This window comes from Rosa rugosa, chromosome 5 (assembly GCF_958449725.1).
Source record: "Rosa rugosa chromosome 5, drRosRugo1.1, whole genome shotgun sequence".
Taxonomy (NCBI): domain Eukaryota; kingdom Viridiplantae; phylum Streptophyta; class Magnoliopsida; order Rosales; family Rosaceae; genus Rosa; species Rosa rugosa.
This window is the reverse complement of record NC_084824.1, coordinates 6080622-6150032: the sequence shown is the minus strand read 5'-3', so window position 1 is coordinate 6150032 and position 69411 is coordinate 6080622. Positions and strand designations below refer to the sequence as shown.

Genomic DNA, 69411 nt, shown 5'->3' with positions numbered 1-69411 from the left:
TCCAACCAAGTAAAATGACTTGCACTCATCAACCAAATCATCCACCGAAATCCTCTGAATGTCATTGGTATCATGATGAGCCTTCAATAGTAAACCAAGAAAATCACTCCCAAATCTCTCTTCTTCCCCACTCATTGCCTTCTCTTCTCTTTTCTTAATGATCCCCATTATGGAGTCACGTATTCCTTGCGCAAGCTTCTCTGATTTGATATCATCGTTGGTTTTAAAAAGCTTGCTGCCAAATTAAGTGAAAGACACAAATCTGAGAAGAGACAACTGACATATGTAATCTCCTGCAAGTATATGTATAGTAGGGGAAAGTTTCTACAAGGCTACTAGACAAGAGTATTGGAATATAGGAATGCGTACCTGATGCCTGGAAACTTGAGTATGTAATCATTTTTGAGCAATAAGCTAAACTTCATCAACATATCAAAAATGTTCTTCCCTTCTACATAGCTGCTGCCAAATGCTGTCCTAGAAATCACTTCTGAAGTTAATAATCTAAATTCTTCATACACTTCCATTTCTTTCCCTTCTTCATGGCTTTTCCACCTGTCTAGCATTGTCTCGGCACTAGCTATCATGTCTGGAATCATATTCTAGTAAAACAAAACAATACCACCATGCCAGATCAACATATAAGCAAAAAGTCCACAATGCATGACAAATCATTGGATAGTATAATTCTTTCATTCTTTTCATATCCTTAAAGAAATGGATTATGAGTAACTTGTAAGCAAATAACACAGCTTATAGAACTAGACATTGCTTCTTACTTGTATATTGATATGCAAGTATATATATGGAATTTGATCAGAGTTTAAACCACATATATGTAAGCTGTAAATTAATTTATTTATGGATAAGCTTATGTATTATTTGAATTCGAATAATATGATTACAGTTGATGAGCAGTTAGAGATTTGAAAAAGCAGTTAAGCAAAGAATCAGTTTCTTGATGGATGAAACTGATATGCAGTATTGCTATATATATGTCAGATCAGTCCCTTCTGAAACACGAGTTTTTCTCATCGAATTAGTCCCACTACCAAGAGAAAATTAAGGTGGATTCAGGAGAGGGCTGTCATCGACAATGCACGTGCATCAAGTAAGTTTGCTGTGTTTACATTCTGATGTTCATACATTCTGCAGATATAGGATTGATATAGTGCCTTCAATCCCAAGTTAAAATACACATTCTGATGATGTACAGTGATCTTTCTATACATTCTTTGTTCTAGTATAGGTTCATATTTATATGTTTATGTTTTAGTTAAACTTCAGTTTCTAACATAACTACTGCAACAACTTACTTTTAAGCTCTCTCCATGGAAGGCATGGTTGGCCAGCCTTCGCGATTTCGCCCATTTCTCACCTTCTAATGCCGGAAGGCCATTCCCAAATACCTTCTTTGCATAAGGTCTGAACTTGGGTTTCAGATAAACTCCATCTTTGTTAGTGAATATCTCCTTGCACAACTCAGCTTCCGTCACCACCAACTGAGGTAGAGTACCATGCCACTGAAGATAATTCTTCCCTGTTGCAACACCAAAGTCTAATTTGATTCTCATACTTGAAAATTATAGTTGACTCGAGAATTTGTAAATACATACCATAGATTTTGGTCCATGCATGAATATGAGGTAGAACTACTGGAAATATGTTGTGTGACAGATCCAAGGGCCTGCTCATGACTTCCTTGCCCATGTTGGAGACTTCTTTGGCGTTTCCATCGATAAGTCTGTAAGGAGGTCCTCTGATTCCCTGTGAAGCCATCAGTTTCTGTACGCGAATCGGAGTCCACCATATTTTGTGAAAGATCTTGAAGATCAGAGCTACCAGAAAACACAGACACAATGAAACAGTAACTACCAGGCCATCCAAAGAAGACATTTTTTTGCTTCTGGATTTATGTTTGAACCAGAACTATTCATTTAGTCTGCTCAGACATGAAGCACAGAATTAATACTACTGAGACAATTGGTTTCAATTAATTAAAAGGCCAATTATTAGCATTTGGGTCTATGTAAAAAATAGAAAACAGAGGATTAGAGGAGCGGCAGAAGGACTGGGTCTCTCGTTTTGTAGTTGTTATTTACTACTTAGTATAGAATTTTGGGTCAAATCCAAAAGAACTCATCTTTTTTAATCTTGGATTGACTTTTGTTATTTTTTGATAGTGTGTCCTAAAACAAATGTTAACCATTTACAGTGACCCTTAACTAACATACAGGAAGAGAAGAAAGTAGTGATTTTGAGAGGTAATATAAAACTGGTGCGGAAGCATACAGGAAATTACAGATCAGTTTCAACAATTCGATCTGAGAAATACAGATGAAATTTTTGAAAATAGGTGTAGTTGGTGTTACCTGAGAGAGAGGAAACAAAGCTTGGTCTTTGTTTTCTTCCTCAGTTTTGCTGGGTCTTCCATAATTGGGAAAAGCTTTCACCTTTAACCTTTTCAATGGTGAGATCTTTTCGTTTGTTTTCTGGCGAGCTCCAAGTCTCCAACAGCTCTTTCATTGATGGAGATTTATTTATTTATTTATTTTTTTAATCAGAATAATTGAGGAATAACAAAGTCCCTACTGACCTGGTTTCGATCCCCAGCAACAGGGGAACAGAAAAATCAAAATATTTATTTCGAAGAATAGGAAATCAGAAGAACAGAAGAAATCTTCAGTAAATATACAGATAAAAGTGAAACAGAGCAATGATGCAATGTTGCATGAACAATGTACTGACTAATATCTCTAATAAAATTCATAAACTTCTATACGCATTTGTGAGAAGTTGAAATAGAACTAGACGTTATACAAATCATGGAAGACCAATAACAAAATTCATGCGTCTCAGATTCTGTTTCGTGCTTCTTCTCTGTTTTCATGTTAGATAAAAAATTTTACAATGGCTGTAGCAATACTTGAATTCCATGTTTTGGCCGAAGTATGAGAGACTGATAGGGGGAGTGGATATAAGCCGGGGAGAGAGTGAAGGAGTAACGTTGTAGAATCATCGACAAGGCAATATTCTTAGCTTCAGTGGTTGCAAAGTTCAAGCCCACACAAGTTCGAGGTCCCAATCCAAACGGCACAAAAGCACCTACATTATTGTTAGTAGCTTTAGCAACCCCTCCAGAGAATCTCTCTGGCTTGAAAAGATGCACATCTGGTCCCCAAAATTGAGGTTCATGGTGAGGTGCTAGAACTGAGACCAGCAGCTGAACATTAGCAGGAACAATGAGCTTTCCTAGTCTAACTTCCCTTCCAGTGATCCGTGGAATGGCAACAGCAGGAGGATATAACCTTAGAGACTCATTGAGGATCATACACATCTGTATTGCACAAGATAGAGAACGAATTACAATTTAAACATAGATGAAAATTTTCACCACTTACACAAGCAAGTAACTCGTTCTTCCGGACTTTCTTACAGTTTTAAGTTTGGAAATGCCATCCGGATTTGGATTTTGTTTTCCAAATAATTGTAGGACCTCCTTTCTTGCTTCCTCTTGCCAATCTGTATGGAGTGCTAGGAGAAAAACAGTCCACGCAAGCAATGTACCAGTGGTGTCTTGTCCAGCCAAGTATAATGTCTTGCAATTGTCAACTAAATCATCCACCGAATCCTCTGGTTCTGATTGGCATCATGATGAGCCTTTAAAAGTAGCCCAAGAAAATCATTCCCAAAGCTATCTTCTTCTCCACTAGTTGCCTTCTTTTCTCTTTTCTTAACAAGCTCTACTATGGAGTCACGTATTCCTTTCTCAAGTTTCTCTGATTCGATTTCTTCACTGGTTTTAAAGAACTTGCTGCAATATTAAATCAAACACTAAACATTAGAACAAGAGTAATCATCCCAGAACCTTGTTGTGAATATTTATCTGTTACAAATAAGATGGAAAACAATGAAAGACAAATAAAGAAGATTATTTCTCTACATGACCGGCCTAATTTTTCAGCAGGTCATGGATTAACCATACAATCACATCAAATAGAAAGATATTTGAGGATTCACCTTGATTGGTTCCACTATTAATGAGGATTCGGGATATCACACATTGAACAATCAATGAGAGATTCAACAAGTAAAGAAAGATATTCTAGCAAATTAAAGGGATCCACCTATCCACTGATCATTTGCATAGCATAATCTAAAAGGTCATTCATTTATAGTTAAAAAGAGGTTCAATATATAGCTAATAAAGAAAGACTAATTTTTGCTAGGGTTCTGCCACTCTTCAACTCGAATGAACATAGAAAAAAATGGCTATTCCTGCGACTCCGAATCGAGAATTAGTAAAACGAGGTTACCTGATACCAGGAACCTTGATTTGGAGCGAATTTCTGAATGATAACAAGGCCAACTTCGTCAACATTTCAAAAATGTGCTGTCCTTCTAAGTAGCTGCTGCCAAATGCTGTCCTGGAAATCACTTCTGAAGTGAATAACCTAAATTCTTCAACCACCTCAATTTCTTTCCCTTCATGACATTCCCACCTTTTGAGCATTATCTCAGCACCAGCTATCATATCTGGAATCATAGTCTAGTAGAACAATACCATCAAGCTATTATATATCAGAATTTACCTTCATAAATAATTGCCACAAATATCAACCACAGTAGTATTTGCAAGAATTTTCAGTAATTGATAATAAGAACTTACTTTTAAGCTCTCTCCATGGAAGGCATGGTTGGAAATCTTTCTCAATTTTGCCCACTTTTCTGCTTCAACTATTGTTACAAGGCCATATCCTAAATCCTAATAGCTTCTTCACAAAGTCTCTAGGCGGTATTTTCGGATAAGCTTCATCTTTGTTGTTCAGTATCTGTTTGCATATCTCAGGTTCTCGAAAGACCAACTGAGCTCGGGAGCCGAGCCATTGGAGATAATTCTTCCCTGTTGACAAAGATGACCAAAATAAATCTTGTAATTAAATTTCAAAAAGCCAGAGTTCATGAAGAGCTTTCAATACCATATATATTGCTCCATGAGTGAACATGAGGCTGAACATAAGAAAATATGTCATGTGATAAACTTAAGGGTCTGCTCCTGGCTTCCTTGTACATGTTGGAGATTTCTTTCGTGTTTCCATGGACAAGTCTGTAAGGAGGGCCTCTGATTCCCTGTGAAGCCATCAACTTCTGTATACAATTCGGAGTCCACCATATTTTGTGAAAGATCTTGAAGAGCAGAGCTACAAAACAGAAAAGACACAGAAAACTTGAAATAATGATCGGTAGGCCTCCTGAAGACCTCATGGTCTCTCTGTCTCTCTCTGATTTACTGAACCTACTGAACTACTAGTATCCCACAATATATATAACTTTCAAGGTTATCTTGCTCTTCATTGTTTAACACAATTAAGACACCATTTTTGTCCTTATAAGCGTGTTGGCTTCTATTGTTCCTACTTGCTACAATCTAAAGGAGAAGAGATGCCATGCGGCTACATATACAATGGAACTATTTGACGTTCGCACCATTACTTTTCTGAAACTCCAAATGAATACTACCCAACTTGGACAAGCAAAATACTATGTGAAACGGAAGTGACAGTGTGATTGAACTATTTGTCTGATCTTTCTAGAAGCAGCTGCCAAACAAATCGAGATGTACAATTGCATTATGCGAAAATATAACACAACAAAACACTACCACATAACACAACACAACAGAACTGACACCTATAATCCTATACAATAATGCCAAGCTTCCCGTCTTTCAATTTCAGTTTATTCTTGACTTAGTTGACACAAATCGAACTAACACTATCCTTGGAGGAATTATGAGCCAAGTGCTCTAAGAACTTACTTTTAAGCTGTCTCTAACTCTCCATAGAGGGGATATATGGTTGGCAGCTTTCGCAATATTGCCCATTTTTCACCTTCTAGCTGGGGAAGTCCATTCCCAAATATTTACTTTGCACAAACTCGAAACTTGGGGTTTCAGATAAGCTCCATCTTTGTTAGCAAGTATCTCCTTGCACAGTTCAGCTTCCGTCACGACCAGCTGAGCTACAGTACCGTGCCGCTAATTCTGGAGATAATTCTTCCCTGCACCAAAGTAGAAACTTTTATATGTCTTCTAACCAAGCACTACTTAGAAACTATAGTCATGAACAGTAGCCGACAAATGGCCCACTCCGATGTTCTATATGTTTAGTTTCAAAGAATTCAAATTGGTACATAACTTTCAAAACTCGATACACTTTTAGTACATAGTGTCAATAACCGTTAATCCTATGTAATTATTTATTTTTCAAAGGTAATTTTTCAACTGATCACGAGGCCTCCTGAAGAGTGAAGACCTCATTGTTCTCTCTGTCTCCCCCTGATACGAACTCTCTCTCTCTCTCCAAAGCTGCTTCTCTCCCTCCCTCCCCTTCAAGAACATTCTCAAACCTGACTCCGCTCTCCACTCCATCCATCAACTCACCGACTCTCTCCGCTCCTCCTCCTCCGCTGCCTCCTCATCCTTCAAACTTCAAAGCCCAGGTCTTAGCCGACCTCACCATCTCCTCCTGCCTCGAAGTCTGCGAACTCCCCATCTCCTCCGTCCAGTTCGAGATCGAAGCCTTGATGCTCAAAGTCCGCCACTCCATCCTCGACGGTAAGGGCTTCGCCTTCGATGTGCCCTTACGCGCCGCCGCCAACCAGCTCTGCGTCCCGGAACTCTACCGAATCGTCCTTAAAGACAAATCCTCCCTCCGCCCCTCCGCCAACGTCTCCACCGTCCGCAAGCCCACCATCACCGTCCGGATTCTCCAGCTCATCCACGAGCTTGTAATATCAATACAAACAGACAAGGATCACAATCACAAAGTCTATAGATACAAAACATGTTTATGTGAACTGAATGGTACTAACCTTGAGTATTCATGTTGATCAAGTCGTTGATGGCTAAGGTCTTCTGCTTTTCACCAAGAGCGAGTTCCTCTCTATGGGTCAAGGTTCCGTATACTCAGTGATAGTGAAAGCAGGGACCAGAGCCTTTATATAGAGAACCTGCAAAGATATCTCCCATAAAGAATATCTAAACAATATATTCTCTATAGATTTCCTTATGACATACCATATACTACTTACCATAAGTAAATAGCTATAGGATTCTCAAATATTCAACATTCCAGATTACATGTTGAAGTACAAGATTTGATTCATAATACAACCCCATTATTTGATCTCCAAGTAAAGCATACAATCAGTGTTAATTAACTCGATGATAGTGATGTGTTCACAAATTTTCCTTACATTCTCCCACTTGAACTATCACTGTCATTAACACTAAACTGCAGGCAATATCAGAAAACAAACAATAACCTTAGTGTGCACATATGGATTGTAAAATTAATCAGCTCCCATTTCAAGACACGGTCAAAATGCAGCACACCATTCTGAGCTAAGGAAAGAACACATTTAAGTGAAATGTATCACTCCAGAACTACAAAAATGAGAACTGCATTCTACGTATGTCACCAGCAAGATATGTCAATAATATGTGCATATACTCTGTAAAATCTGAAACCTGTATGTGTATGCAAGTGGTCCATTCCTGATGATTTTGAATTTCAAAATCCTTTATTCTGCACAGTTTCTTGAGTGGACATCAAGAACATGTAGTGCAGATACCTGTAACTTTAATGCCATGAATAACTTCACAGCTTCCATCCACAAAACAAAATAGCTATTTTAACTGTAATGCATAATCAAAATAAGAATAGAACACTGCAAACTGAAACTGAACTGAATGATGCCATGAACTTTATTCAAACTTTTATCAAAGATTACAAATAAAATTCTCAGAAACCAGATACTTTACTACAAGTGAAAACTGAAAAACAAAATAACTTACAAAACTTTTTAAAATTTAATTTTGCTCCCACTGATACTATGCATCTAATTTGTCAACCTTTTATTGTTCTTGGTGAAGAACACAGCAGCAGTATTATCGGAGAAGGCCTCAATTTGACTGGAATCTGGATAACATTCCTACTGCATAAGACAAATCAGGTCTTGTGCATACCTAGATACATAAGATTGCCCACAAGCCTAGCAAAAGGTTTAGATTTCATCTTTTCTGTTTCTGGTGTGTATTCCTATTAGTTTTTAGTTTGTAGGTGGTTCTACAAGTTCAAAAAGCATTGAGTTTTATACATGGATTCCAAAACAGACTGCATTGCCTCAGTCCATTTATCATTGTTTCAACAATCTCAGTGGCTTGTCTGAATGTGATTGAATCATTATCTTCCCCCAATCACATTCATCCTCCTGCAGATATACGTCATATTTGACCTTTTGGGTTGTGGTGGTGGTGGAGCAAAATCTGAACCTATGAAAATTAGTAGAGATTTTTTTTTTTTTTTTTTTTTTTTTTTCTTGGATCAAGTTTAAGTTTCTGTAACTAAGGGTTATAGATTTTGGCTACAACTTTGCAGCCCCAAACATGTGTGTGACACAAGATAGGTTTTCTGTTGTTCCAAGGTTCAGGGTCGGGCTTCCCCAAAATTAGTAGAACTGAGGTGCACATCATGGTCCTCACAAATTGTAAGAGAATTTAATGGTCCACAAAAGTCTGTGAATAAGTTCAAGAAGTTCAGTGCTCAAAACAGTTTTGTAGAACACAATTCTTGTTCTATATTTAACAAAATCAATCTTTCTTTTGAAATGTGCCCGAACCTGCAGTGACAAAGTGTAGGTAAATTTTCTTTAAACAAAATTCTTTTAACTTCAATTGTTTTCTGTGTTTTCAATAGCCAAAACATGTTCAGAAATATTACAATGTAGAAGCAAGTAATCAACAATATAAGAACCAGAAGCAGTTTGCTGAGAATTTTTGAAACTTTTATTTCAGAATCATTAATTAAGAAACTACAACCAAGTTTGACTAAACTAGAAAAACTTAACAAATTCCTTCTCATGAAAGGTACATAAAAAGAACATCATCTAAAAACAAAACAAGAAACTCCAAATCATAAGTCTAGCTTTAAACTGCCTATAGCCTTCACAAATGTTGACTTTATTTTTCCTCGGTGCCCTCCTCTTTGTGAACCCCTCTCTTTGACACCCAATTCTTGTAACTATTACAATCCCTCTTCATATGACCATTTTTCTTGCAAAAATAGCACATAAACTGGAAAGGTTTGAGTTTCTGGTCAGGTTTCACAACAGCAGCACCATTTGTTTTATTTGGTTTCAGCTTGTTAGCATGTTTCCACTCAGGTTTGTCGACCAAGTTCACAGTCAACTCTTTCTCCCTCCTTATTCTGTTCTCATCTTGAGTACAGATGGCAATAAACTCATCAAGGCTCCACTTGTCCTTCTGAGAAAAATAGCTGGTTTTCAGCTGGCTGAAGCTAGTTGGCAGGGTGTTGAGTGCGTGTTGAATGACATAGTCATCCTTCAGCGGCATCTCAAGGTCATTCAGCTTGGTTGCAATATCTATCATCTTCATTATGTATTCCCTCACATTCCCAGTGCCATTATACCTCATAGTGTCGAAAGTGTGCATAAGTTGAGAGGCTTCAGCTTTTTCATTTTCCTTAAATTTTAGGGCTACAGCTTCGAGGTACTCTTTTGCCAACTCCTTCTTTGGTATGCTACCCTTGACAGTTTTGGACATGGAGAGTTTTATGATGTTGAGGGCCATACTGTTTGCTCTAACCCACTTATAATATTCCTCTTTCTGATCTTTTGTGCTTGTTGGGGTGAGTTCAGCAGGTTTGTCTTGCAACAGACACACATCTAGATTCTGCATTCCTAGATACAGCATAAGTTGATCTTTCCAGTCAATATAATTGGAACCTCCTAGGATTGGGATCTGGTTCAGGCTGAAAACTGGCATTCCTAAGGAGCAAAAGAAAATTTTATGTAAGTATTTATCTTTCAAATTTTGCTAAGTTGAAAACTTTCTCTTAATTTTCTGTGTGCATTGTAATATGGCCTGTAATATGATGTTTCAAGAGTACGAAAAACACAGAAAAAATAATTTCAGCAAAATTCCAAATACAATATATGTAAAACAGATGTTATATTGTATTTAACAAAACCATAGAGAGAATTTCTTTATCAATACCAGCCTAACATGTGAGCATAGGACAGATATTCCTTAGTTTCCTTTTCATACGACTAAAAACAAGTAAAACATGGTTGTTCTAGATTAGTCATCACCTGCATGGTTGAAGAAAAAATCTAGAAGTCTATATATGTTCCAATTGCCTTATCATATGCTACTTTCATACATTGAATTATGTAAAGTTTATAGCCTCCTGTAAGAGATACAATCACAATTCTATTGCATGAAAGTACAAGCTTTGATCAATCTTTAACCTTATGATTACACAATAAACTCAATGAAGAATTGCTGAGTGCAACATGTTCATTAAGTCCATCATGCAGCCATCGATCAAATACAATTGGTTTCTTTATCTTTTCATTCTGAAAAGCCAACTTATGATGCTTGTGAATATCTGTAAGCAATACTTTATGGAGAATATTTTGCATGTAATTCACAGCAGCAATGCATCAATGTTCATAATAGCAATAATGTTTTAATCACACTTAGCATCACATATAGGAACTTCATACTTATTCCATTCAACCCAGAACAAAATTCAACAAATTTGATGCCAACCATGAGGCTATTTCGAAAAACTAACCTGGACATCTCCAAGGCGCTGCATAAGAGAGTTAGCGGAAGCAAAATAGATATGCAGAAAAGCTTTTCGAAACCTTCTGATCCTAATTCACATGTCAATTTGATTCCAAAACCTTGATGAAAGAAAACCCCAATTTTCATGCTCATGGAACTCTAGAACCCAAAACCCAGAAAACCCGAGTTATGAAAACATGCTCGCTGTGTATCCGTTGTAAAACAATAATTTCCCCTTTTTTTTTTCTTTTTTTTTTTTGAAGACGGGCTTGGCCCAATTTGGGTCAAAAGGCTTTAAAACATGATACAACAAACTTGGCATGCGTGGTGTTTTCTTTGAGTAAAATATATGCAAGCCATTCCACAATCAAGCATGCAATAAATTGATGGGCTAAGTACAAATTACTACCCTGTGGTTTAGGTCCAAAATCAATTCAGTCCCTGAACTTCTAATTTCATCAAAAACACCCCTGCACTTTCAATTTTGATCTAATAGGTCCAATTTGTTAGTTTTCCGACAATTGAGTTATTTAACTTGTTAATGTGGCTCATATATGGCCTATATTTTATGATGTGGTGTCGAGGTGGTCTGCATAGTCAATTTAGGAGTGAGTCCTACTATTAAAAATAAATAGTTTTTCAACAAATAATCAAACTATAACTTGAACCCATAACAGAATATTAACGAATTGGACCTATTAGATCAAAATTGAAAGTGCAGGGGTGTTTTTGATGAAATTAGAAGTCCAGGGACTGAATTGATTTTGGATCTAAACCACAGGGTACTAACTAGTATTTAGCCCTAAATTGATCTAAAGCTCTGTGAAAGAAGCTCTGATACCAAATGTAATATCAATACAAACAGACAAGGATCACAATCACAAAGTCTATAGATACAAAACATGTTTATGTGAACTGAATGGTACTAACCTTGAGTATTCATGTTGATCAAGTCATTGATGGCTAAGGTCTTCTGCTTTTCACCAAGAGCGAGTTCCTCTCTATGGGTCAAGGTTCCGTATACTCAGTGATAGTGAAAGCAGGGACCAAAGCCTTTATATAGAGAACCTGCAAAGATATCTCCCATAAAGAATATCTAAACAATATATTCTCTATAGATTTCCTTATGACATACCATATACTACTTACCATAAGTAAATAGCTATAGGATTCTCAAATATTCAACATTCCAGATTACATGTTGAAGTACAAGATTTGATTCATAATACAACCCCATTATTTGATCTCCAAGTAAAGCATACAATCAGTGTTAATTAACTCGATGATAGTGATGTGTTCACAAATTTTCCTTACAGAGCTCACCATCAAGGACCAAGCGTGACCTCTTCTACACCGATGTGAAGCTCTTCCAGAACCGGTCCCAATCCGATACCATCCTCGACGACGTGTCGTGTATGATTGACTACACCAGGTCCAGCTTAAATGTCGTTGCGGCAGAGAAAGGGGTGGTTGAAACTTCATCTCTTCGTCATGGTCTACATGCCTGTGTAATTAGTTTTCAAATTTGATCAAGTTTTGACAATTTCGTTTCTGGGTTCATCTCGGTTCCGTCGCTGTCTTCGACGCCGGCGGCCTTTCCGGCTCTCCTTGGCTTGGTCTCGACCTCGACTGCAACTGTAGACAAGGAATTGGGCAGTTGGCTGGGCAGATCACGTTGACATCCTCAGTTCATCATCTGCCTAGTTTCCGCAAGGAGTTTGGTTTGGTTGCAGTTGGATTTTGAAGGTATAATTCAAAATCTTGAATTGAAGTTTGGTTATTGTCATGCAAATCCGAAGTTAGTAGCTTGAGTTGGTATGACTTGGTGGGAATTAGTTTCCTTAGCTATGGAGTTTTGTCAGATTGTTATAGTTTTGGTAGCTTGGAGTTTATGTTTGAATTGGGTAGGAAATTGATGTTGTTATGCTGAAAATTGGTCGTGGAACTGACTATGTAGAGTGGATTGTGATTATCATGCTTGATGTCTTGTTAGTGTTGTTAAGGCAGGTTATTTGGAATGTTTGTGGAATAATTGAAAATGGTCAAGCTTGGGTGTTCATAGTAGTTTTGGGCACATCTTGCATGAAAATGGAAAGAATTGGGTGTCCATAGTAAATTCTGTCGAATTACTATGTGATAAAACTGTTAAGTAAATGTGGAATCGTTCGTTGGAGAAATCGTTATTGGTTTTCTTGTGTATTTCGCGGTTTGATAATAAATAAATAAAAGAAATTATATATATATTGGGTGGCCTTAGTAAATCTGGTGCACTTAATATATATCTGGTCTATATCGTAAACTTCAAGTGAAGGTGCGGTAATTTGGGTTAATTATCGAACTTGCTGCGATTGGTCAAACGTGGTCAAATTGGTCAACTCCTGGTCAAACCAGGAAAACTTGATTGTACGATTGTACTCGTCGAGATTTCAATTATTAGTTCAATAAGATATTAACTATCGAAATGTCGGAACTTAGGACTCCAGTTACCCGAGGAACGGAAGGTTCGCAACTCTCGGAGTACGTGAGGAAAAGCATCGTGAGTCCAGGTAGAGATTCGGAACTCTCCTCGATGAGTGTTTTTACTTCCTTAGTTGTTTTCAATATGATGCATGTTACATAGTGTGGCTTGGTTAAGTTAAAATGCGATGCATACTGACCAAACCGTATGAGAAATGTGATGACTTGAGAGCGAAAGGGGCACTGACTTCCTTGGGTTCGATTCCCTAAACCTCCGGAGGGTTAGCTACACCGGTCGAACAGTGAGCGATCACAATGACGACCTGATTCCGTGTGTGTAGCTAGGTAGCGGACGCTCTCGCTACGCTTACCTGGTGATAACTTAAATTGAGGTAAGGTCATGTAGTGGGTCTATGGGACCGGCCATCAGGTAAAACTTGGATTTGGCGCCGTATTTATTTAAGCATCATGTATCAATTTTCAAGTTGAAAAACATTAAAGTTTGTTGTTCCTTTTAAATACTTGGTTTAAGCATGTTTTCATACTGGAGCTCCAAAATCTATTTATCGGTTTCAAGCCTAGTCGAGTTAGAGTTCCTATTGAGCAGCGAGGACGAAAGCTCACCCTACAACAGTATGAATGCAGGTACTGTGCACTGGTGACGGGACAGTAGCGGGCGGAGCTGGGTGTGCGAAAGCTCGGTAAATCATCTTTTGGATTTTATTTTAAATTCTCTTTCTTGAACTTTGTGTTTCGGAGCTTGTTGTTATCTAGCCTCGTGTTAAATTCAGTTGAATTCTCTTTCATTGAAATCTGTACCTCGTGTGAGCCTTTATCCAAGTTCTGGACGAACGAAATAGATTTTAGCAATTCAAGTTTTCACCTCAAAATTATTTGTAGCTTCCGCTGTGTTTTCCAAAAAGTTTTTCAAACAAAATGCCTAGCGGTTCTCTAGGATGTAAATCGAGCGTTCGGTTTATGTTTTAGAGACTCGCGGCACTGTGACGTGCTTAAGCTGGTGAGGTGCAGCTTGGGGCGTTACAGCAGATTTGGCAAACTAGCTCCAAGAACCAAATCAATCTGATGCTGAATGTCCCTCATAGGTGGTAACTCGTTGGGCAGCTCATCTGAAATTAGCTCCTCAAACTCTCCCAACATATTCTGCACTTCCTTAGGGATGACCATATCTTCCCTTTCTGCAGTCAACAACCCTTTAATCACCACTGGACAAATAACTTCAAATTCTTTAAAGGCTTCCTCCATCTCGAATTCACTGCTAGACAAGGTCAGAAAACTCTCTCATTTCTTTACACCAGATCTCTCAAATTGATAAACAGAAGCCATGGCAATTTTATGACTATTCCACATAAACATCATCACATTATCTCTGCCTTTGTAAGTCACATCCACATCATATTGCCAGGGTCGCCCAAATAAAATATGACAAGCATCCATATCAATAATATCACACAGAACTTCATCTTTATAATGCTTACCAATAGATACCGGTACTTTGCAAGACTCAGCAACTCGAACTTGTGGACCTTTCTTGACCCACCCCAGAGAATAAGGTGTTTCATAAGGCTGTGTAGGTAACTGCAAATATATACTCCACCAACTTCTTGGCTACGAAATTTTCGCAGCTCCCATTATCCACAATCAGATTGCACACTTTGTGATTAATGGAACAAAGTAACCTGAAAATATTGCGCCGCTGCCCATCCTCCTTAGGAGATAATAAGATCCTCTGCAACACAATATTAACCTTTTCAGGAGACTACTCCACCGCAAACTCAACCCCTTCATATTCATCACCTCTTCCAACTTCTTCATCATCTTTATCATAATCATCTATAAGGGCAGATTGTCTCCTCTCAGGACACACATTAGACCTATGCCTAGGCTTGTTGTATCTATAGCAGAGTTCTGTTGTAGGCCTCGCATAAGGATTATTAGGCTTCTGATTTGGGACCCTATTTTGAGCACCACTGGAACTGCTAGAACCGCTAGCCCCTTTAAAAGGAGGATTGGAAACCCTAGGAGCACTCTCTGTATTCAGCTAAATGGCTTTACCCTTGCCAACTGAGGAGTTCACCAACTCTGTGCCCCTTTGATAGGTATACCTCTGGAAAGAAGAAGCTCGTGAATATTTCTCCAATAATTCTGCTTTCAATGCTAGGCTTGAAGCTTCTGTCACAGTCCACACAGTTTGCAATCCAATTTTCTCTTGAATGGCTGGCTTCAGCCCACTGATATAGCGAGCCACCTTCTGATCTTTAGTTTCTCCTAGTTCATTACGCTCTGAATAGCTTAAGAACTCAGCAGTGTACTCAGCCACGGTCCTCGTACCTTAGACACATTCAATATACAACCTGTACATAATCTGCTCATAATCATCCGGCAAGAATCTCTCCATCATAAGCTGTTTCATTCTTCGCCATGTTTTAACCCCCTGCTTCCTCTGCTTCTTCCGAGTATTCTGCAACTTATCCCACCAAAACTGCAGCAGTACTCTTTAATCGCCAGGCAACATGCTTAACCTACTTGTTTTCAGGCACCTCCATAATCTTAAAGAATCTATCCACCTGAAGCTGCCAATCCAGATAATCTTCCACACCCAAGTTGCCTGAAAAGAAAGGAATTTCAGCCTTGACTTTGTAATCCTGATCAGTTTGTCCTTGTTGTTCAGGTTGCACAATTTCTTCTTCAGAATCAGATTCTGAATTATTTTCAACAACTTCACCACGTGGAGCCCTAACTCGCTGGCCTCCTTCCCCGCCTCTATTCCGATTGTTGTTATTGTTGTTCCTCCCTCCCAAACAATCCACGAATTTCTCCAATCTGATTGTTCACGGTGTTGAGGGCAGCGGTAAACGCTGCGGTAAGAGAAGCAGTAAGAGCATCAAGATCTGCTTTTGTAACTTCACCCATTGCTAGCTACTAAGGTAAATAGGAGAGACAGGGAAGACCTGCTCTGATACCACCTGACGCAGTCGGAATATAACCCTAGGTTTACAAGCAATAAACCTAAAACAAAGGATTCTGGAGTCCACTAGAGATAAATGAGAAAACTCTCAATTTGATTGATAATATAATAAAAGATAGGTTCTGTAACCGTTTAAGGTTGCTTATAAATGAGAAAAGAAACCCTAGGGCGACTAACAATGAAACCCTAAAGGCCACGGGTAAAAATAAAACAAATCCAAAACAAACTAGGAAACCGAAAATTCTGAAGAAAAAAAACAGTAAATTGCAGTTTTGAGGCCCTAAACGACCCCGAAAGCCCGAAAAAAGCCCACACATTGTAGCAAAGCCACAAGTTTTGTTCCTGGCGTCGTTCCCTTTCCGGAAAGCTATAGCAATCGTGATTCGGACACCGAATGCCAAAGTTGCAGCAAACCGGATTTTCCTCATTTTCCACGATCGAGCTGTTCTTCAATTCGGACTGCCATTCGTTCTACATCATGTCTTTTTGATTGTTTCTGAGGGAGGTCTTGTTCGATATTCCTCTTTGGTTGTATCTATTTTCTTCTTCTTTTAATATATAAATTGGGTTTGGAGAGTATTCTCTCTCCAGTCCCCTTTCTAACAAAAAAAAAAAAAAAACCTCTTGAAGGCCAAGTGCTCAAGCACACACTATAAGAATGTAAGCAAATTACAAAGAAACTTACAGTCTCTCGGATAACTCTCGACACGGTTACCTCTAACTAGATTTCTAGTCGATTGAACTACCTTTCACCAATTTGCTCACAACTTGTAGATGTGCTTCCACTCATCTCTAATTCTTCAAACATCAATCCTTGAGCATATGCTTGATTCCCAACTGATATCGTAGGACACGTCACACATGCAATATGAACTATAAAGAAATTTTGACTAGCTAATTCACTATGACATGGAACAAGTGAATTATCAAACCTAGACACTATGCCTTAAGGAGAATTGAACATTGCTATTGTGCAAAGCATGGGAAAATGAAAACACGTTTTCAACACCTATATATGCGTCAAACAGAAGACTCCCCCTAAAACAATTAGGGTAAGATCAATTTCATTGAACAATTTGACACCTAATAGGCTAATAGAAAACATTTTTTCTAAAAGATAATTAACATGACCTGACAATATATTTTATCCTAAAAATAAGAGATATACTTTAACCAAATAAGAGAACAAATCGATAACTTCAAGTCTGGTGCAAACAATCGTGGCTCATTTACTTACCTGTAATGAAAAAAATCATGAACATGAGACAATTGGAATGGAGAAGGAAGGAATCGATATCGGAATATTTCATTTTCATTGAGCTGTTTACTTACCATATGAAATCACAAATAAATGCAATTGAATACAATTAATGTTGTTTACAAATGTTCATGAATTGGAATTAAATCTAGTTCGATTACTAAAATACCCCTACAAAATGTTCATGAGAGAGGTATATATATTTCTAGGGTTATTGAAAATAAGTAAGGATATTTTGGGTAAAAAAAATGCAGTCATGAGAATTTCATTCCTAAACTCATACCCCTATTGGTTATCAAATTCCAAGTTATTCAAGAATGTCAGAAATAGAATGAGGTGGGACTCACATCCATACCAATACCTATATATATTAGTAAATTCATACACCGAAATTATTCACTTCAGATCATTCTCATTTCAGGTATGTAAACTTGTCATCAGTATTCATCACAGCTACCAAACCAACGAATGAGCAAACATGTGTCTCAAATTCCTATTAGATTCTGTTTCGTGCTTCTTATTTTTTTTATTTTTTATTTTTTGGCTGAAGTCAAAGGTTAAGAGAGGCAAGGAGCCACCTTTTTTTTTTTCTTTTTTTTTCTTTTAAAAAGAGGATCAAAGTGTTTCACTCATTCCCCCATGGTGACTCGAACCCATGATGCAAGGAGCCACCTTAACCTTTGAAAATTTATTGAAGAAGAAAGAAAAAATACAAAGGGAGGGGGAACAACCAAAACCTCCCATACCAAACAGAAATCAGCTATAGGAAAACAAACTAACAGAAACGGAAATTCAGCATTCCCAAACGGTCCCTCTAACAATGACTGTCAATGAAAGGAGGAGCTAGGTCCCACCAAGTCAGATCACTAGAAGTCGCACCGTAATTCGCTAATGCATCTGCAACGCGATTCCCTTCCCGAAAGATATGTGAAGATCGGAATTGCATTTGAGAAATACGATATAAGCAATTACCCCACTCAATACGAAACTGCCAAGGCACTAAATCCGGGGACTGCAGAAAGTTTAGAACTAGGGAAGAGTCATCTTTGTTTTCATTATTTTGCAAGAATTCTTACAAAGAAGTTTCTTATCTGAGCTTCGATATTCACAATGGTTGTAGCATTACTTGAAGTCCATGTTGTGGCCGGAGTGTGATATTCTGATAGGGGGAGTGGATATAAGCCGGGGAAAGAGTGAAGGAGTAGCGTTGTAGAATCATCGACAAGGCAATCTTAGCTTCAGTGATTGCGAAGTTCAAGCCCACACAAGTTCGAGGTCCCAGTCCAAACGGCGTGAAAGCACCTACATTATTGATAGTAGCTTTAGCAACGCCCCCTGAGAATCTCTCAGGCTTGAAAAGATGCACATCTGGTCCCCAAAATTGAGGTTCATGGTGAGGTGCTAGAACTGAGACGAGCAGATCAACATTAGCAGGGACAATGAGCTTTCCTAGTCTAACTTCCCTTCCAGTGCTCCGTGGAATGGCAACAGCAGGAGGATATAACCTTAGAGACTCATTGAGGATCATACTCATCTGCATTGCACAAGATAGAGGATGAATTACGAATTAAACTCAAATGAAAATTTTCCCCACTTACACAAGCAAATAACCAGTTCTTCCGGACTTCCTTACGATTTTAAGTTTGGAAATGCCATCCGGATTTGGATTCTGTTTTCCAAATAATTGTAAGATCTCCTTTCTTGCTTCCTCTTGCCAATCTGTATGAACTGCTAGGAGAAAAACAGTCCAAGCAAGCAATGTATTAGTGGTTTCTTGCCCCGCAAAGTAAAATGTCTTGCAATCGTCAACTAAATCATCCACCGAAATCCTCTGGTTCTGATTGGCATCATGATGAGCCTTTAAAAGTAATCCAAGAAAATCACTCCCAAAGCTATCTTCTTCTCCACTAGTTGCCTTCCGTTCTCTTTTCTTAACAAGCTCTATTATGGAGTCACGTATTCCTTTCTCGAGTTTCTCTGATTCGATTTCATCACTGGTGTCAAAAAGCTTGCTGCAATATTGAATAAAACACCACATGAGAACAAAAGCAATCAGCCCAGAACCTTGTTGTGAATAAATCTGCTACAAATAAGATGGAAAATAATGAAAGAAAAATAAAGAAGATTATTTCTCTACATGACAGGCCTAATTTGTCAACAGGTCTTGGATAGTTGGATCAACCACACAAGCACATGAAATAGAGTATATTTTCCATTCTTTCATGAAATGCGGTATTTGATCCATTATTCAATTTGAGGCACATTAATTAGTTTATCTCTAGCAGCAGAATTGAAAGGATCCTACAATCAATCCATTGATCGGTTCCACTAGTAATGATCAGGATTCGGGATATCAAACATTGAAAAATCAATGAGAGATTCAACAAGTAAAAGAAAGACATTCTAGCAAATTAAAAGGATTCATGCCATGAAGCAATCCACTGATCATTTGCATAGCATAATATAAAATGTCGCTAATTCAACGATATCTAAAAAGAGATTCAATAGCTAAAGAACGACTGATTCTTGCTAGGCTTCTGCCACTCTTCAACTGGTATGAACATAGAAAACAATGGCTATTCCTGCGATTGCCAATTCCAGAATTAGTAAAAGGAGGTTACCTGATACCAGGAACCTTGATTTTGAGAGAATTTCTGAATAATAACAAGGCCAACTTCATCAACATTTCAAAAATGTGCTGTCCTTCCAAGTAGCTGCTGCCAAATGCTGTCCTGGAAATCACATCTGAAGTGAATAACCTAAATTCTTCAACTACCTCAATCTCTTTTCCTTCATAACTTTCCCACCTTTCAAGCATTATCTCAGCACCAGCTATCATATCTGGAATCATAGTCTGGTAGAACAATACCATCAAGCTATTATCAGAATTTACCTTCATAAATAATTGCCACAAATATCAACCACAGTAGTATTTTTGCAAGAATTTTCAGTAATTGATAATAAGAACTTACTTTTAAGCTCTCTCCATGGAAGGCATGGTTGGAAATCTTTCTCAATTTTGCCCAATTTTCTGCTTCAGCTGTTACAAGGCCATATCCTAACAGCTTCTTTGCATATTCTTCAGGCGGTTTTTTTGGATAAGCTCCATCTTTGTTGTTCAGTATCTGTTTGCATAACTCAGGTTCTCGAATTACCAACTGAGCTCGGGCACCGAACCATTGGAGATAATTCTTCCCTGTTAACAAAGATGACCAAAATTAATCTTGTAACTAAAGTTCAAAAAACCAGAGTTCATCAAGAGCTTTCAGTACCATATATATTGCTCCATGAGTGAACATGAGGCTGAACATAAGCAAATATGTTGTGTGATAAACTTAAGGGTCTGCTCATGGCTTCCTTGTACATGTTGGAGATTTCTTTCGTGTTTCCATGGATAAGTCTGTAAGGAGGGCCTCTGATTCCCTGTGAAGCCATCAACGTCTGTATGCGATTCGGAGTCCACCATATTTTGTGAAAGATCTTGAAGAGCAGAGCTACCAAACAGAACAGACACAAAAAACTTGAAATGATGATGACTAGGCCTCCTGAAGAACTCATCGTTTTTTTTTTTTCTCTTTGATTTGCTGAACCCACTGAACTACCAGTATCGTACAATATATATATATAACTTTCAATGTTACCTTGCTTTTCATTGTTTAACACCATTATTTTTGTCCTTATAAACGTGTTGGCTTCTATTTGTTACTACTTGTTACAATCTAAAGGAGGAGATATGCCACGCGGCTCCATATACAATGAAACTATTTGACGTTTCGCACCATTACTTTTCTGAAACTCCAAATGAATACTGCCCAACTTAGACAAGCAAAATATTATGTGAAACGGAAATGACAATGTTAATGAACAATTTGTCTGATCTTTATAGCAGCAGCTGCCAAACAAATCGAGATGTACAATAGCATTATGCCCAAATATATATATATATATATATATATATATATATATATATATATATTATGAACCAGGTCAAGACAATAAAACTTTATTTAAAAAAAGAAATTACATCAAGATTCGTAAAATAAAACATAGAACTTTTTTTTTTTTTTTTAGATCGAGATCACACGGTTCCTTAAAGGCTTCCTAGACCTAGAGATTAATCCTTGCCGAGGGATCATGTCAGAACGTTTCCTCTCTCCTGGCCATCAAGAATATATTGGGATTTAACTCCAATAAGCGTCAGCGGGATTAAAAACCCTGGTGTGGAGGTTTAATTACACACATTTTTATGCGTGTAATTATATCTAAAACACTAGAAACAAGTTAATTCTCAAGTCAATTAATATGTAATTAATTGAATTTTATTTATTTTGTAGGGAATAATAAAATGCGCGGAATTGAGAAAAAATGGCATGAATTTGGAGTAAATCAAAACCCTTCGAGAATAAGACGAAATTATTGATGCCTTAATTATGCATTGATTAATTACCAATTAAGCATTTTTTTTTTGAAGAGATTACCAATTATGCATTGGTTTAATTAAGAGAAAAATGCATCATCAGTGCCTCAACTCTTGTGCACCGACCAAGTTGATACCCGGACTCTCAATTGTATCAATGTGATACCTGAACCTAGGGCTGGGATTTGGAACCGTAAAACCGAAGGAACCGCACCGAAAGTCTCGGTTCGGTTCGGTTCTACGACATAAAAATACACATATTTTTCGGTTCGGTTCCTAGAGACATATTCTCGGTTCGGTTCCGGTCCTTGTTTTTAAAACATCCTTGGAACCGATATACAGGTGTCAGTGTATAAGTGGACAATAGTGGTGAGCTTATTTCTGTAAAATAGACCATTTCTCATGTGATCAGGCCCTTCCAAATGCGATCAGAGCCTTCCATCTTATCTCATAATCTCCTATCCGTTCGATCAAAACCCTAAAATGTTATCTGACTTATCTCTTCGACATTTCGAGTTTTCGACTCTTCCCTCAAACCAAAATCCGATAGGTTTCGATTTATTCAGGATCGGCGCGTCTCCAGCCTCCCAGTTGCTCGTCCTCGTCTCGATTGCAAATCCTCGTCTTCGATGCGAACACAGCTGAGTGTAGTTCAGCGAACACAGTTGCAACCAGCAACCCGTCTCCGCCAGTCCACCTCTCCGGTCTCCGAGCTCCGCCTTCAGGCTCCAGGTATCTCACTATCTCTCTCTCCCTCTGATAATGGGTTCGATTTTGAATGGGTATAGTTGAAATGGGTTCGATTTGACGATTTCCATTTCAGTTTTGATCTTGATGTTGATTTTAATTAAGGTAACGAACTAATGATGCTGATTGGGTAGTTAGAAATGGGTTTCATAACTTGATTTCCATTTAATCTTGTGGGAAATGGGTTCGATTTTGAATGGGTATAGTTGAAATGGGTTCGATTTGACGATTTCCATTTGATAGTTTGATGTGGAAGCTGATCCATTTAGTGTTTTTGTTTCCATTTGCTTCCCCCTGTACTTTTGTCAGACTGATGGAAGTGTTCCAAATACCCTTGTGATTGCAAACTGTGAAGTTGTCAAACCTAGGGTTGCAGCTGCAGAGCACATATCACAGGTAATATCATTATGATAATCATTTGTTGACTGATGCCTTTTTGGTTATTTACCTAAACTTATACCCTGTGAATTTTACTCATTTGTTGACTGCCAATTTTGTTTGATCTTTGCAGTTCAATGAAGAAGCACGCTCTCCTTTTGTAAAGAAGTATAAAACTATAATCCATCCTCGAGAGGTATGCAATACATCAAAAGTAACTTTGTTTATAGTCTTTTCTTGTTGATAAGTCTGCAGGAGATTGCTTGCACTAAAAAATTGTACTTATTTTACTTTTCTCTTTATGCAATTGCTGATAACCTTAAAATTTGAAATTTTAGACCAATTTTGTAATATTAGTAATGGAAAATATGGAGAGAGTCTTAATGTTTTACCTGATCTATAGCTAATTCTGTCACCTGATCGATTAATCTACAGTTTGAAGACAATTTGAAGACAATTTGTCTGAGTCAAATTGAAGACAATTTGAAGGTACCTTTTGACTTAATAAGACTTTGTCTGTTTCAATTCGAGGGGCAGACCGCAACTTAATTGGATCTGCCATTTTTTTTTAACTGTTAGCATAGTTCATACTTTTAACAACCCTTTGAATTTTCTTACAGATCGCTTCTTGCTTACTGCCTTGGGAGTTGGAGATCTAATTCCATGTCGGAAGCATCTGCTAGCTCCTCTGACCCATCCAATTCCAATTATGAACCAGCCGCTTCCAATGAAATTGTGGTTGCAAACAACCCTGAAACATCTCAACAAGCAGCCAACAACACTGTTCCAACTTCCAGTAAACAAACAAAAGCTTCTAGTGCTCGGTGCTCTGCTGCTAAGAGAAAAAGAGGAGAGAAGAAGAAAGGCAAGCAGAGGTCGGATGTCTGGGATCACTTCACGAAGGAGGATCATCCTTTAATTGAGACTGTTGATGGATTAGAGAAAGTGGTTGGCCATACTAAGAGGGCTCAATGTAAGTACTGTACTACTCATTTAGCATGCAATTCATATGAAAATGGTACATCATCTCTTAGGAAACACATTGAGATAGTGTCTAAGAAATACCCTGGTAGAGTTAATGTAGAATCCGGCCAACAAGTTTTGACTAGTGATGGAAGAAGAGGTCAGAGTAGTTTGGTTAGTGTGAATTGGTCACAAGATAATTGTGTGGAAGCTGCAACTCATATGATAGTTGTCGATGAGCTACCATTTAGTTTCATTGAAAAACCGGGGTTTAATTATTTTTGCAGTGTTGTTGTACCCTTGTTTAAAGTCTCAGGTAGGAAAGCCATAGTCAAAACCTTTCTAGGCATGTATGATGCCAAGAAGGAGGAGTTGAGGAGGGAATTGAATTCACATTGTGTTTGTTTGACAACAGACACTTGGACTTCTTGTCAAAATATAAACTACATGGTGATTACTGCCCATTTTATTGATCGGGAATGGCAGATGCACAAAAGAGTGCTTGCTTTTTGTGTGGTTCCAAACCACCAAGGTGTAACCATAGGAAAAATCTTAGAGAAGTGTTTGATTGATTCGTCAATAGAGAAGGTTTTAACAATTTCTGTTGACAATGCCTCTGCCAACAAGCATGCCATTGATTATGTTAGGAAGAAAATGTGCAATTGGGACATAAAACCGATCTGTGGAGGTAAGTTTATGCATGTGAGATGTTTGGCTCACATTGTAAACCTAATTGTGAAGAGTGGACTGAATATGATGGAGAGGTCAGTGTCTAGCATAAGGAATGCTGTGAGTTATGTTAGAAGTTCGGGTGCTAGGTTAGATGAATTTAAAAGCTGTGTAGAGCAGGAGAAAGTTGAATGCAATAAGATTTGCATCTTAGATGTTCCAACAAGGTGGAATTCCACCTTTCTTATGTTGGACACAGCTTTGGAATTGAAAAAAGCATTTGACAGATTGAAGGATGAGGAGGATTCAAGGTACAAAAGCTACTTTGATGAAGATGAGGAAGTTGAAGATGATGATGAAACTGAAAATCAGAGTAAGAAGAAAGTGGCTGTAAAAAGGGTAGGGCCACCAAGTGATGCAGATTGGGACAATGCAGCAGTTTTTGTGAAGTTCTTGAAAGTCTTCTATGATGTGACCCTTAATGTTAGTGCTTCACTTACCCCCACTGCACACAAGGCATTCCATGATATTGTTACTATTGAAGCAGAGCTTGAAGATCTCAGTTCTATTGGGGTAGGGCCTGATTCAAGTGAATCAGACAAAGTCTTGTACAACATGGCAGTCAAGATGAAGGCCAAGTATTCCAAGTATTTTGGGAACTTAGATGACATGAACCAACTCTTCCTAGTTGCTTTGGTCTTAGATCCTAGGTATAAATTGAGAAACATTAGTTGGTTGTGTGAAACAATGTTGAATTTGTGTGATTGGGAGATCAAGAAGAAATGTGATGAAGTAAAGCAGCTTCTGGTAGACTTGTGTGACTTGTATGGGCAGTCTAATGGATCACATGGTGGACCATCCAAGGCTAAGGGTAAAGGTCCAACTATTTGTGACACAGCTACTAGTAAGACTAAAAGTAGAGCAAGGATTCTTAGTGGGAAGAGGGTTGTTATGCAAGAAGACTGGAATAGGCAGCTTGAACAGAATAAAGATGTTGTGGTGGGACATGAAGTTGATAGATATTTGCTGGACCCTATAGAAAAACCTGCTGAAAATGATGATTGGAAGATTTTGGATTGGTGGAAGCTTAATGGAGGTAAATATCCCAACTTGCAATCATTGGCTAGAGATATATTAGCCATACAAGTGTCTACAGTTGCAAGTGAGTCAAGTTTCAGCACTGGGAAAAGGGTAATAGATCCATACAGAAGCTCTTTAAACCCAAAAACAGTTGAAAAACTTATATGTCTTCAAAATTGGTTGAAGGCTGATGCCATTATGGGGTTGGAGTACATTCCAACTATAGAGGAAATGGAGTCATATGAACAGATTGAAGCTGGTATGTGTTTTTGATGTTTTTAGTTTACTATTTTTGAATATGGTACAAGAAACTAGTTTTAAAATCTATGTGATTTACTGTTTTGAGTTTTGACATTGTGCAGACCATGAAAAAAAGGCTAGAGAGAATGATAAGAAGGGCAAGAACACTATTGTTGCTGCATCTGCATCTGCATCTGCACCAAGTGGCAGAGCAACCAAGAGTTCTGAGGCTTCGGCTTCAGCCCCTACAACCAAGAAGAAAAAGCTGAAAAAATGATTCAATTCACTCAATGATTCAATTTATTGTTTATTTTTATTTGCTGCATGTGAGACTTTGAGTTTGCAGTTTAATTGCTGGGAATGTGTATTATTGAATTTATTGCAGTTCTGCAGTTTGCAGACTTGAGTTTGTAGTTGTATTGCTGGAAAGTGCTTGAGTGTTTGTGTTTGACAGTTTGAGAGTTTTGATTGTTTGATAGTTTAATGCTTTCATCACTTTCATGCTTTGACAGTTTGGGAGTTTGCAGGAAATTGATAATTTGCTATGTTGATGTTGATTGTTGAATATGTAGATTGTAGATATTGTTTTGAGTTTGAATGAGTGAATAGATTGTGATATATTGAATCATTTGAATGTATGTATGGAAATCAGGAAAACTGAAAACTGGAAACTAGAAACGGCTGAAAAGCAGTGTTTCTATGTGGAAAAACCGAGGAACCGATTCGAGTTTGGAACCGAGAAACCGAAAATGGAACCGAACTGAGATTGGAACCGAAAAACCGAGGAACCGACCCGAGCATGGTCGGTTCGGTTCTAGATCGGTTCTTGCTCCAAAAAACAGAAAACCCGAACCGATAATCAGATGTCGGTTCCGGTTTCGGTTCCGGCGAATTTTTGCATTTTCAGAAATTCAACGAGGTACTTCCGTCACATTTCACTGACGGCTCCGTCAGATGTCTGACGTGGCAAACATGTGGACCCCAAAAATGTCATGAAATGACGTAAATGACCCCAGACTCTACCAAACCTTGATTTCCCGCCATTTTCCATAGGGGATGACCACCATTCCCTCCGTCGTCATTTTCCAGAACCGCCTGCCTCTCCAACCTCCACTACCTCAGCTCTAAGTTTAAGCATACAAAATGTTCAATGCGATTTCGATTTCAGCTCAATCCAAAGTTCCAAACTTTACTAAAGCAATGCTCCATTAAACCAAAACCCAGTTCTCTAATCACAACCAAAACTCAACAAATTGCCAAAACCCAGTTCTCCAATCACAACCAAAACCTAACAAATTGTACACAAACCTTCAACAGGGTACGAAGCAAATTAATGAGGGAAAGTGAGGTTGAAGAAGATAAAGAAAAGGGCCTGGAATGCAGATGGTATGAATGCATTGCCATTGTAAACCAGACGCAAATAGATGCATGTGCTCCACTATCTCAAAAATCTCAGAGCTTCAAATTAAATTGTAGCAATTCCACTTGCAAGTCTTGACCAAATTGAAATTCGATAACAAACCAAAACCAAATCTGGAAAACAATATATTATCCAATCAATTGGCATTTGACATCATTCAAAATCAAAACACCATCTGTTAAACATAGACTCAAGCTTTATGCTTTCTTTCCTTAGGAGCTAGATCAAAAACGCATTAATCAATGCTTGCCCAGAAATCACTTACAGCAACTTAACGGTGAACTCGAGGCTCTGGTGGGGCGGAGGCGGCGACGTACTGGCAGCCTGTACCCGCCGGCAAGGCGGCCGCCGCTCTGAAAACGCTTATGACCGGTTCCAGATCAAGATGGAGAAGCCGATCTACGACACGGTCGACGAGGACGAGTACGATGCGATCATCGCCAAGCGCCGCGAGGAGTTCGGGGACTTCATCGAGGACGACGACAGCCTAGGGTACCGCGACGACGGCGAGGAAGAGGACTGGACCCGCCGCGGGCTTCCGACGTCGTCAGATGAATCAGACGGCGATATGAGGCCCAGGAGGAGGAAGAAGGTGGAGAAGAAGGAGAAGGAAAAGGAGCCGCGGCCCAAAAAGCCCAATTCGTCGCTTACGGCGGCAGCGGCGATGATGGGGAAGCAGAGGCTTTCGTCGATGTTCACGTCTTCGGTGTTTAATAAAAGTAGGGATAGTGACAAGGCCAAAGGATTGTCTTGTGATAGCCGCTGCAAGATTTCGTTTCTGGTCTCTGTCTTTTCGCACGGCATCGGAAGGGATACAAATGGAAGAGCCTCAATCTTAATATGGGATCGCTGCTATTAAATTATAAAGCACACAGTTCACCACATAAAGGCTTGTTCTTTACCTTCTTCATTGGACTGAACGACTAAACAAAGGAGGAGGAGGAAGAAGAAGAAGAAGAGGAGGAGAGAGAAAATTGTGTAAAAAAAAATAATTATTGGGCTGCATTTGGGCAAAAAGACGTATTTGTCCTTTTTTTTGGGCCCATGTGATTGGCACGTGACTTTTTTAACGTTCCCGTTTGAGAAATTTGACGGAAGTACCTCGTTGATAGAAAAATATGGGTTCAGGTATCACATTGATACAATTGAGAGTCCGGGTATTAACTTGGCCGGTGCACAAGAGTTGAGGCACTGATGGTGCATTTTTCTCTTTAATTAAACCAATTAACATTGGTTAATGAAGATGGCAGTCATCACGTGGACAACCCAGGCCCAATCTATTTCTCTTTCCTTTCATTTTCACGCGCGTGCAGCAATTAAGCTTAATTGTTTCGGCAAATTAGATGTTGCCACGTGGTAGCCCACCCCTTTTGTTGACCATCGAACAGTCACCCTACCCTCTTGATTTATATACCTCTCTCTCTCTCTTCCATTGAGGGGACGATTCTAACCCTACAGCGCCGCACAGCTATTTCCAGAATGGAGAGGGCAGCAGCCATCTCCCATCAATCACCTTCCTATCGTCTTTTCTTTATTATTTTCTTAATAATCTTTTGGGAATTTAAAATGACTCACTCAAAGTTTCAAGGGAATCATTATCAAGAGCACCACACTTCCATTTTGGGTAGTTGGGTGAAGAAATTACTTAGTTCATACTAGCTCATAGCTAGAAGTGACCAAGCTAACTCTCCCTTCTCTTTCTTATTATCTATTTCATAATTTTTATATACTTTTGTTGATGGATTCTTGTATGGGTAGTGAGTAGTTCAAATTGGGAGTTAGGGTTTCACAACCCTAACTTATCTTGTATAAATGTTGATGCTTTAATTTTAATAAATGCAATTTCCTTTGTGTATGCTTCAAATCCGAATTTATTGGTCCTTAGAAGCATGTTTCTAGGCTTTGTCACCCTTTAAAATTATGGTGTGGGAAATTATAATTAATAGATTGATAAATTGATAACTTATTAGTCTTGTTGCATCTAGGATTTAAGTGTGGTAACCATTAGCTAGCTTAATTGTAGCTAAGCTTGCTTGGGTTTCTATTATCTTGCTCTCTAGGCCTCTAATTTTGGATATTGCGGCCTTAACCGGTGTAATGCCTAAATTAGAGAGTTGATTGTGGCCCTAACCGGCATAATCAATACACCAAAAGGATAATTGGTTTAGCAACCTTGACCGGTACTAGATACGAGACTTAACACATATAGAAAATGCATGCATTTGTGAAATTGGCATCGATATTTGCAAGATAGTTAGTGTGAATCACCCGACACTCTCATGTTTCCATTAATTTAAAAACCTAAATTTAATTTTCTAGTTCATTAATTAGTTGTTTAGTTTATTTTTCAGTTGCGTTTAATTAGTTGAATTCCAATTCAAAACCCCTACAAATTTCGACTCATTTGTGCATATCCACCACTAGACTCTTAGTTTTTATTAGGCTTTAGTGAAAACCAAAGTCGAGCATTGCTAATTAGTTGCGTTTAATTAGTTGAATTCCAATTCAAAACCCCTACAAATTTCGACTCATTTGTGCATATCCACCACTAGACTCTTAGTTTTTATTAGGCTTTAGTGAAAACCAAAGTCGAGCATTGCTAAGGCTTGGTGCTTTAGATTAGCCTTTTTATTTGTTTTCTTTTCCTTTATTTGCTTAGTGACTTTAGTTCCAACTACCCAAGGATTGTGGGTTAGCCACTAATTCCCGTGGTACAATAATTTTGGGTTTAATACTTCCCTATCTTGACACGATTCGTATGCTTGTGATAGGAGCATTTTAATGCGAAGTTTTAATAATTATTTCCTCATATTTTGCTTAGTTATTTCCTTTACTTAATCAATTTTAATTTAGTTTCTATTTTCTAGGTACATTGGAATAAATGAAGAGGATATAAGCTTAAAGGCATAAGAGAGGATCAAAGAAGATGACGTTGGAGATATTTTGGGAGATTAAATCTGATTTTTGCCATGGAAAATGATGGAGATAATGTGAAAATCAAGGAGAGAATCAAGGAGATTACGTTGAGAAAATCTTGGGAGAGTTTCAAGGGATTGTGCAACAAGAAAATGCTCAAAACAAGTCCAGATTCGTCCCTCAATTCCCTCAAGATATGTTGGCCGAAATTAAGGAATTAAAATCTGCAGTTTTAATGTGAAAATCAAGAGAAAATCAAGGGGAGGATGTTAAGGATAAAGCCATAGAGAGATTTAAGGGAGAAAAGGTCCAAAATGCATCCAGATACATTGTCTAAGTTCATGCCTAGATATTTGGCCGAAATTTATGAATAAAATCAGAAATAATCCTTGGAAATTCGGCAACAATATATTAGGGATTGATTTTAGAGCTTTTTGATTGGTTGGATGACACAACAGTGCTGACGTGGCGCTACGTGATTGGTCGAAGCTGTGTGGCATTATCAGATTAATTCCTTGGGAAATTAAAAGAAGGATCATGAAGCTTGGCCGTCCCCCTATATAAACCCCCCTATGCTAGACGTTTTAGACACATTCTTTCATGGGCTAAATACTGGTTACTACCCTGTGGTTTAGGTCCAAAATCAATTCAGTCCCTGGACTTCTAATTTCATCAAAAACACCCTTGTACTTTCAATTTTGATCTAATAGGTCCAATTCGTTAATATTTTGCTATGGGTTCAACTTATAGTTGGATTATTTGATGAAAAAAATTTTATTTGATAGATTTCTAATAGTGAGACCCACTCCTAAATTGACTATGCATGCCACCTCAACACCACATCATAAAACATAGGCCATATATGAGCCACGTCAACAAGTTAAATGACTCAATTATCGGAAGAAAAACATATTTGACCTATTAGATCAAAATTAAAACTGCAGGGGTATTTTTGATAAAATTAGAAGTCTAGGGACTGAATTGATTTTGGACCTAAACCACAGGGTAGTAACCAGTATTTAGCCCTTCTTTCAATCAGAAAATCCTCCATAACGTCATAAGCTCTCTCTCTCTCTCTCTCTCTCTCTCTCTCCATTCTCTAGTTACAAGTTCTGCGTCTTCAAGCAAGGAGAGGAAGAAGAAGAAGGAGCCGTGAAGATCATATCCTCCATCGTCCACCTTGAAGGCTTGCTTCCAAGATTCAAGATCCAACGTTCAAGTTCTCCATCTCCATCTCCAACTCATGGTGTAATTCATTCTTTTTCCTTGTAATCTTTTGATTTCCTTGTTTGATTTCGTAAGAATTTGTTTCTAGTTAACAATAACGTTTAGGGAAAAGTTTAAGCCCAATTTATATGTTTAAATAAAGTTTTCGAATTCTATGATTGTGATTCTAAGTTGCTTATGTGAGTTTGTTCGATTGAATTTGCTTGACAGAAAAATTTTATATGTTTATCATATTTGGGTCGACACTTATAGGATTTGCATGTAATTGGTGCTAGTAGGGCTGGGATCGGCTCGGTACGGTTCGGTAAATAAGGTATACCGAAGCCGAGACCGATTTTTTGACTCGGTTCGGTACGGCTCGGTACTCAACAAAATGCCTATCAAAACCGAACCGTCCCGAAACCGATCGGTTCGGAACTAGTTCGGCACCATTCGGTACACCAGTTCTGCTTTCCAAAATTCTGTGAAGTTTCAACTTACAACTTTCAAAGCAATGCAGTCCTTCATCATGATAGAAACTAGAAAGTAAAGACAATAAGCAACTAAGCATCGGAGGACAGTAAGCAACTAACTAACTAAGCATTGGAGGCATGACTAAGTAAGACAGTAAGCAATCAAGGCATTAGGCATGACAAACTGATCCCTTAAGGCTGTAGGACAGTAAGCAATGAACTCATAAACTCATAAATAAACTGGTAAACTGAAGGCAATCAAGTGAATCAACTGATCAAGGCATGACTAAGTAATTCAGTAAGCAACTAAGCATTGCAGCAAAGGCTTACTAATACTATTACAAGTTTACAACCCAAATAAACTCATAGAAGTATTGCACAAAGGCTGAAACCATTAAAAATTAAAAAGTTTAAAACTGAAACTGAGATTGAGAAATGAGGACAGTTAATGAAATTATAGAAATGACTCAATGAGGACAATCAACTTGTTTCTGAGTCTTCAGAACCAGAATTTTCAGATTCAGATTCAATCACCTCCACAACTTCATCACTTGCATCCTTTGATTCCTTTCCCTTTGCTTTTGGAGGAGGACATGAGTTAACACTTGAAGATGCTGAGGTTATATGATCTACACCAAACACAATGATTTGCACAATATCAGAAATTGAAAAACATAAAAATGTAATGATAAAAAAAAAAACTGAGCAGTTGAGTAGAAATCAGAAAGTGAGAAAACTTTACCTTTCTCACATTTCTCATAGAATTCTGTTTCCTTGATGCCTGGAGCATCCTCTATGCAGCTAATATCATTCCCTCTCAACCAACTTTGCAAACATATCAAAGCTTCCACAGATGAGTTAATGAACTCCTAAAGTTGTCGATTACTCTCCCTCCAGTGCTAAAAGCAGCCTCAGATGCAACTGTGGACACTTGAACAGCCATTACATCTTTGGCTATTGCTGCAAGAACAGGGTACTTAGCTCCATTCAGCTTCCACCATAACAAAATAGGGAAATCTGATTCTCCTAAATTTGTGTACTCAAGAGGGTCCAACAAATACTTGTCCACTTCATGTGCAACCACTTGCTCATCAAGTTCTGAAACAACTTTTCTCCAATCACTCAAGATTGATGCTCTTCCTCTGCTGTCACTGCTTGTTACTGTACTTTGTGAACTTGAAGTTAAAACATCCTTTTTCTTTACAAGGGCATCCTTTGGTGCATAAGCTTCATACAATGACATCAACACATCCCTTAACTCCTTGGCTTTTGCTTCCACAATGTCATTATCATACCCTTCTTTTTTCAACAAATGGGTGATATTAAGTAGCTTGAATCTAGGATCAAGAACAAGCCCTATAAACACCAAAGGATTTAGATCCTTGAAGCAGCCATAATACTTGAGAAATTTAGAACTCATGTGTCCTGCCATATCAATCAACACTTTCTCAGTTTCACTCCCTGTTTGCATTTCACGAGCAATAAACAGCTTGTTGATCTCAGTTTCCATGGACAACACATCATGGAAAGTAGTATGAATTGTAGGATGATTACTTGCACTGACCCTCAAAGTAACTTCATAAAAAACCCTCAGAAAATGCACAAACACCTCTGCCTTATCCCATTCTTCATCTGTCGGTGGCCCAACTCTATTTCTATTGCCTTTGACTGGAACCACATTCCCTTCCTCATCATACTCTTCCTCAGGCTCCTTGAAATATGCAGCAAAGCCACTGTCACCATCCTCTAGCATCCTTCCAAAGGCTTTTTTGAACTTCAAGGCAGCTTCCAACATTAAGAATGTTGAATTCCACCTTGTGGGAACATCCATAACCACCAAGCCTTTGCAAGGGACTTGTTCCTTTGCTACACATGCCTTAAAACTATCCAGCCTAGATGCCGAAGACCTAACAAACTTTACAGCATTTCTAATGGCTAGCACTGCCCTATTCAACCTTTTCAACCCACTTCCAACAATCAAGTTACAAATATGAGCAGTACACCTAACATGCATGTACTTTCCCTCTAAGATTGATTCCGAGTTTTCCCTTTTGTTAAGTTTGGACCTAACAAACTCAATAGCACACTTAATAGCAGCCGCATTATCTACTGTAATGGTTAAAACCTTGGTTATCCCCCACTGAATCAAACAAGACTCAATCAACATCCCTATCGAATTTCCACTATGGTTATGGATGGTGCAGAAATTGATAATCCTCTTATGCATAACCCACTCATCATCTATAAAGTGTGCTGTTAGCACCATGTAATTGAAATTCTGAACACTTGTCCAAGTGTCAGTAGTTAGGCAAACTCTATGATGTACCAAATCAGATTTCAATTTCTTCTTTGTCCTATCATACAACTTCAGAAAGTCTTTCACCAAAGTTTTCCTACAGGGGACCTTAAACAGAGGCTGCATAACATAACAAAACTTCCTAAACCCTTGCTTCTCAACAAAGCTAAAAGGAAGCTCATCAACTACAACCATTTCAACACAAGCTTGCATCACTTCGTCAGGATTATAAGCTATAGCCTTCAATGAATTACCCTTACTTTTATCACCAACAAGCATTTTCTGATTCTTATCGACAACCCTCCTTCCTGGATAATACTTGCATGAGTTGTTTATGTGCCTAATCATACCCTGAGTCCCATTTTTGTAAGAATCACAAGCATAGTCTCCTACAGCACCCTTAGGACAATATATACACTTAGCCCTCCTAAACTCTTGTATAATATCTTCTTTACCCTTAACTTTAATCACTTTCGTATCAGTGTATTCCTCAAAGTGCTCCCAAACCCAACTACGTTTCCTATCAGCTCGAGGATTGTCATGTACCTTTTCAGACGAATCTGGATTCCCTGCTGCTGATTGAGTGGCATCTTCGAGTGAGGGAGAGGTCCCACTGCTCGAAACAGCCAAGCTGGACTTTGTGAGGGGTAACACTGCTGGGTCTGCTCCTTCTTTGCCTACTTCACCTCTGTTCTTACTTCTTCTAAACTGGAATAAAAATAATTAAAGATAATTAGTGAGCAGTGAGCACATAAAGTCATAAATTGATAAACTGATAAACAAGTAAACTGTAAAAGTGTAAAACAACAATTCAGTACATCATACATTACATCTTATACATTATAATCTGATAAACTGACAATCATAGACTATAATCTGAAAAACAAGTAAAGTAGTAAACTAATATCATAAAGTCATAAACTGATAAACAAGTAAACTAATCCCAAATTGATTATAATCTGACAATCATAGATTCATAATTAAACTAATCCCTCCCTGTTCAGATGGGTACTCATTATCAGTAACACAGTTCATTCTACTTGACCCAATCACAGTTTCAAAAAAGAAAATATAACATTTATTCAAGAAACTAAAAACCCAACAAGAAAACTCGGAACCCAGCAAAACCCAGAAAGTGGGCGAAAGAGTGAGAATGAAAGATGGAACCTTCAGGGGCAAAACCGCATCATCAGTAGGTTCCCAGGGTTTTGAGGTGAGCAGAGTGGGAAGGAGAGAGAGAGAGAGAGAGAGAGAAGATTCAGAGAGAGTCAATCTGATACGAGCAGCAATCGAATCAAACGGTATATTGACTATATTCAGATTGAAAACTATAAGATGAAAAAAGGGATCTCAATCATCTCATAATGACATAATCCATGATAATCACATACTAACAAGCATCTCATAATCTGATAATCATTTGAAATTCAAAAGAATCAAACCCAATACTCAGACAGTCAGACTTACTCCTAGCTTTCCCATTGATAATCAAATGATTCAAATCAGAGCCTTCTTCAGTTCCTGAGTTCGTGAAAGCTGCAGACGTATTGCCGGTATTGGAATCGGAGCTTTAACTTCTTGAGTTCTTGTCTTCGATTTGAATGGAATCAAATCAATCAATGGAATCGTGGTGCTGCATCGAACAAAGGAGGTTTGGGGACTTTGGGCGTTTGGCTGTTTGAGAGTGAAGGACTGAATGCGGCTTCTTTAGGTCACCTACCCGAGCTGCATCCCTACATCGATTTGGAGCAAGTTAATGGGCCGGGTCGGTAACATCTCGGTATTAAAAAGGCCCAATCCGATCCCGACCCGAGCCCAATGTACTCGGTACAGTTTCGGTTCGGCACTACAGAAACCATAAACGAAACCGAGCCGATCGGTATCGGTACAATTCGGTCGGTATCGGTATCGGTTTCTCGGTCTCAGATTCCCAGCCCTGGGTGCTAGATTTAGGTAAACGATTCATCTAATAGTTTTGTGAACCTAAATCACAAGTAGTAAAGGCTTTGGACAAAGGTCGAATTCAATTGAAGAGGATTGCAAATAGGTGAACTTATTCATAACTAGGTTGTGCACTTAAGTTGATAACATTTCTTTATGCTTCTTGCGTTGAACATGTTTTGATTAGCTAGCTTTCTAGACTTTGATTGCATGTTTAATAGGATTGATCTAGGTGCTTTCACTTAGGTTAATTAGTAAAGGAAAGTAAAATATGGGAAATCATTTGCGTCGAATGTTTCACATGATCAACTTCTTTCTCATGACTTAGATGATCAATTATAGGGTTTGAATCAAATTTGATTACATGGAATTGGTTTTGATCTTTGTTTCTTATGTTTCACCATTGTATATATGTTTTTACACTTTCTTTATTTTATTTATTTGATTTTTGATTTTATAATTCTAAATCCCCCCTCTTTGTGTTTACTTGTATATATTTTTATTCTTTGTTTTATTGTTGTAAATATTATTTCATACTTGTATTAATTCTTTATTTGTTTTTACAATTACAGGTGTACCATCAATCCCCGGTTAGAACGATCCCTATTTACCATATACTAACGATGACATTTTTCAGGGTTAAATTGCGCGCTTACTTTTAGCGTATCAGCTTGCGAGAGTTTATTGATACACCTAAAATAGGAGTATAAATAAATCCCTGCAATCTCAATGGTTATCGATGGTAAATGTCTCCCGCGGAGGATTGTGGCTCAACAATTGCAAAACAGACTCTGAAAACTCGAAACAGACACTAGACAAAGACGAAAATAAAAACTATACCTAGACTCTACCAAAAATTATAAAATTAAATATACACTAACTAGACACACAGATGAAGACGCACACGAAAATTAGGGGTAATCGGAGTTGAACTGCTATACTAAATAAAATGAAGAAAACGAAGGACAGAAGACTAAAGAAAACAGAAAGCAATTAGGGGATTTGGTTTTGATCAAATATGAGAAAACTAGCTAGGTACTACTTCTCACCACTAGAAAATGATTACACCTATGATGTATTTACTAACATGTTCAATTCATTCGGATATCCTTACTCAAGCTAAGCCAATGATGTGTTGTACTTAACCTATCAATCTTTCTTACTGGGTATGTTAAGAGAATGATGTTTTCAACTTAACTTAGCTTCTAGAATGGAACCTAGAGTGATGTTCTCGCATAGCCCTCACCTAAAAGTCATTAAGGTCTAAAAGATTATGAATAAGGCTAGGCAATTTCGATACTGATGTTGTCCTAATCTACCTAGACGTTGGTTTATATGAATAGGGCTCAAGTCATTCACTCGCTACTCTAGAATGCAAGTAGACATGATGATCATACAAGACACTCATAGCTTTACAACCTAGCATGCATACTAATGTTGTGCATCATCAATAAACATACAAAGTTGATCCATGAACAAATAATAAACCAATGAATATCCGAAATCCAAAGAACTTATTAATTAAATAAACACCAACATCATAGTTACACCATGTCTAGGGCTGAAAGCAGCCCCTAACTAAAAGAAAATTAGCTACTCATCATCTTGGAAAACACACAAAAGAAATACATGAGTTTTGGAAAGAAGAAAGAATCAAAAAGATGGAAAACAAGGCAAACGATCGATCTCCAGATTCCAGCGATCACTTTACTTCTTCTCCTTGAGTTGCTTGAATGGTTTCTTGCTTCTTTTGTGCATTGTCCCCTTGATTGTGACTTCTAAAAACCTTTTATTTCGTCTTAAAACTCTTTTACTTTGTTTCCTTGTGGGTCTCTAACTCTTTGCTTCAAAGAAAAGTCATAATCCATCGAAAATCCTTATTGAATCAGAATTCCACGCACTTTCCTTCTTTAAGCATTATTTTCCTAATTTGCTTCAGAAAACCTAATAAACACAAAAACAAATAAATCATCTAAAAATAATATAAACTAACAAAGAAAATCATAAGATTAAATAATAAAAATGTAGCATAAATATGCTCCTATCATTTATGCGTCCAGTCAAGGTTCCACACCTGAAGGCTCTTACCAACTCGACCACCTATGGTGGTTGAAAACCTAGAGAACTTGTCTTCGCATATTTCGTTCGTTCCTGTCCGGCTGCACAACGGCGTTGGTGATGGCCTCTGGCCTCGCCGGCGTGTGTCGGGTGCGGCCAAACGGGATGATGGTTTCGAGGGTGAGTTCGATGCTTGGAGACTGAGGGCGAGAGGAGTATTCCTGCATTTCACTTGATTGAGGAGGAAGGCTGCATCAGGGCTAGGGGTGGATTGGGAGTGGGATCGGGTTGTTGCCAGGTCGGAGCAAAGGCTAGTGGCGGCGCGGTGGGTATGGTGGCGAGGTGGTGGCATTGGTGCAGCATTTTTCTTTGGCTGAGATGGAGGGTTGGATCCATCGATCCCCTTGCGACCTAGGCCTTCTGGGCTTGGACAGTGCTAGGGGGCCCAGTCTGGGCTTTTGCTGTTTTTAGTTTTAGTTTGCTTGTTTCATTAGTGTTTTCTTATTTATTGTTTTCAATAAGTCCCCATCCTTGTATGGTTGGTGAATTATGTGGGCTTTGTCCCGGTCTGCACACTGAGTGTGCCTTGTCTGGCCTAATGAGACGGCTATCTGTTTTGAAATGGAAGCAATCTCCTAGTGGCAGGATGAAACAGAGTGTCGCCCGATTAGATTCTGTGCGGCAACATAGTAGGAAAGTTGCACTATTTGTTATAATGCTTCTTCTTAGTAGAGTTATTTTTCCATTATGTCACCGCTTTGTCAAAGCAAATAGAGTAGTCAATCGAGCACTGTTTGCTAACTGGTGCATGTTAGAATACAGTGCTTTATGTAATGTGGGGTTCAGGCTCTATGTCCCCTCCTTATATTCTATGGTTTCATTAAGCAAGGCTTGAGAGCAGCTGCACCGCTCCTCTTTTAAAAAAAAAAATTACATCAAGATGAGGGGACATAAACCTCACCCCGCAAAAAGAACAACAAAATATAACAAGTGTAACAAAAGTTAATCAAGGAAGCAAAGGAACTAACATATATAAACAAAAATTAGGAAGCCCCGACCAGTCACGAATACAAAAATAGATAACAAAATTGGAAGGCAAGTCCCACCAAACCAAATCGGTAGCATTGGTCCCATGATTAGCTAGAGCATCCGCAGCCTGATGTAACTTCACGACAAATATGAGAGCAGCGAAATTGCATTTGAAAAATGTGTAGGAAGCAGTTGCCCCACGCAATGCTTAGTTGCCAAGGCACTAAGAAAGGAGAGAGGATGAAGTTAAGAATAAGCATAGAATCCACTTCCAACCAAATATGCTTCCAATCTCTTAACCATGCAAATTATGTCAAAATAGTCTTTCTTCCATATTCAGAATGAAAAATTAAAAGCTTTGGGACAGATCTTGATGATTACATTTAAAGCTTTCTTTCTTTCTATTTCTTACATTTGTTACAGAGACTAGTAGAGTTATTCTTGTATCATGTGATAGTAATGATACATGAACCATATACCACGTTTACTCACTATTATAGTTTCTAAACATCCAAAATCTGTCTCTGAGAACAAAAAACAGAGATAGTTTTGTGTCTCATATTAGATTCTGTTTGATGTTCTTTGTTCTTTGTCTTTTGACGAAGTGTTACAGAAAAGTTTCTCATCTCTGAACTCCGCGGTTCATAATGGCTGCAGTATAACTTGGACTCCATGTTGTGGGCGAACTGTAACAAACTGAAAGGGCGAGTGGACATAACCCGGTGAAAGGGAGAACGAGTAGCGTTGTAGAATCATTGACAGTGCAATCTTAGCTTCAGTGGTTGCAAAGTTCAAGCCCACACAAGTTCGAGGTCCCAAGCCAAAGGGCATGAAGGCACCTATATTATTTTTAGTAGCTTTAGCAACCCCTTCTGAAAATCTCTCTGGTTTGAAAAGATGCACATCTGGTCCCCAGAATTGAGGTTCATGGTGAAGTGCTAGAACTGAGACAAACAGTTCAAGATCAGCAGGAACAATGACCTTTCCCAATGTAACTTCTCTTCCAGCTTTCCTTACAAGGCCAACAACAGGAGGATACAACCTTAGAGTCTCATTAATGATCATATTCATCTGCATTTAATAAGAGAGAACCAATCAGGATCGAGGCTTGAACGGAAGTTTCTTCCACTTTCACAAATCACAAGCAAAGCAACTAGTCAGTTCATCCCGACTTTCTTACCGTTTTTAGTTTGGAAATGCCATCAGGATTTGGATTCTGTTTTCCAAATAATTGTAGGACCTCCTTCCTTGCTTCCTCTTGCCAATCTGTATGAAGTGCTAGGAGCAACACTGTCCAAGAAAGTAAAGTATTAGTGGTTTCTTGTCCAGCAAAGTAAAATGTCTTGCAATCGTCAACTAAATCATCCACCGAAATTCTCTGGCTCTGATTGGCATCATGATGAGCCTTCAAAAGTAATCCAAGAAAATCACTCCCAAAGCTGTCTTCTTCATCGCTCATTGGCTTCTTTTCTCTGTTCTTAACAATTTCTGTTATGGAGTCACGAATTCCTTTCTCGAGTCTCTCTGATTCTACCTCATCGCAGCTTTTAGATATCTTGCTGAAATTTGCATGAAACACTAAACATAAGAACAAGAGTAACCGTCCAAAAATCATGTTTTGATAGTTCTTTGCCAAACAGCAGCTGGGAAAACAATGAACAAAGAACAAGGGATATTATTTTCTCTGCATGACTATTCTAATTTGTCAGAAAGTCTTGGATCAACTACAATTCATGCAGTTGAGTATGTTTCCCATTCCTCCTCGAAATCAAGTATGTTCCAAGAAGTCAGGCTAGGTTTTTCCACTATTTAATATGGTTTCACATTATTTTTTCTCAAGCATGATCCTTTAACCAATCCAAAGATCATTTGGATACTAAAAATGAGGCTACAGAATCTCACATATTGATAAATCAACAGTTCATTAGATCAAATGCTGACACTTTCAGCAAAAAGAAAGGCTGAACAAATTTGTTGTCATACTTATGTTCTGGGATTCGAACGCTCTTCAACTCGAATGAACATGCACAAACGGTCTGTGATTCCCAGTTTGACAATCAGTTAAAAAGGAGGTTACCTTATGCCAGGAACCTTGACTGTGAGCGCATTTTTGAATAATAAGAAGGCCAACTTCATCAACATCTGAAAAATGAGCTCTCCTTCTACATAGCTACTTCCAAAGGCTGTCTTAGCAATCACTTCTGAAGTGAACAACCTAAATTCCTCAAACACCTCAATCTCTTTTCCTTCGTGATTTTTCCACCTTTCTAGCATTGTCTCAGCACTAGCTATCATATCTGGAATCATAGTCTAGAACAAAAAAAACATCATGCTATTATCAAATCTACCTTTCTAAAAAACTGACACAAATACCAACCACATGTAGTCTTTGCAAGAAATCACCAGTAAACTGATAAGAACGACTTACTTTTAAGCTCTCCCCATGGAAGGCATGGGTGGCAATCCTTCGCAACTTTGCCCATTTTTCAGGTTCTACTATAGTAACAAGGCCATCGCCTAATAGCTTCTTCACAAAGTCTTCAGACCCTCTTTTCGGATAAGCCCTCTCTTTGTTGTTCAGTATCTCTTTGCACAACTCAGGTTCTTGGATAACCAACTGAGCTCGCGAACCATGCCACTGAAGGTAAGTCTTCCCTGTTGACAAAGATGACCCGAGATATAATCTTTGAAAGGAAGATTCAAAAACAAGAGTTAGGGAAGAGCTTAAAATACCATATATATTGGTCCATGAGTGAATATGAGGTTGAACATAAGAAAGTATGTCATGGGATAAACCCAATGGCCTGCTCATGGCTTCCTTGTGCATGCTGGAGATTTCCTTGGTGTTCCCATAGATGAGTCTGTAACAAGGGCCTCTGATTCCTTGAGAAGCCATCAGCTTCTGTATGCGAGTCGGAGTCCACCATAGCTTGTAAACGATCTTGATGAGGCCTAGGAGAAGAAACACACACAGAAAGCTTGAAACAAGGATTACTACGCCCATCTTCAGTATGTTTGTGATAGGCTTCCAAGTTAAATGGCTCTTTTTATTGGTTCCAAATTGCCGTTTTGGCATATCAGGATCCACCTAAAATTGTGAGCTTGTCCAGTGGCCGCACCGATTATTACTCATCACTAAAATCCAATATAACTATTTGCTTTGGTCACCAATGACGTTTTTACACTAATGCCAGCTTTTTTCGGAGACTCAAAATGAAACATTCCCAAGTTAGATGGTCAATCATGTCTGATTGTCATTCACCAATGTTGGGCAAAACATAATCGTGTTCAACATTTTTGTATGATGTTAGATGTCTGTAGATAAGATTGGTCGGGCAGTGAGAGCGACCTTTTGTGAAACTTGGGAGACATGGAAGTGAAAGAAGCGACTAGATTCTGAAACAGTGTGTGAATTTTGGGAGCCATTACTGATCACATGGGTGGTCATGACTCATGAGTCAAGTCATGGGTCGATTCATGTGTGGTTTCCAATAAGATAATGAGCCAAAACAACTTGAAATGATTTGCTCCAAAAAACAAACGTTATCTTGTGGTCCATTTTCAGTGACCCTGTAACTTAATACAGAAGGAAAATAACCAAGTAGTATTTTTAGAAGTAATATAAAGAAGGATGTCGAAGCATAAAAGAAACAAAATTGTTCTCGAGCTGGATAAATTCGACTAAGAAATGTAGTAGGTTTATTGGGTTTTACCTGAGAGAGAAAAAACAAAGCTTGGTTCTTTTGTTGCTCAGTTTTAGTGGATCTTCCATTTGGAAAAAGCTTTTACCTTTTTCCGGTAGTGATGTGAAGAACAAGAGAGCCAAAATCGAGGGATCCAAAGCATTTTCAGTTTTCACAATTTCACCTACCCTTTGATTAATTTCCTTTTTGCCATGATTGTTTCTTGGTACTGTTCTTGAGCAAGAGATATTAGGGTTGAGGTTAAATGTTTTAAATTTTTATAATGTAAAAAAGTTTTATTACTAATTTTTTTTTTTTCCGATAAAGAAAATTACAAAGAAAACCCCCAAGAACAACCACCCCCAAAGAGATGAAACTGGAAGGTGGTACTGGAAGATAGAGGCAACTGAGAATCCCGAACAAAATGAGAAAGAGAAGGACAGGAGTGCCCTAAATTTGCAAGGCTATCAGCCAAAACGTTGGCCTCTCGCCAAACATGACAAAAGGAGACCGAGGCAAACAATGAATTCAGTCAACTCGGCTTAAAATTTGTTTCTCACTTACAGAGAGAGTAACTGAGTAAGTGAGCAATTTGACCCAAATATCCTTTGAGAAGTGCAGATTTGCGCACCTAAAGAACAATTTTAAGGGATTGTGAGGGACAAATGCATCTCAACCATATGTATTAAATCTTATATATAATTAAGTCAATTCTTGAGGGAATGGTTAAATTTTTGAACTACCATATATGCCCTCACATAATATAGGTATCAATAAATAAATTATTTCTAGATGAGGATGGGATAGTTAATTGACTATATCATATTTCAAAAAATTGCAATACCTCCCAGGAAAAAAGGAGAAACTTCCCTAAAATCAGGAGAGATAACTTTTTTAATTTAAAAAAATTAAAATAAAAGCCAATTGACATGTGCGGAGCACATGTTAAGGGGCTAGTATAAAACAACTTAAAACTATGCATTTATTTTCAGCCGTCAAATTCACTTGTCTCTCACAATCCCTTAAAAACTGTCCTTTAGGTGAGCAGGGCTTTTGAGAAGTGTACTACTTGAGGTCTTGTTATTCTTTTTCATTTCTTTGGGTCACAAGGAAGCCCAAAGGGCCAGGACAAAGAGAAAACTAACTATAGGAAACAAAGCCCAAGCCCGTAGACAATGCGAGCAAGAGGGCATCAAGAAAGTGATATGACTGATATCCCCTTGAAACATTAATGCTATTCTTAGCAACAAGATCGGCAACAAAATTCTTCTCCCTGTAGATATGGTTAATAGTGCATGAATCATGCTGCTGCACCAAAGTTCTGCAATTCTGTACAAGTGTTTCCAAAAGGGTGCATATCATTATCAACCTTCATCAGAAGGTATTACCACAGCAGAATCACTTGCCACTTCCAAGCGTGTAATATGAAGGTTATGAGAAAGCAGAAGGCCAGTGAACAATCCCCTAACTTCAGCTTGGATCACTTCACGAAAGCCCGGGTCTTTCTTTATTAATCTCACTATCCTGGATTTTACAATTTCCATATGTATGTTAATCGAACACTTTTCTTTTGGGATTTGAGGGTACATTTATTTTAAATTATGTCTTCCTCATTTTGTTTTACCATGATCGAATGACTGAAGCATTGACATGTTTGCAGGCATATAGATCAATCACTATAACACTTCGAGTTGGGGTAATCAAATTTAATCCAAAGGTGAAGAATAAAGAGTGCAAGCTATACTTTAGTTTCTCAGCAAGTGCAAAAGGCAAGAACGTTGCTAAAATCTTTTCCAAACAAAAAGAAAAAAAAAAAAAAAGAACATTGCTAAAATGCTATTCGGGTTGACCTCTTTCTCTAAATGTTTGTTTTTCAAGTACAATCCTTAAGGAAATGAAAATGTCAAGCTGCTGATCGAAGGAGCTAACTAAATTGGACTTTTTTCAAACTTTCAAGTGCTGCTGAAAGCAAACTTTGAAGGCGTGACATTTGAAATGTCTGTTCATCAAGTTGATGAACAGACATTTCAAATGTCATATATGCAAAGTCAACAACGTTGTCCCAAACAAACATCTAAGATAATGATGCTTAAGCACAAACGTACGTACATACCTGAATGTTGAAATATATGCATACATATATGATAATGAAAATGACAGGAAGATATTGCAGAAGTTTTGGTCTTGCTTTGATTTACACTCAGATAATTCTGCACACTGTCTTACATACAAACTGGTGTGATATGTACCTTCAAACATTCAAGTCAATGAATCACTACTTTAGATATAGATATATGGAATCAAATTTCCAAAACTGAGGTCAAACTTCTTGTCAAGTCACATAAACATATATACATGGGATTTGAATCATGAAGGTTTAAAAACTTAAAGATTGAAATATGACAGAGACAACGACCTCTTTGAAACCAAGTATCATTCTACAAAAAGCTTCGACTATTATATATGCATGCTGCAAAGTAAGGAGAATGAGAAAGTAATTCTCTTGGCATAAAACAGAAAAAGAGAGAATAAGAGTAATATTGGCTGTAAACATGTTTACCATATTCTTGTTCATTTACCATCTAATAGCCTTCGTTTCAGCACACAGATCAGATTATGTGCTAGCAGATGACATGGTAATCGACTGTGGCCCGTTGTCAACATCCAAAGTTGGGTTTCTAGAGCCGGTGTCTCCACTATCCACCATTGATGCTGAGAGTAAGATTGGAGCTTCTAGTCGTATACCTGGACCTATTCTCTTTCAAACGAACTACACTTACACCTGTATCGTCCCTCCAGGTCCCAAAATCATTCAATTCCAGTTCTATCCAACCTCACTGGAAAGCATAAACAAATCCGAAGCATTATTTACCATCAGAGCTGGAAAGTACACTTTGTTGACGACTTCAGCATCCTCCTACTCTATAGGTTCTCAAGGTCAAATCCAGCATGCCATCAGAGAATTCTGCATCAACGTAGATCATGGAAGACTACACGTGACATTCACGCCATCATCAACTCCTGGTGCCTATGCATTTGTAAACAAGATCAAAGTTGTTTCGGTGCCGACAAGTCTTTATGTGAGAGGAAATGATGAAGTTCCCCTTCAAATTCGTCTCATCGGACATAATCCTAAAGACCATCAAGTTTACATCCTCAACAACTCAATGGCTCTTGAGACCATGTACCGAGTCAACGTAGGCGGGCCTTTCATCTCTCCTGATCTAGATGGTTCTGAGATGCTGCGCACCTGGTCCACAGACGAAACATATCTGAATGCTATTGAGGACGATACACACATTCTTCAATCAAACATAGGAATTAAGTACAGCTCAGAGGTCCCAGCATACACTGCACCAGTAAAAGTATACACCACAACCAGGGCTTTATATGTTGATGGTAATACTAGCTGGTCATTCCCTCTTGATTCTGGATTCTATTACCTCATCAGATTTCATTTCTGCGAGATCAGTAAGAAGATTAAGCTAGGCGAAAGAGTTTTTAAAGTCTACATCAACTATCAAACAGCTGAGAACCTTGCAGATGTAATCCAATGGAGCAATGGAGCTGGTCTTCCAGTACGTCGAGATTATGTCGTTGATTATGTTTCCGGGCATAGCAATAGCACGCGGAATCTGGTGGTTGCAATAGAAAACAACAACTCAGAACTTGATGATCATCAGGGAATCTTAAATGGCTTGGAAATCTTCAAAATATCAGACACTAACAACAATCTTGCTGGGGCGCATCCATTTGGTTTTGAAGTTGATCAGTACCAAAACATTCCAACATTTACTGCTGCACGTATCTTTCGCCGAATAGGTATTACATTCATGGCTATTCTGTTTGGTGTCCTTGTACTAACAGCGGTATTCCATTCCATAAAATTACCGATAGGACAGCGATGGGGTAAACAAGGCTTTCTCCCCTGGCATTGTTCTTCAGACCAATATTATTGTCGAAACTTCTCACTTGCTGAGATGAAGTCTGCAACAAACAACTTCTGTCAAGGTTTTCTGATTGGCAGTGGTGGATTTGGGAAGGTCTACAAGGGTTATATAGGAGGTGCTGGCTACACTGCAACTACTATTGCTATAAAGCGTGCAAATCCCACTTCAAAGCAAGGCTTACATGAATTCCAAACAGAAATCACCATGCTCTCCAAGCTACGACACCACCACTTGGTTTCTTTGATTGGGTACTGCAAAGAGGACAAGGAAATGATACTTGTGTACGACTATATGGCGCAAGGTACACTCCGTGATCATCTTTATGGTAAGTACCAGAAATCCCCACTTCCTTGGAAGCAGAGGATCAAGATATGTATAGGAGCAGCCCGAGGCCTGCACTATCTCCACACAGGGGCAAATGAAAAAATCATTCACCGGGATGTGAAGTCTAGTAACATACTGTTGGACAAAAATTTGGCGGCCAAAGTTTCAGATTTTGGATTGTCAAAAGTTGGCCCCGACCAGAATATGATTAGTGCCACTGCCCAATCATCAAATGGTGAGACTCCTCATGTTAGCACTGAAGTAAAGGGTAGTTTTGGATACCTAGACCCGGAATATTATCGAAGACAGAAACTGACCGAGAAATCAGACGTTTATTCATTTGGGGTAGTGTTGTTTGAAGTTGTGTGTGCTAGGCCAGCTGTGATAAGCGTTGTAGAAAATGGAGAGCCAGAACAAGTAAACTTAAGTGAATGGGCACTACAACATTGTAATCCTGGTCAGGAGGGGAAAGCAATTGATCACATCCTAGACCCGTCTCTATTGGGAAAGATCAATTCCGAGTCTCTGAAGACATTCACAGACATAGCAAGGCAATGTTTGACAGATAGGGGAAGTGAGCGGCCGTCGATGGGGGATGTGTTGTGGAAGTTGGAGGTGGCATTGCAGCAGCAAGAAAGAGCTGATCAAGTAGAAAACAATCGAATCGGCCCTAGTTTTCCTACAGAGATCGATGGTCATAAACAACAGGTCATTATTCAAGTTGGCATTTCAGATCCAACCCCAGGGCTCGAGTTTTCTGAGATGATGCTACCCACTGGACGTTGACTACTAGCTAAGGCTCTAGCTATCAGTGTGTGTATCGTGTTGACGTGTTGTTTAGAGTACCAAATATTCATTTGTAAGACTAATGGTTTGCTTCTCCTATGAATTTCTCTTCGTCATGCTAATTTGCATATATATATATAGGAAAATGCTCATTTACTCAATTTTAGCTTAAAATGTGCCCACTTGCCCGACTAAGAGTTTTTAAACCCCATTTACCCAAAACACTCTAAGGGATTATTTCCCCTTTACCCAATTAATTCTTTTTATTAATTTTTAGGACTTTTTTGCCCTCTCCTTCAATCTCTCTACTCTCAGTTTCTCTCTCTCTCTCCCCCTCACCGATTTCTCTCTCCTCCCCCCTCACAGATGAATTTGTCTTTGCCAATTTCCATATGCTTCTGAACCTAAGATTATACATAAAACCAACCAAAAATGAAAAATGAATAAAGCTCCATGATGAATGCATTAATCTGGGTAAGCATCAGTGGGTTTAACTCTACAACTTAACACGTACAACAAGGGTGTTCAGTGTTGAAGCATACAAGAAACAAATTGTTCTGAAGCTGATAAACAGGAGAAAGGCAGATGAAATTTTTCAAATTGGGTCTTACAGCTGACAGAGGGGGAACGGAAACAAAGCTTGGTTTTTGCATTTTCTTCCTCAGTTTAAGTGGGTCTTCCATATTTGGGGAAAGCCTCCATCTTTGACCTTTCCAACCAACCGTGAGGTGAAGAAGAACCGATTCCACCTATTTCTTTTTGCTATGATTCTTCTTGTCTAAATCTCTTGTTGTAAATTGTGAAGTGCGAATAACAATAAAGTCGTTGTAGTATAGTGGTAAGTATTCCCGCCTGTCACGCGGGTGACCCGGGTTCGATCCCCGGCAACGGCGATGTTTTAGTCTCCTTTTTTTTTGTCCCCTGGTTTATTTGCGTTCAAATTAAAAGCTCATTACATTGAATTTGAAATGAAACCGTAAAAGAAAGCTTCAAAGATAATGGGAAAAGCCAAATTGAGTAAATCACAATCAATACAGATTACAGAGACTCTTTAAATTCGCATAACCAAGTGCATGCACTGGGGCTATGCATTAAATTTGACCCTATCAATATATATATATAAGAACCCTCTAAGTACAAGAAAGCTACAATATCAATTGGGGTTAGTCAGCATACTTCACTTTGGATAATAGGTACAAAAATGAATCCTGCAGCAGTCGTTGCACTTGCATTTGGCGCCACTGGCGCCGTTGCACTTTGGATGCTGGGTTTCTTCGGAGATTCTGAATCTGGATCTCAAGTACTTGTTTCATCGGGTTCGTCTCCGGAGCAAAGGAGGACAAAGAAGCCACCGAGGAAGAGACTAGATGATATTCATGGAATCTCAAGCGTTTTGGAATGATGCCATGCATTATATGAATTAATGAGTTAATATTGGTCTTAGTCTCTGCTTTCTGCTAATGGAACCCCTTATCTTGGATCCTAGTTAATATCGCAGTTTGTGTTGCTCTTGCAATTGTTCGTTTTAATGTCTTTTTTTTCTCTACAATGCATGTGATTGTTAACAATTAATGGTCTTAGTCTCTGCTTTCTCTAATGGAACCCCTTATCTTGGATCCTAGTTTTGATTAATATCGCAGTTTGTGTCGTTCTTGCAATTGTTAGTTTTAGTGTCTTTTCTCTACAATATTTGAATTCGCAATGAAAATGATGAAAGAATTGGAGTCTTACCCAGCACATATCTAAATATACCTAACATATTTTTTACACCTAATAAAATCATAAAATCTTTAATTACAACCAGCAAGTTTTCGATAATACCCATATATTTTAATTAAACCCAGCAAAGATGAAGAATAACAAACCCATCAACCTCCTTCGTTCTTCTGAGTTGAAAATCAGCAATCAAAATCCTCAACACCATAAGCACAAAAACTCAGTAACACATTATTTGATTAAATTTCTTGGCTATCTCTAATTGAGGATCAAAACCCCCAATTTTAACACCAAAAAACAAGTAAAAAGTTGCAAATATTAGACAAAAGAGACGACGGGCCGCGTCGTCGAGGTCGGGTAGTAGCAAGAAAGCTGGGGATTCCAAGAAGGGTTCGCGTAGTAGGAAGAATGTTGCGAATGAGTTGTTGATGGTGAATGACCAGGGAGGCACGTTTGGGCTGCCAAATTTGATGAAAGCCGCGGCGGAAGTTTTGGGAAATGGAGGATTGGGGTCAGCTTATAAGGATGTTATGGGTATTGGGTTGTCTGTGTTGGTGAAGAGGATGAGTGAGATGAATAAAGTGGGGAGAGATGGAATTGATTAGGCCTGGGACTTTAGCACCGAGAACCGGTGGAACCGGACCTGAACCGGAGGTTCGGTTCGATTTTTCCTATTAAAAACATGTGAATTTTGTAGACCCGAACCGGTTTGGAGTTTACGGTTCGGTTCCGGTTCGTCTGTTGTTGAACATAGTGAAACCGTCAGAACCGAGATATGCAGGCTAGGCCTAATAAAAACCCATATATTCAAGTAATTCAAGCCCTATTGCCCTAAGCCCAGGCCTGTTTCGTTTGTAACTCGACCTAAATGTTCCATGACTTCGAGTCTTCGATCAAAGTATCAAACACGACCGCAGTCTTCAGTTTCTGTTCCTCAGTTCATCCCCAATTCCGGATCGAAGTCAAAATTGATCTTCCCCAATTCAGCAAGCAGCCCCTCGACGCCATCTCCAAGCGTATCACCTCCCTCGGCTTCAACTACGTCAGGCTGACGTGGCCGCTTTACTTGGCCACCAACGACTCCCTCACCGCCGTCACTGTTCGTCAGTTGTTTCAGAGTCTCGGACTGCAGGAATCCATTGCTGGGGTTCAGGCCAACAACCCCTCCCTCATCGATCTTCTGCTGTTAAAAGCTTTCCAGGTAAAATGAATCGAAATCATCCCAGTTCTCCATTTTGGATTAATTAATCTAAGCTAGGCTGATTTGTTAATGGAGATCTGTAATCAGCTACGGCATAATATGATTAATATCTAACATCATTTTCTTCATTTTTAGCTTCATCCTTCATCCAAATCATCCCAGTACATATAGCTTCAAATTCGATTTCTTCGAATTCAAGTACTGGTAGTCCTGGAAATGAGATTGTACCTGCAACACAGCAAGGAGAAGAAAATGAAGAAGGTCAATCGCATCATCATACCACCACGAAGAAAGGTGCTACAAAGAAAGCTGCTGCAAAGAGAAAGAGGGCAGAGAAAGTTGAGAAACAAAAGAAATCTAAGGAGAGAAGTTGGATTTGGAGACATTTCACGAAGGAAGATCACCCCATTATGGAGATTATTGATGGAACTGAGCAGATTGTTGGGCACACCACAAGAGCACAATGTAAGTATTGTCCTACTCACCTAGCATGTAATTCGACTAGTAATGGAACTAGTTCTCTGATTAAACACATAGAACAAATATGCAAGGAATACCCGGGTAGGAATGAATTGGCAGGGGGTCAAACTCAGCTTGTTGTTGATGATTTGGATGAAAGTTTGGTAGCTAGGCAGTGGACTCAAGAAGCTTGCATTCAAGCTGCTACGGTTATGATAGTGATGGATGAAATGCCCTTTAGTGCCATAGAAAGACCAGGGTTTAAGTATTTCTGTAAGGTGGCTATTCCGAAATGGAAAATTCCTTGTAGGAAGGTTATTGTGAAATTTTTTTTGAAAATGTATGAGTCGAAGAAGGAAGAGCTTAGAATGGAATTAAGTAGTCATTGTGTGTGCTTGACAACCGATACTTGGACATCCCTTCAAAACATCAACTATATGGTCTTAACTGCCCATTTCATAGATAATGGGTGGAAATTGCGCGCACAAGAGAGTTCTCAATTTTTGTGTAATTCCAAATCATCAAGGAGTTACAATCGGAAAAATTTTGGAGTCATGTTTGAGGGCTTGGTCAGTCGATAGAGTCTTAACTATTTCTGTGGATAATGCTTCTGCAAATAAGCATGCCATAGATTACATTAGGAAAAAAATGAACAATTGGGAAAAGAGTGTTATTTTTGGTGGGAAATATCTGCATGTCCGGTGTTTAGCACATATAGTCAACCTCATTGTGAGGTCTGCCCTGCATTTAATGGATAAATCTGTGTCTAGTATAAGAAATGCAGTTCGCTATGTTAGATCAAGCTCATCAAGATTAGATGCATTCAAGTCTTGTATTGAAAAAGAGGTGGATGATTGCAAGAGGATTTGTGTGTTGGATGTTCCAACAAGGTGGAATTCCACCTACATTATGTTGGATACAGCTTTAGAGCTTAGAAAGGCATTTGATAGGCTGCAAGATGATGAGGACACCAAGTACATGTCTTATTTTGATGAAGATGAAGAGGCTGATGAGGAAGATGGTGAAGAGCCGGATGATTTCAGTGTTGATTTGTCTGCAATTAGGAGAAGGGCTTCTAGGAAGAAGGTTGGACCACCTAATGCGGTAGATTGGGCAAAGGCAGTGGTGTTTGTGAAGTTTTTGAAAGTGTTTTATAATGTAACATTGAGTGTTAGTGCCACAAAACACCCTACCTCACCAAAAGCTTTCCATGATATTATTTCAGTCCATGCCGAGATTGAAGATTTGTTTTGTCAACCTGTGGACAGCCATGATGTTACACAAAAGATCTTGTTTCAGATGGCACAGAAGATGAGGGCCAAGTACCAAAAATACTATGGAAAGCTTGAGGACATTAACCAACTCTTGTTGGTTGCCTTGGTTTTGGATCCAAGGTATAAGATTAGATACTTTGAAAATGCGTGCAAGAAGATGTTGAACATGGATGATTTAGAAATTAAGAAGAAGAGTGTTGAATTGAAAGATTTGGTGATAAGTTTGACTGATCTGTATGCAGCTTCGCTGCCTTCACAGAGTTCACAAAGAACCAAATCATCAGAGGTGACCCAAACTGCTGGCAGTAGCAGATACAATTCAACTAGAGTTACCGGCAAGATGGCAGATATGCTTGAGGAGTGGGATAAAGAGCTTGAACATGGTGATGCAGTTGTGGTGAACAATGAGGTTGATAGGAACCTTCTAGACCCTATTGAGAAGCCTCCCAAAGGAGTTGAGTTCAAGATTTTAACATGGTGGCAGCTTAATGGCCCTAAATATCCCAACCTCCAAGCTGTAGCCAAAGATGTTCTTGCCATCCAAGTGTCGACAGTGGCAAGTGAATCTACATTTAGCACCGGAAAGAGGGTTATAGATCCTCACAGGAGTTCTTTAACTCCTAGATCAGTTGAGGCATTAATTTGCCTTCAGAACTGGCTGAAATCAGATTCCATTACTGGCTTGGCTTATGTTCCTACTCCGGAGGAAATGGAATGGTTTGAAGATGTGGAACATGGTGTGATTCCTTGATTTGTTTGTTTCTTACTTTTTCTTTTACCTTTGTTGCAGTTTCTGATCAAATCCGTGTGTTTCAACTATTTGTTATGCAGAACAAGATAAAGAAGAAAGAGAAAGGAAGGAGAAGGAGGCAACTGCATCATTGATTCCTTCAAAGGCTAGTAAGGTCAGCAAGAATTCCACAACTTCTGATGCAGCTAAGTCCAAGAAAAAGAGTTCAAGAACCATCAAAGTGACTGCATAAGGTACTACATTATGTTTCTATTTCATTTCAGTAAGTATATGTTCAGTTTGTTCATTTCAATTTCAGTTTTAGCAAGTTTAGTTTGCTTTTGTATTTCCGGCTTTCTGCTTTGTTTTCAGTTTCTGGTTTCCAGTTTGTTCATTTCATTTTCTGCCTTTCTGGTTTCCAGCTTGTTAATTTCAGTATCTACCTTTGTTGTTTCCAGTTTGATGCATTCAGTATTTCAGTTTCTGCTTTGTTGATTTCAGTTTCTACTTTCCACATTGCGTTGTGTATTGACGTTTGAAAAGATGATACATATATCAGTTTATGCCTTCGTGTATTGATGTTGGAAAAGATTATTTCAGTTCATTATTGATGCAGTTTGCCTCTTTATGCTTTGTTTTGCAGTTTCTGACTCTCTGTTGTGGACCTTGTGGTAGTTATGCTATGCATTTGATTATTTAAAATTGCTTTTACAGACACACATGTATAATTTGGCACTTTGCAGCCTGGCTTTTTTGGAAATGGGATTGATCTGGTCATCTGGTTGTGTTGTAGCCTTGTGGGACTTGTCGGACTGATCTGGTTGTTTTTGCTTATTAATGCAGGATTCAACTTTTAAAGCAGCTCTATCTATGTGGAAGTGTGGATGAAAGAATCAAGTTGCAAGTTGGAAAATGTTTTAAAGCAGCTCTCTGTCTCTTTGTTTCATTTTCATGTCATCAACTCTTTTAGAGTTTTAGGCATTAAACATTAATGCATTATGTAGTTCTAAACTGCATTGTTGAAGTCTTGAAGATAGTAAGAGTTGAAGTGAATCAGCTCATGAACTTTCCAACTTTGGTGTATTAAAATTTAAAACTACATTATGTATTGATTTTGTCTTGTATTGAACATTTTTATATGTGCTGAACTGCTGGAGTGTGTAGGAGTCTGGAATGGCTGGGAAATTGTTAAATTGCAAGCCTTTTCTTGTTATGAACAGGAACCGGAAACAGCTGATAACCGAACCGAACATAACGGTTCGGTTCCCAAACGGTTCCCACAATGAAAAACATCATAACCGAACCGGTAAAGGCTTTCCGGTTCCGGTTCCGGTTCCGACAAAAAATGACATTTTTAGAACCGATCCCAGGCCTAGAATTGATGCTGAAATGAGAAGGTATGGAAGATTAAGGCAGGGTATACCCTCGCGACTTCTGTCCTTGTGCCATATGATTTCCTCCAAGATATTCCTTGGAGTATTGCCCTCATTGTCCAATCGAAACTCGAAAGGCCCAAAGACCCAGCTCGATATAACTTATCAACATTTGGAAGGTAGATATAGAATTGATATTCTTCGTCTTAGAAGAGGAGTTTGTTGGGTTTGTTTATCTTCATCTTGATAAAGTTTTGCTGGGTTTGAAATAAGGGTATTATCGGAAAACTTGTTGGGTGTAGTTAGAAATTTTATGATTTTATTGAGTGTAAAAAGTTTGCTGGGTTTACTTAATTAAATATTTGCTGGGTACATTCAGAAATTTAGAAAGACTCAAAAATTGTGGCTATATGCAGTTACACATATATACACTTACGATGAAACTAATCTGTGTACGTGGTTCAATTTGACCGTGGGATTACAAATAAAAGATGTATTTTGATCCCAACTTCCCAAGTCAAAAACTTGGGAACGAATCAGTCAAATGGGATTGGAACCCTAAACCACAATCCGTGCCATATCACATAACTTTGAAGATTTTAAACCCAAGGACCGAAGCTCTCATGGTCTTTCACAAATTAATTGAAGTCATTAACCATCATTTACATCAGAGACCCGTTGGATTCCTATACGGTAAAACAAGAAAAGTTGAGGACTCTTAAAATCTTTGAATTTCCTGAACCAATGCATGGATGCACCAGCAGTAGGAAATCATCTAAACCACACGAGGAACTATGTAAACGACACGTCGATTTTACTTAGAGATTTTAACCAGGAGAGTAAAGAAGAATTTTTCTGACAGTCTGATCGATCCGAAGTCGATTTAAGCCGATCCGAAGGGGATGAGAACCATATACAGTAACAGAATAAATTTTGACAGGTTACGTGTTTATCATCGAGACGAGTCTAAAGGGTTATGGTAGAAATTCAACTGACACGAAAAAGGTAAATGGAAGGCCCTGGACGACACTAATGATCGAATTAATTAATTTGGAGACCGACTCATGCATGCAGGAGCTAGCTAGCTAGTGGAACGTACTGGTGGTTGTTCTAGCTTGTTGGGTTTGCTGGACAAATGAATTAATTAATTCAAATTCTATTCAATAGCCTTGTGTTATTTTAGAAGTCCCGGTTCCTCAATTAACCGTTATCATTATTCCAATCAATCACCTTAGGTTCCAGCAAAACAAGGATACTTGCCAACTAAACTACCACACTAAGAATAAGGCTAATCCCACTATCCTTGTAATTGTGAAACAACAAAACAAACCCAACGTTAACTAAGAAAAAATAATTGACTGGTTAAACACGTAACACATATATATAGCCATATCGGCTATGCATTGCACTCTGTAATAGTATTCAGCAGTAGCAAACAGAAGTGAGTGAACGTGCACTTCTTTTGATCACAATATGGGAGGTGCCAAAGGAGGTGGCGGAGGAGGTGCCAAGGGGGGTGGTGGTGGTGGTGGTGGTGGCGGAGGAGGTGCCAAAAGTAGCGGTGGAGGTGAAGGTGCCAAAGGCGGTGGAGGAGGAGGTGCTAAAAGTGGCGGTGGAGGAGGAGGAGGTGCCAAAGGTGGTGACGGCGGAGCAGGTATCAAAACTGGTGGCGGCGGAGGAAGAACTGGACTGCAAGTGTCCTCGGGTGCCAATTCTGGTGGAGCCATGCATGAAGGCCTGTCACGCCCCGAATTTTGAATAACAAATTCAAATCCGAAACATGAATTTAAGAACTAAATCAAATAAACGTTCTGAATTTTTTTTCTCAGAACAAACACACCACTCGCCACTCAAACATAAAGTCTCGAAGACCTCGAGTTTATTATTACAAATTCACTCTCACAAGTAAAATTGTAAAGCTCTAAATGAGCATAACAAACCTCACAATAGAAAATCAGAATAACACCCTTGCAGCTACCCTACGCAGCTCGATCACCTTCCTGATTCTCTTGACCTGTAGTAGTACCCGCTACACAATTTGAATAGTGTACCGGGATTGCAACAACACCAAACCCGGTAAGCTTTTGACAGCTAGTATGAGTAAACAAGAATGAACTGTTGATTTATTAAAATACATTTCCTTTAACTCAAGTATAGAAGTAGAAACATCACAATCACAACGACCACCACAAAACCACTTCACTTTCTCACTCTCATATATATATATATATATACACTTATGAGTTACTCTCAATTTTCCTCATAAGATCACTCAACATTTGGCAGACAGACTAGAGCTCTAACTGATCGTTTCCACCTACCCGGCGCGAGAGCGTGGTTCACGATTTAATACTATCAGTTCCACCTACCCGGCGCGAGAGCGTGGGTCGCTGATAGTATGCCATGGTCACCCCGTGACCTATTGATCTCCACAGATCACAACAATTTATTGTTCCTCAACAATAAGACTCAACACCTCACTGTATATTGTTTCTCAACAATAAACTCCACATCTCTCACAATATGTTGCTTTTCAACAATAAACTCAACACAACTCTAACGATACATATTATTTCACAACTCCAACAACACATAATATTTCACAATTCCAACAATACATATTATTTCACGTAAATAATATATATACATAGACATTCGCACAGGAATGCCTATTAATACCAACTATAGTTCACACGCATTACAGCAATAAATTCATTTTATACTTAAATTCATTTTCTTACCTGTGAGCCGCAGCCCTATGAACCGTAGTTGATCAAGTTCATATTATTTCAAAACAAATCTTTATTTCATAAACAATTTCCACACAATTACGACAAAAAAAATCAATTAATTATATTCGGTTCGTAATATGAACCATGTGAGGTTTACTCACCTCTAATCCCGCTGCGTCTTCTTAACAGCTCAAAATACGATCCACAATCGTCCACCAACTTAAACCGTCAATCACCTAGTCAGATACGATCTTAACTTAGCAATCATTCATAAACCACACATATACGGAAATCCAACGGTCGGATTCTAATTTAATGATGATCCAACGGTCAGATCGAATTTATATGATGATCCAACGGTCGGATCCTCACGGATCGCCCTTAGGATCATCCTCCAAAATTATCACGAAGATCCAACGGTCAGATCTTCTTGAATCACTCTAACAAACATCTCCTCAAAATTATACGAAAATCCGACGGTTAGATTCTCACGAATCGCCTTCCGAATCACTATTTCACAATTATACGAAGATCCAACGGTCGGATCTTCGCCCATGACCACACAAAGCCACTGAGACAGTCATAAGATCAACATATCAAAACTACAAGTCCATCGGATGGTCCGATCTTCACAGATCACAAATCGAACGATCGAAATCGATCGAAATCGTAAAATTCATAACTTAATCATACGATATCCAAAAATTGCGTATAATATGTCGAAATGATCGTATTGAAATGTAGAATCTAAAAATGTACAGAAACTATATTTTTGACCCCCGGAGGTGGCCGGAAAGGGCCGCCGGAGTTAGTGGCAGAGCCGCCGCCGACCACCGCCAATGGTGTCGGGGCCGGGCTGCTCCTCTTCCTCTCATCATGCTTAACAACTTTCATAACTACCATGTAAGCTGAAAATGAACGGAAGTGGTTGAAATTACCTAAAACAGTCTTCGGTGGTCGGAAAAATTCCAGAATCCGGCGAGCTTGAGTTTCGACGTAAAAACTTCAACGAAACGCTTCGATTCCTTCTGGAGAGTTTTTCAGAACTTCAAGGTGAGCTCACTGGTTCAAGAATCACTCAAAAATACGTCCTGTAGCTCGAGATATTTGGATCGATAGCTCCGGTTTCGTTCTTGGCGGGGTTGACTTGTAGTTGCTGCTACGGGATGCGCCGCCGTGCAAGGCTGCTTCTGGGGGCTTTAGGGGGTTGAGGCAAGCACGAGGATGAAGTTTTGCAAGGAACGGTGGCCGGAAACACGAGTTATCGAGCTTGGAACTAAAACAGGCTTAAACTAACCGGACTTCCGCCGCCGTTTCCGACCGTTCTGAGGCGCAAGGCTGCCTCCTGCAGCTGTGCAAGATCAAGGTGAAGCTGTGGAACGTGGTCTGGGGTCGATCGAAGGCCTGTGGAGCGAGAACAAGCTTGGAGAAAATCTTCAGACTTTTTCTGGTGTTGTTTCGGCAGAAAGAGAGAACGAGAGAAAAAATGGATTTTTTTGTTCTTCTTCCTCCAAAGCTGGTATACCACCAATCCTATACAATTGTATAATAAAAAGCAAACTAGTGTCGCACTACTTTACTTAATGCTTGAAACACATAGCACGCCTCCATTTTTTTTTTTAACAAAGTGATTGCCACTACTTTGTGTTAAAACCAGAAATATAGGATTTGATTATTAATGTAGGGGAAATTTGATTAATCCTTGCTACGAAATTAACAATTGAGATTTGACGTAATTTTATTTTCTACCAAATCGAAATGAATACTTCATTGAATAAAACTGCCGCCAAGTTTTGCTCGATTGAAAATCGAGGTTATTACAAGGCCCCTGGAAGAGATGCAACAATTTCCAGGGACGTCTTTGAGAGTAACCCTAAGGGCTATTTTCAAGACCTCCACGCTAGTAGTTAGTAGTAGTAGGTACTGACGTACCATGTGTAACATAGATGTATATGAATAAATACCAGTGTAGTACTAGCTAGTACGTAGGACTCTGGCTTGCTTTTGTTAATATGGCGGTCGATCGTATATGTATATATATATGTATGTAACTATGTATAAATAAAAAAGAGTACGTCTGGACTGGTACGTACTCTTGCTTTTGTTCCTTTTGGCCTCCTGTCTTAGATAAGTCTTGCATACGTGAAAATTCTTAGTTAGAACTGATCATGAATAAGTTGCCATATTGTGTATATATATATATATATATATATATATATATATATATATATATATATATATATATATATCCGTCAACACTAGGGCTCTCTAAAATGATCGAGTTTGAGAATTGGGTTCAATTGGGGATTTGGGGGCACCAAAGCTTACAGAGGTTTAGGAAACCCATTAGCAAGACAACAATGGACTAGATTCAAGTGGCCCTAGGGTTGCAGAGGGTCTCTCTCTTAAAGATGACAATAAAAAACAGGTCCCAGTACTCCTTTTTTAGTAGATGGCTCGCCCGGTTGACTGCAAGGTGCAGTAGCAAGTTAGCAACTGTTGCCGAAAGTGCTTATGCTTCGATTTTGAACCACAAATTCAACATCAAGCTTTGTAGCATACGATGGTGATTTGTTTTTCTAGCTTTTAGCCTCGAAAAAGTTCAATCATTCTGTTGATTAGGAAATATAACTTCAGTCTCAAATTCTCAATGCCATGCTGACCGTAGAAAAAAAGGGCCGAAAAAAAGTTCCAATAGAAATAAAGCTCATACATTGGAAGTTGTAGCGGGAGGCACTCCTTTCATATTTTCATCAAGAAAGTGGTTGAACAGACTCCATTAATTATTCATTTACTCCATGGTAATCGAAAAGATCAAAGCCAGTAAATGCTCCAACGCTGCCATTAATCCCCACAGGTTACAGAATCTGTATATAAGCACCACCGTCTGACTACGTACGAGTCCTTTAACCAAATCAATTCGATTCACTTGAGAAGAAAAAAAAGAAAGGTAAAAAAAAACAGAAAGGAAGAAATGGGAGGTAATGAAAGCAGGGAAAGCTCTCGACAGGAGGAAGGAACTGAAAATGGTGCTGCGTCGTCCAGTGACTCTGAGTTGTCCAAAGGAGCAGTTGCTGCAGGCGCTATTGCGGGACTTGCTGCTGTGGCTTTGGGCGTAGCTGGACTCCTTTCGGGTTCAACTTCGTCAGGAGGGCAGAGGAAAACCATGAAAGCGCCCGGAAGAGACCAGAGGATTTACAGGGACGACTTTGAGCGTGACCCTGCTTCCTATTTCAAAGACTTGCGCAAGTAGGATATGTTGCCATGTGGATCAACCCCACATTAGGTTGTAGTAGTTCGTGCTTCTTCTGTGTTGATGTAACCCTAATCTAGCTTAACGCATTATCCCTATCAGTGTTCGTTTAACTCTAAATCTTTATGCATCATCTTTATCTATGTTTCTTGTGACCATAATCTTGGATCGTCTTGTTGTGTTGGGTCTATTCTTGTCTATGCTTTCTGTGTCTTTCAATTTAACTTTTTCAATCTTATCTATGGATGTGAAAATGATAATACTTCATAAATTAAGCAGACTACCGAAAACTATCATTCCGTTAGGTGAATGTAAAAGAATGAAAACTGGGCTATGAAAGAGAGAACAAAGTCCATCATAGTTGATGCGCCTGCTTCCATGCCAACGTAGTTGGGAGCGAGTTCAAATCCATCGAAATCACTGAATTAGACTTCGCTGCATATATATAGCTATATAAGGGATTTGTTTCCAGATTAAAATTGTGTCATGCTGAATTGGATAGCAAGATCCTGAAAGTACAGCTTGAGATTCCAAGCCCACAGAAGAGTAAAATCTTCAAATAGTATATGAACTATAGTGAATGTAATTTTTAATACCTGAATTTGGGCAAAGGCCACCTTCTCATAGTCACTAAGATAATGGCGGAGATGTTCAGCCAATTTTCTCGGTTGGTGATAAATTCTCATTTTGGATCTGAATCGATCCTCTCCTTTTTACCTAAACTAAGGTTTCAATCAGATTGTCAGTGAGCCGTGGCCTATTGGTTAACTAGCCTAAACAATGAGGAGGTCACGGGTTCAAATCTCACTGACATCAGGGATGGGCTGGATTAGGGAGTTTCATTGTCGTCCAGAATCCAAAAAAAGAAAAAGAAAAAGAAAAATGGAGCTTCTATTCATACATCTGTAATTAGCACTTGGACCTCTCTCTTTTTCCAAGTTATAGTTGACTTTGTCAACTCATGTCAAATTACCAATAAAGACATAAAAGAGGGAAAAAAAAAATCTATTCTTTTTTTTGTCGAAAACCTTTACTTTTCATTGGTATGCAGATTTCAATCTCAAATATCTATCACACCATAGAAATGGGTGCCGGAAAAGAATTACTTGATAGACAAATTATGGACAGAAAAATGTAACAATCAAAGTAAGGAAGAAGAAAATCCCTATGATTCTTTACTTCTTTCTCCTTCTTTTTGGTTTGCTGCTGGTGTTGTCCAGTACTGCTTAGCCGCCAACAATATCTTTTATCTATATATGATGAGGACCCTCTTCATGGTCTACAATTAATTTTGGCATCATATTGCATTGCATATAGGAGCGCCTTGGCCTTCACAACCATATCCACATCATCCCTGAAAATTATACTACCTTGTGGCCTTAAAATCCTATCCATTTCTAAAAGAATGTCTTCCATTTCGCATCTGTCCTTATAAAGAGTGAAAATTGAATCAGAGTGGATGAAGTCATAGGTTCTTGGGTAAGTAGACATGGCCTCGCACCAATTTTGATAAGTTTCGATCAATCCACTTGATATACCTACTATTAGTTAGAATTTGATTCAATATATGGTGGGGAGTAGATTCATAGTGTTTATAATAAATTCTGGTTTTGCAGAACCTACACATTAGCCACCAATATGTATCATGGCCCTACTTGGTGTCTTTGCAATTTTAAATATTTCAGCATGCGAAGCTTTCTTCCTCTTCACTACTAAACCAATTATTTCCCCTAGTTCATGATCATCAGCACCCTGCCGAAGTGGATCTCTTAAGATGACCTTTGAAGGCCATGGAATTTTATTGATTTTATTTGAGGATGGGCATTGTGAGAAAGTCAGGGAGGTGTAAATAGCATATTGGATATTTGTAAAAGTAAGTTGGAGATCTATTAAGTAGAGAGATCTAAATACCAATTATAGAGGTATGAATAAAAGCTCCCAAAGAAAAATAAAAAAATAATTAAAAAAAAAGGTCTCAATCAGATTAAAACTAGTGTATTGTAAGATCTAGTGGTCCACAATAAATTTGGTTTTCATCTTCCTTTTTTTTTAATTAGATTTTCATTTTCCTTTTAAAGTTCACTTTTCCTATATTATTGCCAATCTTTTTTCTTTTTCTTTTGGGCGGTTCTTGGAGATCCAACTAATTTGCTATTTGGACCTTTCATACATAGTACACCTCTAATTTACTTTTTAGAATACTTGAAAAGCTAAGTAGACATCTTTATATTTACAAAAGAGAAAAATTCAGGTACCGTCCCCAAACTATGCTGCCAAGGCCAATTTGATACCCGAACTCTCAAAAGTATCAATGTGATACCCAAAGACCTATATTGGCATCAACGTGATACTTCCGTCAAAAAAATCCAACGGCCCCGTCTGTTTGCTGATGTGGCAAACACGTAAGCAAAAAAAAAAGGGCAAAATGGACTTTTTGCCCTCTTTTTTTTTTTTTTTTAAATTCAAATTTTTTTTTTTTCATTTCTTCTTCTTCTTCTTCTTCTTCTTTTTCTTCTTCTTCAACCTGACTTCTTCTTCTTCTCTCTCCACTTCCTCTCTCTCCTCTCCTTCTCCACCACCCAAACCATCACTAACCCCGCCGATATCCTCTCCAATTCGGCTCCGCCATCATCCGCAAGCTCCAGTCCTTAGGTTTCACCAACCTCGTCCTCCTCACCCACACCGACCTCGACCTCAAGCGTCCTCGTCCTCCGCACCCACACCGACCTCCGCACCCACACCTGACGACGTCAACAGTCAACAGCCACCAACCACCCACCCCAAAATGGATTCCAATTTCGGCCTCGAACGCGAGCTTGGCCCCGATGACAGTTACCGCCCCAATCCCAATCTGAGCCCCTGAGCCCCGACGGCCTTGAAAACCCCAATCCCAATCAGTGGGCGGTGAGTTTCCGATTCGAAAAAGGCGAAAGATTTGCAGGTCGATGAGGTCGCATTTGGCTTCCGGAGTATGGGATCTGAGCTGAGAGCAAGGCAACAAGCTTCTCCACAGCCGGTTTCGCGGGGAGGAACATCAAGGATGGCAAGAGGACCGACTTGCCATTGTATGCCAAATGGAAATTGAGTGCCCCTTTTGTTTCAATCTCAGTTTTTTTCATTTAAGAGCATTGTGTCTTTGATCAAATTAGTGGAGACCCGGTTCGATTCACTCGTTTTTCTTATCTGGGTCTGTCTTAGATCTTCAAAATAGTTGCACAAAATGTTGGATCCGTGCGATAAGCTGAGTGATCAGTTACAGAGCTTTCTTTTCGTGATCTCAATCTTTGGTTTTGATTTGCTGGTGTAGATGTTAGATGATAAGCAAAGAAGAAAAAGATAAAGTGTTAAAGGTCATTATCAGTTCCCTGGTTTTAGCCCACTATTTGCTTGCTTTCTGATGGTGGAGTGATTGATTAGAACATCAATAGCAAGTAATAGTACTACTGGAGTAATATAAGGGACAGAGAGAGATAATGAGGGGGTCAAATTGGGGTCACTAACAACTACAAATCGAATTTCATGGCCTTCTTCATTTAAATTCACAGATCTGATTATATTGAGTGATGATGATGGAGATAGAACAAAATGTTTTATCTGGGTTTATGACATACTGAATTTATCTGGGTTTGATTTTGAGTTTGTGAGGATGATGGAAAAGACGAGAGAAGCTGGGGTAGTAGTAAAGTAGGCTTAAGCATCATCGACTCCTCATGATGATGATGTCAAGTTTTCTAGGACAGTTCCCAAATCATCAGAGAAGAAGAAGCTGAAGAAGAAGGAAAAAGAAAAAGAAAAAACAAATGAATTAACAAAAGAAAAGGGTAAATTGGTATTTTTCTTTGTTTTTGGTCTTCATGTGCTTTGTCACGTCATTTTTTAACGGAACCGTTAGAAATTTTTGACGGAGGTATCACGTTGATGCCAATTTAGGTATTTGGGTATCACATTGATACTTTTGAGAGTTTGGGTATCAAATTGACCTTGGCAGAATAGTTTGGGGAGGGTACCTGAATTTTTCTCTTTACCAAAACACCCTTAAACATGAGATACAACAATCTGTTACTCTACTTTTTATATGTATCTTCAACCACGAAAAAAAGAATGAATCAAAATTAATCACATGATATTGCTCTCTTATGAGCAAGTCACTCCTCCACCAAAATAAATTAAAGGGTTGGTTCTCGATCTTGAAATGTTGTTGGAATCCCTTTCAATTTGCAAAACTATGGATTTCAAGGGTTTTAGGTTCGAATGTCGAGTAATAACTATATCATAATATTCAATAAATTTAGTTTAAGGAAATTCCAAATCAGATTGTTTTGAATTTACTTTTATATTAAATGATGAGCCATCTATAGAAATTATTATTTTTACTTAATTGTTTTAGGTAAATTATAAAACTTTATAGACAATGGTGGTTCTAGTTGGACCTCTAAATTTGATATTTGGACCTCTCCTACTTATTAAACCTCCAATTCACGTTTTTAAATACTTAAAAAGCTAAGTACACCTCCTTAATTTTACCAAAATATCCTTGAACAATTAAAATTGTATTTTCAACAATTTGTTGTTCTTTTTTTTTTCTCTATCAATTCAACCACGAAGAATTTTGTGAGAGAAGTGCCTACATTTTTGGTGTACTTTCATTGGTGGAACTAGAAAGTGATTCTTGGAGGGGCCGAATAAGTAGACAATTAGAAAGATTTTTTGCTATTCCCTATCATAGTTCTTTTGTTTGTTTTGCAATACGGATGGTTCTAGAAAAGACTTTGGTTCTCAAATAAATAACATATATCGATTAAATCTAATTAAAATGAGTTGATCTTGGATCTTAATTAGTAATAACTACACCAAGTTTGAATTTACCTTTGTATTAAATATGAGGCCATGTATAGAAATTATTAGTTCAACTTAATTTTTTAGGCAAATTATAAAATTATATAGGTAATATAAGGAAATTCTGAAGTAGAAAAAATAATGGACTAATTTCAGTTTACCCCCCTGAAGTTTGGGGTCGACGTCATGTTAGTCCCTGCAGTTTCAATTTAATCAGTAACATCCTCATACTTTTTAATTTCATCAACCGTGTCCAATTTCTTGAGTTCCGTCCAATTAACTCTGAAACTTTAGAGGCTAAAATGGTCATTTCATAAAAAAAAATTAAGAAAAAAAAAAGAAAAAAGAAAGAAAACGCAAAACCTCCCCCCTTCGTTGCCCTCTCTCTCTCTCAGCTCTTCTTCTTCTTCTTCTGATCTGCTTCTTCTTCTTCTTCTTCTTCTTCTGATCTGCTTCTTCTTCTTATAGCAGTAACATAGAAACCAAATACCCATCTCTGATTTCTTCTCAATTTTCACATTCCTCACCCCAAAATCAAATCTTTGGAATCACCCATTTCACAATTTCTACCGGAATCGTGACCCGGCTCAAGGAAGCCGGCCAATCGACGATGGCAGCGCACTAGTTGTGGTCTGAATTCACCGACCCGACCGCCCTCAGCCTCTCTTCAAGCCTCTTCGACGCCTCGACCCGAGTCTTCCAGAACTTGACCCATTTCTTCTTCTTCTTCTTATTCAGATAATCACAGCGTGGAGAAGGAGGCGGTGTTGATTCGGTCGTGGACGGAGTAGAAGGATCGGGGGATGGAGGGATTGGGCTTGGAATGGGAGAGGCAGGAGAGAGTGGGCTGGAGGATGAAGAAGGTGGAGCCGATGAGAATGCCGACGAGGATAAATAGGAGGCTCGATTGCTTGTGTAGCTGTTTCATGCTTTTGCACTATGTCTCATGTGTGATTTCTCTTTTGTCGATCTTCTCCGATTCAAATACGGAAGATAGAGCCATTCTCCGACTGTGGTCGAGAATACATGCTCTTCTCCTTTGGAAACGATTGGTCGTCCGCCATGCTCCGATTGAATTCTTCTGGTCTGTAATTGTTCAGATGATTTGGCGAAATGGGTTTCTGACATATTGTTCTTTTTTTTTTTTTAGAACATGGAAAATTGTTCAGATGAATTTTCTGTGATTTTTGCATTCAATGGAGATAGTTTGTTTGCATTTTTGTCTCTGCGTGCAAGGATTGAGGAAGAGGAGATAGTCCTAAGAGGTTTGTTTGCATTTCTATGATTTTTGCGTTCAATGGAGATAGTCCTACTGAAGGATGAGGAAGAGGAGTTGGGCTGCGAAGAGGAAGATGAAGATGGTGGAGCAGAGGCCAAGAGGCTCAACGACGTTGGATTAGCCCTAAAGTGGGTATTTTTTGTTCATATTTTTTTTTTCGTGAAATAACCATTTTAGCCCTTATAGTGGGCCCCCATCGTCAGATATAACGTCCAAATTGGACGGAATTCAAGAAATTGGACACGGTTGATGAAATTAAAAAGTATGAGGGTGTTACTGATTAAATTGAAACTGCAAGGACTAACATGATGTCAACCCCAAACTTCAGGGGGGTAAACTGAAATTAGTCCAAAAATAATTTATTGAATGTTCTGTTAGACGGAGGAAAGAAGAGGTTTTTTTTTTTTTTTTCCCTTTTTCTCTCTTTGGCTTTAGTTGTCTTTTTATATGAGTTGACAAAATAGAGGTCCAAATATCAAATATGAAGGTCCAACTAGAACCACCCTATAGACAATATAAGGGTATTCCCGAAAAAAAAAAATTTCATTGAATATTATATTTGGGGGAGGTAAGACGAGTATTTATTATTATTATTATTAAATAATGGGTCATCTATAGAAATTATTATTTTTACTTTTGTATTAAATGAGGGCCCGTCTATAGAAATTATTATTTTTACTTAATTATTTTAGGTAAATTATAAAACTATATAGAGTTATAGACAACATATATAGGAGGAAAGCTGTGCTAAAGCTGGTAATTATGCTATGTTTTAATCGAGTTACATATCGAGTTATCTTTCCGCTGTGTCACTGCTATGTTAAAGCAAATGGAGTAACAAATTGTGCACTCTTTGCTAGTTGGTGCTTGTTAGAATACAAGTCTCCTGTAGAGCTTTCTGATATCATTTCGGAAAATACTCTAGATGTTTATTGTAATCAGGAGTTTAGGCTCAATGCCCTCCCTTTGTATTCGACAGTTTCATTAATCAAGGTTTGAGGGCAGCCGCACCAGCCCTTTATTCAAAAAAAAAAAAAAAAAAAAAAAAGGAAATTCCGGAAAAAAAAAATTAATTGAATGTTATATTTGGGGGAGGTAAGAGCATCTTTAATAATGCTAGCTTTTTTTAGTCAAATTTTAGCCAAAGTAGCTAGAAAGTCATTTTGGCTAGCCACTTTAGAAATACATCTGAATGAACATCTTTCGCAGACTCTCTATTTTGGCTCCTTAGCTATTTTAGAGAGCATGTTTAGCTTTTTATCTATTTTAGCAGCTGCACCAGACTCCTAAGTAGCTCTCCATTATAACTTTTAGCTATCTCGCTCCTAAATACAGAGAGCGAGATGAGGCTCTCTATAATTTAAAAGGGAAATGATGGAAAAGGTCTAATTTAAAACATTCCTTTTGAGTTATTTATGTAATTTATAAATACATTTAAACTATTTAATCTTCATTTAAAAAATAATATAAATTCAAAATTAGTTAAAATAGAGAGCATTGATACAGACATATTTCTAAAGTGGCTAGCCAAAATGACTTTTTAGCTATTTTGGCTAAAATTTGACTCAAAAATAGCTAGCCACTAAACATGCTCCAAGTGCTCTCTATTTTAGCTAATTTTGAATTTATATTATTTTAATTATAAATAGTTTAAATGAATTTTTAAATTACATAAAATAACTTAAAATGAATGTTTTAAATTATAGAGAGCCTTATCTCGCTCTCTATATTTCTGAGCGAGATAGCTAAAAGCTATAATGGAGAGCCACTTAGGAGCCTGGTGCAGTTGCTAAAATAGATAAAAAGCTAAACATGCTCTCTAAAATAGCTAATGAGCTAAAATATAGAGTCTGCTAAAGATGCTCTAAGACTAGTATTTTTTTTTTTTTTTCATTTTTCTCTCTTTGTGTTTATTTGTCTTTTCATATGACTTGACAAAGTGTATTAATAATTTAAGAAAGTTGGAGGTCCAAATATCAAATTTGGAGGTCCAACTAGAACCACCATTTTCTTTTTTCTCTTGCGCACTCTTTCAATTCTTTAGTGCCATCTTTATCCTTCACTACCATTATTTTCCTTTCAGTAATGCTCACCCATTAATTAGGTCTTATTGTTTCAATTTAAGAAAACAACAAGTTAGCGCACCTTGCTAGTTTTAATTACATTTTTGATGTATGGTTAAATGAGACTCCTGTTATTATTTAGGATGTTCTCTATGAGGATGTTTGTAATCTTTCTAACGTAGCACGGGGTTCAGGTTTTATGTCCCTCCTGTTGCAAAGTATTACTTCAATAAATGGAACCGGGCATGGGGCTGAGCCTCCCAGCTAGGCTGGGTTCCAAACCCCTTAAAAAAATAAAAAAACATCAACTCCATCAAAATTTAAGAAAATCAAGAGCACCAGTATCAAACTAATAATATTGGGATCTAGTAGCATAAGTTTCCCCTTCCTAAGTGGAATGTCGTGAATTAATTTGATTTATGAAAAGTTAGTTGTTGTAATTCTCAATTATTGAAAATAAAATAAAGGATTAATTTTAGTTTACCTACTCCAACTTTAACTCAATCTTAAAAACCCTAGAATATGGCTCTGACTCTCTCTCGAGAGGGATATCATCGTTTCTTC

At 38.4% G+C, this 69411-nt stretch overlaps 4 protein-coding genes, 1 non-coding gene and 1 pseudogene across 5 annotated transcripts in view; 2 read left to right on the top strand and 4 right to left on the bottom strand.

Moving 5' to 3' along the window:
- LOC133712918 (cytochrome P450 CYP749A22-like) overlaps nt 1-2497 on the bottom strand; it is a 3358-nt gene extending 861 nt beyond the window's left edge. Inside the window, exons 1-5 of the mRNA XM_062139029.1 lie at nt 2373-2497; nt 1617-1942; nt 1317-1540; nt 370-602; nt 1-235 (exon numbers count right to left, since the gene is read on the bottom strand). The exon at nt 1-235 is cut by the window's left edge and continues 144 nt beyond it. Of these exons, the coding sequence (XP_061995013.1) occupies nt 1-235; nt 370-602; nt 1317-1540; nt 1617-1896 (972 nt within the window). The 5' untranslated portion in view covers nt 1897-1942; nt 2373-2497. The remainder of the gene's footprint in view (nt 236-369; nt 603-1316; nt 1541-1616; nt 1943-2372) is intronic.
- Nucleotides 2498-2668: 171 nt separating this feature from the next.
- Nucleotides 2669-5782, bottom strand: LOC133712917 (cytochrome P450 CYP749A22-like; annotated as a pseudogene).
- Nucleotides 5783-18014: 12232 nt separating this feature from the next.
- On the bottom strand, nt 18015-20958 carry LOC133713024 (cytochrome P450 CYP749A22-like). Its single transcript, XM_062139148.1, has 5 exons — nt 20628-20958; nt 20328-20551; nt 19977-20209; nt 18989-19367; nt 18015-18889 (listed from the first exon to the last, which is right to left on the bottom strand). Exons 1-5 carry the CDS (start codon nt 20911-20913, stop codon nt 18461-18463), a joined length of 1551 nt encoding a protein of 516 aa, XP_061995132.1. The 5' UTR covers nt 20914-20958; the 3' UTR covers nt 18015-18460.
- Nucleotides 20959-39496: 18538 nt separating this feature from the next.
- LOC133710900 (cytochrome P450 CYP749A22-like) lies at nt 39497-42295 on the bottom strand. Its single transcript, XM_062137037.1, has 5 exons — nt 41922-42295; nt 41617-41843; nt 41266-41498; nt 40369-40747; nt 39497-40259 (listed from the first exon to the last, which is right to left on the bottom strand). The coding sequence occupies exons 1-5, from the start codon at nt 42262-42264 to the stop codon at nt 39831-39833; spliced, it is 1611 nt and encodes a 536-aa protein (XP_061993021.1). The 5' UTR covers nt 42265-42295; the 3' UTR covers nt 39497-39830.
- Nucleotides 42296-45246: 2951 nt separating this feature from the next.
- Nucleotides 45247-47975, top strand: LOC133712637 (receptor-like protein kinase FERONIA). The gene has a single exon (XM_062138748.1). It carries the CDS (start codon nt 45424-45426, stop codon nt 47929-47931), a length of 2508 nt encoding a protein of 835 aa, XP_061994732.1. The 5' UTR covers nt 45247-45423; the 3' UTR covers nt 47932-47975.
- Nucleotides 47976-48752: 777 nt separating this feature from the next.
- TRNAD-GUC (transfer RNA aspartic acid (anticodon GUC)) lies at nt 48753-48824 on the top strand. Its single transcript has one exon. It is a non-coding gene; the product is annotated as a tRNA-Asp (tRNA).
- The last annotated feature ends 20587 nt before the right edge of the window (nt 48825-69411 follow it).

Excerpts from the sequence above, each read along its gene's own strand:
- LOC133710900 (XM_062137037.1), bottom strand. The coding sequence starts at position 42,264 with ATGCCAAAACGGCAATTTGGAACCAATAAAAAGAGCCATTTAACTTGG. Across the intron at positions 40,748-41,265 it reads GTCAAGGTTCCTGGCATAAG|CAAGATATCTAAAAGCTGCG; the intron begins GTAACCTCCTTT and ends TGCAAATTTCAG. Across the intron at positions 40,260-40,368 it reads GCATTTCCAAACTAAAAACG|ATGAATATGATCATTAATGA; the intron begins GTAAGAAAGTCG and ends TATTAAATGCAG.
- LOC133713024 (XM_062139148.1), bottom strand. The coding sequence starts at position 20,913 with ATGAGTTCTTCAGGAGGCCTAGTCATCATCATTTCAAGTTTTTTGTGT. Across the intron at positions 20,552-20,627 it reads CTCATGGAGCAATATATATG|GGAAGAATTATCTCCAATGG; the intron begins GTACTGAAAGCT and ends CTTTGTTAACAG. Across the intron at positions 20,210-20,327 it reads TCCATGGAGAGAGCTTAAAA|ACTATGATTCCAGATATGAT; the intron begins GTAAGTTCTTAT and ends TTGTTCTACCAG.
- LOC133712637 (XM_062138748.1), top strand. The coding sequence starts at position 45,424 with ATGTTTACCATATTCTTGTTCATTTACCATCTAATAGCCTTCGTTTCA.